This window comes from Oryctolagus cuniculus, chromosome X (genome assembly GCF_964237555.1).
Source record: "Oryctolagus cuniculus chromosome X, mOryCun1.1, whole genome shotgun sequence".
In the NCBI taxonomy this organism is placed as follows: Eukaryota; Metazoa; Chordata; class Mammalia; order Lagomorpha; family Leporidae; genus Oryctolagus; species Oryctolagus cuniculus.
Genome location: NC_091453.1, coordinates 122588024 through 122660112, shown reverse-complemented (window position 1 = coordinate 122660112; position 72089 = coordinate 122588024).

Below are 72089 nucleotides of genomic sequence, written 5' to 3'. Positions count from 1 at the left end.
GAGAACTGACAGGATTAGGATCTATCAAAGGCTTGGCTCACTCCTACAAAATGTACATTGGAGAAACCCTGACAGGGAATGGAAGTAGGAAAAACATATTTGTTCCATAGTTGACCATTTTTATCTCTCATACACACTAAAGGAATTTTGGTTATAATTTCTTTGGTTTTTGGATTAAACTTGACTTGTTGTTTTTTAATTTTTAAAATTATTTTGCCTTTGCTCTTTTTTTTTTACTTTTTTATTTACATAAAGGGAACAAGGTTCATGTGTTTCATATATACAGTTTTAAGAGCATAAGGATGCTTCCCATCCTACCCTCCCTCCTTCCATCACTCCCACACTTGGTCCTTCTTATTTTTCTTTTAATTTTTACGATAGCATAATTTGTTGTTTGCTTTATTGGGTACCATGGGATATATCTAAATATGTATATATTTTGTAATGTCTAATCAAGGAAATATATTTCTTCAAACATTTAATATTTCTTCATAATGGAAGAATATTGAAATATGATATATTCTCTCATGTATTTTGGTAGTTTCAATTGTCACTATTATTCACATCGTGGTGAAAAGTTGTAACCATTTTACTATATTGTATTATAAATAAAACTGTTATACTTTTAAGTGAAATCCAGTTCAACTGAAATACCATTTATATGGGAACTCAATATGCAATAAAGAGGATGTTATGAATCATGAGTAAAGGAGGAGCATTTACTAAATTGTATTAGGAAAATCACCTTATTATATGGAGAAACATAGAGCTGATTTCCTATTTACTACCATAAACAAAGTGAAACTCAACATGAATTAATGTCCTAAATGTGGAAGGTAATACCATACAGTTAACAGAACAATATACATAGGTTATTATTGTCTAAATTTTATATTTTATTTTCAATTTATTTGAAGGACATAAAGACAGAAATAGAGATTAGAGATGAGATATGTAGAGAGAGATAGAGATAGAGATAGAGACAGAGACAGAGAGAGAAAGAGAGAGACAGAGAGAACCTTCCATTTATTGCTTCCCTCCCAAAATGGTCTCAAAATCAGGGCTGGAGCAGACAAAATCCAGGAGCCTGGAACTCAATTTGAGTGCCTCATGGGATTAGCAGGTAGTATTTGACCTGATGCCTCCCAGGATGTACATCAGCATGAACCCAGAATTGGGAGCAAAACCAAGATTTGAATCCAGACACTCCAATATGGGGTAACTGCTATTCCAAATGTTTACCTCAGAAAATTATTTTTATTATCTAGGTTTTGAGTTCTTAAAAAAAAACTCCACAGGCACCAAGAACAGTTTAAAACTTTGATGAATGCAATTATGTGAAAATAGAGAATTTCTTTTATTTTCTGTTCTTTTTTAAAGAAATTTATTTATTTATTGAAAGGCAGACTTACAGACAGGAAGAGGCAGGGAGAGAGAGAGAGAGGTCTTTAATCTGCTGGTTCACTCCCCAAGCGGCAGCAATGATTAGAGTTGGGCTGATCCGAAGCCAGGAGCCAGGAGTCCCCTCTGGTACTCTCATGTGGGTGCAGGGGCCCAACGCCTTGGGCCATCTTCTATTTCTTTCCCAGGCCATAGCAGAGAGCTGGATCAGAAGTAGAGCAGCCAGGTCTTGAACCGGCATCCATATGGTATACTGGCTGCTGGCAGGTGGCAGCTTCACCTCCTTCACTACAGTGCTGGCCCCAGAGATTTTCTTTTTAACAGGACATAACTACAGATAATATAAATAGAAAAGTAACAAAATCAGAGAAGGTACTTGCAATGCCTGAGACAAAGATGAAAACACATATTATTCAAGGAAATTTTCCAAATCAGCAAGAAAAAATCAGTAGCACAAATGAAATTTTGGCAAATGATATTAACTGCCATTTTATGAAAGTGGAAAACCACATGCTTAATAAGAGCGTGAAGAGATATTCTAATCAATAATGATCAGAGGAATAAAAATCTTAAAAAAGCTTATTTTTATTTGTTACACTTAACAAAATAGAGTTTGAGCATGCATAGTGTTTATAGGTACATTTGGAGAAGTGAACATTTATCCTCTGTTGCTGGTTTTCTAGGCTGGTGCAGTCATTCTAGAAAACAACTGATGTCATTTATTCAGAGTGCAATAGACAAATTCTGGGACTCAGCAGGTCAGCTGAATAACCCAAAGATAATTGCATAAAGATTATATATATATCTACACATGAGAGTATACATATATTTATTGCAGTTTCTATTATTTTATTTGGAAGGGAGATGGATGCAATCTTGTTGTCTATTGTTAGAATGGATGCTGAAGTTATACATAATGGAGGAAATCCACATCTAGAAAAAAATGCCAGGTGAAAAAAGTAAGAAATACAATGATATCTATGTCTATAATAATATCTGTAACCTAATAAAAGAGAATTTATAAAAATTGGGCGAAGAATCTGAACTTACATTTTTCCAAAGAAGACTTAAAAATGGAAAGTTGGTACATGAAAAACTATTAAACATCACATCACTGATTGTGGGGAGCAACTCAGACTAGACTGTTACTGGAATTAAGACTTATTCTATGCATCTGCTCTCCCACAATGTGGTGCTGGGAGAGGAGGAAACAGCTTCTACCCAACTGCCTCCAGTTCAACCAATAAACTGTAGGACCTGCTCCTGATTGGAGGAGAGCAGCATACTCGGCGTGTGGGTAGCAGAGTTGGGATTGGTGGAAGAGGACTATAAAGGAGGAGAGAGACAACATGCACCGGGAACATCTATCTGAAGGAACACCTGTGCAGCCCCCGAGAGAGCCGACCGGTGGTGTGCCGCTCCCCCGCAGAAGTGGGGAAAGTGGCAGGGGGAACCGCCCTTCCACGGAGGTGGAAGGGTCGGTAGCCAACCCGGGAAGAACCAGCAGCAAACCCGGGGAGGGCCGAGCAGACGAAAGAACAGCGCAGGGTCCTGTGTCGTTCCTCCACGAAGAGGGGGAGCGACATAATGGTGCCGTGACTCGGATAAGAAACCTAGGAGGGAAGAAACGGGAAGAAGTGGGAAAATACCAGAGAGAGAGACTAGCAAAGAGCCTAGGGAAAAGCCGGATGGAAAAGGTGCAGGAAGAAGCTATTGAAAGCCTAGGCATAGACTCGGATACGGACTGTGGGAAAGAAGTTAGGATTGGACGTTAGGATTGAAAGCGAAAGTGAAAGCTGGGAGAAATCTCTAAGGTTGAAAGCGAAAGTGAAACCTAGAAGAAACTTAGACTCGGACACGGACTGTGGGGAGAAGCCAGGAAAAATGAGAGGGGAATATTGTTGGAAGAAAAGTTAGGAAACATGCCGGGTAGAGAAAAATGTTAGGGAGGATGAAGCGGTGGGGGCAGGCTAAGGCGGAGACGTAAGCTATGTTGGGATTCGTCAAGTCAGCCCAAGGAGCAAAAGGTGAAAAGCTAGACGCGTAAGCTAGGTTGGAATCCATCAGATTAGCCCGGGGAGCAAAAGACGGGAAGCCAAACCGTAAGGCGGAGACGCGTAAGCTAGGTTGAATTCGCCTGGTTAGCCTGGAGAACTTAGACTGAATACCGGTGGCGGAAACGTAAGCTAGGCTGTGTGACTCGTGGAAGCCGCTGCGCGCAGAGAGAGCGCGCGGGGCACGAGCAGGGAGAGCGCACGGGGCACAAATAGATAGGTAACGTGGGGCTAGCGCGAGGCCGTGGTGCGGGCGCGAAGGGGCGCGGAGACCGCGGAGCGTGTGTGAAGCCAGGAAGCCGGCAGATGAGAAGCACGGGCTGAAGCCGCGCAGCACCGGGAAGCAGCCTCGGGGCGAGGCGCCGAGAAGCAGCCTCGGGGTGGGCGCCGGGAAGCCACGGGGATAAGAGAAACAGAAGTTTAGAAGTAAAATGAGAGAAATAGGAATGCTGGCAGATAGAAGTAAAATAGGAGAAATAGGAATGCCCGGAGATAGAGAAATAGAGAAAAATAAGGCCTCCCCACAACACGGCAATGAGAGGGCTTGGTTTCGGTCTGCCTGATTAGTAAGACGATAAGCACCTGCTGGCGGCTAGCAGCTTACCCGCTGCAGGTCACCAAAGATAGGCACAAATCAACATCAATAAGTCTCCCCACAATACGGCAATGAAAAGGCTTGGATTCGGTTTGCCTGATTGGTAGGGCTTGTAAGCACCTGCAAGCAGTTCTAGCAGAGCATGCGCTGCAGGGCACCGAACACAGGCACGCATCAGCGCCTAAAAACCTCCTCACAACATGGCGAAGAGAGGACCCGGATTCGGTTTGCCTGATTGGTAGGGCTTGTAAGCACCTGTGGGCAACTCTAGCAAGCAGAGCAGTGTGTGCCGCGGGGCACCGAAGACAGGCGCGTATCAACGCCAAAAAATAAAAAGAAAGGGGGGTCTGTGGGGAGCAACTCGGACTAGACTGTTACTGGAATTAAGACTTATTCTATGCATCTGCTCTCCCACAATATGGCGCTGGGAGAGGAGGAAACAGCTTCTACCCAACTGCCTCTCACCAACTTGACAAGCTGCAGGAGCTGCTCCTGATTGGAGGAGAGCAGCGTACTTGGCGTGTGGGTAGCAGGGTTGGGATTGGTGGAAGAGGACTATAAAGGAGGAGAGAGACAACATGCACCAGGAACACCTGAGGAACACCTGAGCAGCCCCCGAGAGAGCCTGCTGGCAGTGTGCGGCTCCCCCGCGGAAGTGGGGAAAGTGGCAGGGGGAACCGCCCTTCCACGGAGGTGGAAGGGTCGGTAGCCAACCCGGGAAGAACCAGCAGCAAACCCGGGAAGGGCCGAGCAGACGAAAGAACAGTGCAGGGTCCTGTGTCGTTCCTCCACGAAGAGGGGGAGCGACATAATGGTGCCGTGACTCGGATATGAAGCCTAGGCAGGGTTTAGTGTTGTTCCTCCATGAAGAGGGGGAGCGACATAATGGTGCCGTGACTCGGATAGTGTCGTTCCTCCATGAAGAGGGGGAGCGACACTGATCATCAGGGAAATGCTAATAAAAACCAAAATCAGATATCACCTTATAAACATTTAGGATGGCTTTTATAAAAATGACAAGCAATGACAAGTATTGGCAAGGTTATGCAGAGAAAAGAAATCCCTATACACTGTTGGCAAGAAACAGATTGGTGAAGTTATTATGGAAAAAAAACATGGAGGTTCTCAAAAAATTAAAAATGGAACTGTCATATGACCCAGTAGTCATTCTGCTTGGTATGTACTCACAGGAAATAAAATCACTACAGATATCAACCTTTTGATATACTTTACAGCATTGCTTGCAATATCTAAGCTATATAAACAATTTAAGTTCCCTCTAATAGACTGCTGTATAGAGAAATCATTTCGGGTCTGGCAAGATGGTGGAATAGGAAGGGAGCACAGTCATAGTCCGGGAAGAGACAGTTTAATAAAAGTGGAGATACTGCAGGTTCAAGGAAGAGTTGGGGAAGAAACAGCAGAGGAAACTCTTCTGGAACTAGGGAGTCATGGTGGACCTGCATGGAGGGCACAGGAGCCCACGACTCAGGAACCCAGGCACAGAATCTACACACCAGCACTGGAACGTGAGGTGAGCTGAAACCTCAGTAGGCCGAGACACCGGCATGTAAGCTAAAGGAGGAGCCTAGAGGGAATGAGGCTTGAAGCCCCTTGGGGGAAAGTTCACCAGGCTAACTAGAGGAGAGAGGGGAAAAAAAAGGGACTGGTACGGACATGAGTCTCTCTCTGTCCGCTCACCTCTCAAAGGCAAGCAAGACGAAGAGCAGACACCATTTTGGATATACGTAAAAGCTTTGTGACCTCAGGGCTGTGCCCGCCCTCAGCCAAGCAGAAAAACCTGACACTTGGGGGGTGAAATAACAGGAGGTTAGGACCTAGTGAATGTGTGGAGCTAATGAACTGAGACTGTGAAAAACAGATGCTACAATTTGGTAACCTTGGCAACCCGGTGGGAGACTGCAGGAGAATTTGAGCACAGACTGAGGGCAACACAGATCCTCTGTGTGGTCCTTGGGAAAGAGCAGGCAAATGTTATACCCACAGGAGCCAGAGATCAGAAGCTGAATACCTTCAATTCTGCTCAGCTGTGTGGAATTACTTCCCTTCTGAATTAAAAAGAGAGAGAGAGAGATTTACCATGCCTACGCCTCACCTGGGAGTGTCACTTTTGGCACACCCTTAACCCTGAAGAACCAAACAGAGCTATCTGGCCACACCCATCTCAAGCCTCTAAGGCTCCATCAAAAGCAGACAGTCCACTTAATGCAAACATAGTATAACAAGAAAAAAAAAAGCACCACAGCGAGGTAAGAAGAATACAAAGAATACCTCCACAATGCCAAGCAACAAACACAGAAACCGAGGAAACAAGAACAAGGAAGACATTATGATGCCCCCAAATGAAGAAGACACCCCAAGCCAAATTATGAAGATGATGAAATAGAAGAAATGCAAGATACAGATATTACAAAATCTATGATAAGAACATTTACAAGTTTAAAAAACAAATTCTTGAACTTCAGAAATCCCTGCTGGACAGGATAGAAAATCGCTCTTGTGAAAATGAAATCTTAAGGAGGAATCAAAATGAAACACAGAAACTATTAGAACAGGAAAGTGTGATAGTGAAGAGAAATCAAAATGAAATGAAGAACTCAATAGATCAAATGACAAACACATTAGAGAGCCTTAAAAACAGAGTCAGTGAAACAGAAGAGAGAATATCGGACTTAGAAGACAGAACATGGGAAAGCACACAGTCAAAACAAAGGAAACAAGAGGAAATTAGAAATCTAAAAAATATTGTTGGGAATCTACAGGATACTATTAAAAAACCCAACATTCGGGTTCTAGGAGTTCCTGAACGCATGGAGAGAGAGAAAGGATTAGAAGGCCTTTTTAATGAGATACTAGCAGAGAACTTCCTGGGTTTGGAGAAGGACAGAGACATCCTAGTACAGGAAGCTCATAGAACCCCTAGTAAACATGAACAAAAGAGATCCTCAACACGACACATTGTAATCAAACTCACCACAGTGAAACGTAAAGAAAAGATTCTAAAATGTGCAAGAGAGAAACGTCAGATTACTCTCAGAGGATCTCCAATTAGACTCACAGCAGACTTCTCATCAGAAACCCTACAGGCTAGGAGGGAATGGCGAGACATAGCCCAGGTACTGAGAGAAAAACTGCCAGCCCAGAATATTATATCCTGCAAAGCTATCATTTGTGAATGAAGGTGAAATAAAGGCCTTTCATAGCAAACAGAAATTGAAAAAATTTCTTGTTACTCATCCAGCCCTGCAAGAGATGCTAAAAGATGTGTTACACACAGAAACACGGTCATCAATATAAAAGAAGATAAAGGAAGGAAACCTCCCAGTAAAAGATCACAGGAAGTTCAAAGCATATATTAGAAAATATCTTTGGGAGAATAGCAGGGCAAAGTCACTACTTATCAATAGCCACATTGAACGTTAATGGCCTCAACTCTTCAGTTAAAAGACACAGATTGGCTGAATGGGTTAAGGAACAAAACCCATCTATTTGCTGCTTACAAGAAACACATCTTTCAAACAAAGATGCATGCAGACTGAAAGTGAAAGGCTGGAAAAAGATATACCATGCCAACCAAAATGAAAAAAGAGCGTGTGTAGCCATCTTAAGGTCAGACAAAATAAAATTTATCAAAAAAACTGTGAAGAGAGGCAAGAGGGGCCCTATATAATGATTAAGGGATCAATTCAACAGGAAGATATAACAATTATCAATGTATATGCACCTAATTACAGGGCACCGGTTTATTTAAAAGATTTGTTAAGGGACTTAAAGGGAGACTTAGACTCCAATACAACAGTACTGGGGGACTTTAATACTCCACTTTCAGAAATAGACAGATCAAACCGACAGTAGATCAAGAAGGAGACAGTAGATTTAAATGACACTATAGCCCAAATGGATCTAACAGTTATCTACTGAACTTTTCAGCCTACACTTAAATAATACATATTGTTCTCAGCAGTACATGCAACAACACTTCAGAAAGAACATCCTCCCAGATCAGGTGGGATTTATCTCTGGTATGCAGGGAATGTTCAGTGTTCGCAAATCAATAAATGTGATACACCACATTAACAGACTGCAGAAGAAGAAAAAACATATGATTATCTCAATAGATGCCAAGAAAGCATTTATAAAATACAACAACCTATCATGATGAAATCTCTAAGCAAACTGGGTATAGAAGGAACATTCCTCAATACAATCAAAGCAATTTATGAAAAACCCACTGCCAGCATCCTATTGAATGGAGAAATGTTGGAAGCATTTCCATTGAGATCTGGTACCAGACAGGGATGCCCATTCTCACCACTACTATTCAATATAGTTCTGGAAGTTCTAGCCAGAGCTATTAGGCAAGAAAAAGAAATTAAAGGGATACACACTGGGAAAGAAGAACTCAAACTATCCCTCTTTGCAGATGATATGATTCTTTATTTAGGGGATCCAAAGAACTCTACTAAAAGACTATTGGAACTCATAGAAGAGTTTGGCAAAGTAGCAGGATATAAAATCAATGCACAAAAATCAACAGCCTTTGTATACACAGGCAATGCCACAGCTGAGAAAGAACTTCTAAGATCAATCCCATTCAAAATAGCTACAAAAACAATCAAATACCTTGGAATAAAATTAACCAAGGACGTTAAAGATCTCTATGATGAGAATTACAAAATCTTAAAGAAAGAAATAGAAGAGGATAACAAAAAATGGAGAAAAATCTTCCCTGATCATGGATTGGAAGAATCAATATCATCAAAATGTCCATTCTCCCAAAAGCAATTTATAGATTCAATGTGATACCAATCAAAATACCAAAGACATTCTTCTTAGATCTGGAAAAAACTATGCTGAAATTCATTTGGAGACACAGGAGACATCGAATAGCTAAAGCAATCTTGTACAACAAAAAATAGCCAGAACATCACAATACCAGATTTCAGCACATACTAGAGGGCAGTTGTAATCAAAACAGCATGGTAGTGGTACAGAAACAGATGGATAGACCAATGGAACAGAACAGAAACACCAGAAATCAATCCAAACATCTGCAGCCAACTGATATTCGATCAATGATCCAAAACCAATCCCTGGAGCAAGGACAGTCTATTCAATAAATGGTGCTGGGAAAATGGGATTTCCATGTGTAGAAGCAAGAAGCAAGACCCCTACCTTTCACCTGACACAAAATTCCACTCAACATGGATTAAAGACCTAAATCTACAACCCAACACCATCAAATTATTAGAGAACATTGGAGAAACACTGCAAGATATAGGCACCGGCAAAGACTTCTTGGAAAAGACCCCAGAGGCACAGGCATTCAAAGCCAAAATTAACATTTGGGATTGCATCAAATTGAGAAGTTTCTGTACTTCAAAAGAAACAGTCAGGAAAGTGAAGAGGCAACTGACAGAATGGGAAAAAATATTTTCAAACTACGCAACAGATAAAGGGTTCATAACCAGAATTTACAAAGAGATCAAGAAACTCCTCAACATCAAAACAAACAACCCACTTAAGAGATGGGCCAAGGACCTCAATAGACATTTTTCAAAAGAGGAAATCCACATGGCCAAAAGGCACATGAAAAAATGTTCAGGGAAATGCAAATCAAAACCACAATGAGGTTTCATCTCACCCCGGTTAGAATGGCTTACATAGAGAAATCAACTAAACAATAGATGCTGGCAAGGATATGGGGAAAAAGGGATACTAACCCACTGTTGGTGGGAATGCAAACTGGTAAAGCCACTAAGGAAGGTAGTCTGGAGATAACTCAGAAACCTGAATATAACCCTACTATACAACCCAGACATCCCACTCCTTGGGATTTACCCAAAGGAAATTAGATTGCAACAAACAAGCTGTCTGCACCTTAATGTTTATTGCAGCTCAATTCACAAGAGCTAAGACTTGGAATCAACCCAAATGCCCATCAGCATGAGACTATATAAAGAAATGATGGGGCATGTGCTCTAGAGAATACTATATGGCAGTCAAAAACAATGAAATCCGGCCATTTGCAACAAAATGGAGGAATCTGGAAAACATCATGCTGAGTGAATTAAGCCAGTCCCAGAGGGACAAATGTCATATCTTCTCCCTGATCGGTGACAACAAATAACCAAGCACCAAAAAGGAAACCTGTAAAAGTGAAATGGACAATATGAGAAACAGTGACTTGATCAGCCCTTGTCCTGACTGTTGATGTACAATTTAATACTTTATCCCTTTTAGTATTTTTTTTCTACTTAATACTATTGGATGAACTCTGTAATTAACACACAATTATTCTTAGGTGTTTAAATTTAACTGAAAAGTGATCTCTGTTAAATATAAGAGTGGGAATAAGAGAGGGAGGAGATGTACAATTTGGAACATGCTCAAGCTGACTTGCCCCACATGGTAGAGTTAGAAACGTGCCAGGGGATTCAAATTCAATCCCATCAAGGTGGCATGTACCAATGCCATCTCACTAGTCCAAGTGATCAATTTCAGTTCACAATCAATCATAAAGATAGGACTAAGAGTAAAAGGGATCACATAAACAAGACTAGTGTCTGCTAATACTAACTGAAAGAATTAAAAAGGGAGAAAATGATCCATCTTGGGAAGCGGGATACACAGCAGACTCAGAATGGCAGATGTCCTAAATAGCACTCTTGCCTCAGAATCAGCCCTTAAGGCATGCGGATATGGCTGAAGAGCCCATGAGAGTATTTTAGGCATGGAAAGCCAAGACCCTCTAGGAAAGAAAAAAATAAAAAAAAACTAAATGAAAGATCTCTGTGAGTGAAATCCCCGTAGAAAGAATGGGCCATCAAAGAAGGAGGTACCTTTCTCTGAAGGGAGGAGAAAACTTCCACTTTGACTATGACCTTGTCTAAATAAGATTGAAGTCGGTGAACTCAAAAGGCTTCCATAGCCTTGGCAACTCATGACTAGAGCCTAGGATGATTACTGACGCCATAAACAAGAGTGCCAGTTTGTTATGTCAATAACAGGAGTCACTGTGCACTTACTCCTCATGTAGGATCTCTGTGCTTAATGTGTTGTACAATGCGAATTAATGCTATAACTAGTACTGAAACAGTATTTTACACTTTATGTTCTGTGTGGGTGCAAACTGATGAAATCTTTACTTAATATATACTAAATTGATCTTCTGTATATAAAGATAATTGAAAATGATTCTTGATTTGAATGGAATGGGAGAGGGAGCAGGAGATGGGAAGGTTGCGGGTGGGAGGGAAGTTATGGGGGGAAAGCCATTGTAATCCATGAAATGTACTTTGGAAATTTATATTTACTAAATAAAAGTTAAAATAAGAAATCATTTCACACACACACACACACACACACACACACACAGAGGAATACTATTTAGCCTTAAAGAAAAGGAGAGAGTGCCGGTTTTAACAACTTAGGTGAAGCTGGAAGACATCTTGCTAAATGACATTAGTGAGTTACTGAAAAACAAATATTGCATGATCTCCCTGATATGTGGATTCTAAACAACAACAACAAAATGAATTCTTAGAGTCAGAGAGTAGAATGGGGGTAACAATGGGCAGGGAGGGAAGGAAATAAGTTGTAATTCAAATTTACAAAGTTGGAAGTTTTAGGGAACAAATGAATGCAGGTATTTAAAGTATAATGGGAGGACTATAGTTAATAATATTGAATTAGGAGCTGGCACTGTGGCGCAGTAGGTTAAACCTCTGCCTGTGGTGCCAACATCCCATATGGTCGACAGCTCTAGTCCTCGCTGCTCCTCTTCCGATCCAGCTCTCTGCCATGGCCTGGGAAAGCAGTAGAAGATGGCCCAAGGTCTTGGGCCCCTGCACCCACATGGGAAATCTGGAAGAATCTCCTGGATCCTGGCTTCAGATTGGTGCAGCTCCAGCCATTGTGTCCATTTAGGGAGTGAACCAGCAGATGGAAGACCTTCCTCTCTGTCTCTCCCTCTTGCTATCTGTCTACTTCTCAAATAAATAAATAAAATCTTTTAAAAAAAAGAATCAATCAGTTCTTGAAAATTAAATTTTTAACATAAGGAAACATTTATGAACATAAAAAATACTGCATTAGATGTTGAAAATTCTCTAGGGAGTATATTTTATGTGCCTTAGCACAAATAAATGAGGTAAGTATAAAAGATGATGCATATATTAATTAAGTTAATTATAGTTATCATTTCTTTCTGTATATGTATTTCAAAACATGTTGTTCACCATAAATGTATACAGTAAAATTAATTTTTAAAAAGTATATGTACAAAAATGAGAGAGGCTTTAGAAAAACTAATAATTGGAGTGTGTTATGAATTGAAGAACATGATTAATTCACCCTTTCCATTTGAGATTCTGCTAATGGGAATGAGAGTGGGAGGAAGCTGTGAGGAGTTTTCAGCTTGAATCCTGCCAGTGTGTTCTCTTTTAATTGTGCTGCCTTAGTTGTCTGACTACTATGCCACTGGGTAAGAACTCAAGTCAATTCCTCACTGCAGACTGTTATGAATTGGATCTTTAAAATGAGCATAAACAGCAAGGCATAAATTAATTTAAATTCAAATATATTCCTTATGTAGCCATCAGTTCTTAGAGATTTAACTACTTATGATAGGAAATATGGCAAGATGGGAAGAGAGAGGACTTGAGAACTGGATACAATGAGGTTTGAACACAACTCAATCATTTATACCAGTGTGGATGAGGGAAAGTGCTTAACCTCCATGAATCTCATTGTTTTCATCTATAAAATAAGGCTAATGAAACCTATCTTGCTAAATTGTGAAGATCAGTTATAATTATTTTTTTAAATATTTCATTTATTTATTTGAGAGGCAGAATTACAGACAGTGAGAGGGAGAAACAGCGAAAAAGTGTTTGCCTGGGGCCAGCGTCGTGGCTCACCAGCATCCTATATGGGTGCCGGTTCTAGTCCTGGCTGCTCCTCTTCCAGTCCAGCTCTCTGCTGTGGCCCGGGAAGGCAGTGGAGGATGGCCCAAGTGCTTGGGCCCCTGCACCCATGTGGGAGACTGGGAGGAAGCACCTGGCTCCTGGCTTCGGATCAGTGCAGTTCCAGCAGTAGCAGCCATCTAGGGAGTGAACCAGCAGAAGGCAGACCTTTCTCTGTGTGTCTCTCTTTCTCATTGTCTATAACTCTACTTGTCAAATAAAAAAAAAAGTCCAAAAAAAAGTAAAAAGAAAAAGCGTTTTCCTTCTGCTGGTTTTCCTTCCTAGATGGCTGCAATGGCCAAAGCTGCACTGATCTGAAGCCAAGAGCCAGGTGCCTCTTCTTGGTCTCCCATGTTGGTGCAAGGACCCAAGCACTTGGGCCATCTTCTACTGCTCTCCCAGGCCACAGCAGAGAGCTGGATTGGAAGAGGGGCAGCTGGGACTAGAGCCAGCGCCCATATGGGATGCTGGAGCTGTAGGTGGAGGATTAACCTACGGTGCTACGGAGCCAGCCCCTGACCAGTGATAATTATATATCGGTTCTGGCCATCAGTGAATGGGAGATATTATTGTTATTGCTGCCACTATTGTCAGCATACAGACACAGAATATCCCAGCAGTAGACCTGCTTGCTTTGTTATGATCATTAAGTGTTAACAGAAATGAAAACATCAGCAAAGAAACTCTTTGAATCCAATAATAGGGAAATTCCCTTTAGTTTGACATGACTCACTTTTATGGTTCACCTACTATGGTCTAAGCACAATTCTAGGTACCCAGGGTGAGGACAGGGAGAAGAAGAAGAAAGTAACAGGAAACAGCTAAACTCTTGGTCTGTCTCTATTTCAGCATAGGGTCGCTGACAGGTACACATGGAAGAGAATGTAATTCAAAGTAAGCTCTGATTGTAAGTACACTTGGATCTTCTTTCTTTTGCTGTTTCCATAATATTCTCCAAAGATAATGATGCTGTAGGCAACTAATTGATGTATTCTATAAGTTTCTACATTGCATTAGGCACTGAGTCAGATTTAACAGTAAAAAAGAATACAGATTAGCAGAAACACATATACAGTATGTTGTTTCAAGGTTCCCACTAATGATTTTGGCACCATAATCTGAACTAATTGAAGAAACTTGCAGGTGTTTTGAATATTGAATTTGACTAAATATTTCATTGTGACATCATTGCCTTTGAGGAGGAATCATGTCTAATATTTTGTATGGTAATTCAGAGAGGAAGTGTCTATTTTATGATTATTTATAGCAGCTGCAATCCTGTCTCTTCGGCTTTGAGGATGATTTGGTTGGTCCCCCACATGTCACACCCCCACATAATACACATTTTTTTTATTTTTACATGACTTTTTCCTTCTCAAAGAAACTCATAGTTTTAAAAAATTTCAGGAAGAAGACTATGGCAAATAAAAAGAATATTTACTGCTATAATTTACAAAGAATACACTTGTTCTTTTTTTTATTTGAACCTCAAAATAGTCTTTTAGTTGAATAGCCTAATATACTCATACTCTATTGGGTTAAGACATGTTCAGAATTTTGGATTTTAGACTTTACATCTACTCTTGTGGCTATTTGTACTTTTCCATAATGACTATCAAAACAAGACAAAAAGCTCTGCATATTTTTCTTGATGTATATTAATTGAATTTTTAAAGTAAACAGTGCAGTGTGGTAGACTACTGCAGACCACATAACTATTTTTTAAAGATTGATTTTTATTTGAAAGGCAGGGTACAGAAAGAGGGGGAAATAAATAGAGAAAGATCGTCCATTTACCGGTTCACTCCCCAAATGGCTGCAATGGTTGGTGTTAGGCCAGGCCAAAGCCAGGAGCCAGGAACTTCATCTGGGTCTTCCATGTGGGTGCAGGGGCCCAAGGACTTGAGCCATCCTCCAGTTCTTTCCCAGGTGCATTAGCAGGGAGCTGGATGGGAAGTGTAGCAGCTGGGACTCAAACTGGTGCCCATATGGGATACTGGCACTGCAGGCGGCAGCTTAATCTACTACACCACAGAGCTGGCCCTGACACATAAACTGTTACAGTTAAAATTTCTCTTGGCCCTTTCTTCCATGATACCTTTATTACAAGGATGACTCCACGACAATGGCATTCATTCCATTTCTTCTTGCCTTTCTTTGGGTCTTTGATCCTTAAGTATTTTTTCCCTTTTACTTATTTTTTGAACATTTATTGATTATTTTAATTTATTTGAAAGGGAGAATGACAGGGAGACAATGAGAAAGAGAAATATCTTGTATCTGCTGGTTCACTCCCTAAATGCTTGAAACGACTGGGGCTGGGCCAAGTGGAAGATAAGAGTATGGGACTCCATCTAGGCTTCCCATGTGCATGGCATGGACCCAACTACTTGAACCATCAGGGTACACTTTAGCAGGAAGCTGGATCTAAAGCAGAGGCAGGACAGAACCCCAGACATTCCAATATGGAATATGGTCATCCCAAGCATCACCATCATCCATTGTTCCACAATGCCTGCCCCTCTTTTTGTCTTTTATGCTTCTATTTTTTCCCCACTAGCTGCTGCTTCTGCCTGAACAAACATGGCCAAACATTTGCTAAGCAGGAAAGACGTCTTGCCTTCTGTGCATGCCCATCTGTTTGCTTTCTTCTTCAAATAACCTAATCCTCTTGAAATAAATACTGAAAGCTTCTCAGAATTTCTTGGTCCTGCTTTTTCTGCTTTGGTCCATTTTATCTTTTCAAATATTTACAAAACTTGCCCCCTATGCCCCATCCCAGAGCATTGACAATACTCTGTAAGGTTGGGCTGCTAAGCTGGTTGGTTACCTGCTGTAATCACTGTCTCTCCCACTGGGTGATGTGCTCATTACCATTCTTATATGGCATGTTCATGTAAACGCCACAACAGATATCTTGATGGATTCTAAACCTCACATCATTTTGGGTGCTTCTTTGATTCCTTAATTCAGCAGGTAGTTTCCCAAATGAAATAAGTTCCCTAGAAAGACAGAATCAATAAAATAATGTAAGGGAAAGATTCTTGTTGCCCAAGTTTATCAAACTGTTAAAATGAGGTTGAACAAATACCATTTCTGGCCAGCGCATGGCTCAATAGGCTAATCTTCTGCCTGCGGCACCAGCACACTGGGTTCTAGTCCTGGTCGTGGCACCGGATTCTGTCCCGGTTGCTCCTCTTCTAGTTCAACTCTCTGCTGTGGCCTGGGAGTGCAGTGGAGGATGGCTCAAGTGCTTGGGCCCTGCACCTGCATAGGAGACTAGAAGAAGCACCGGCTCCTGGCTTTGGATCAGTGCGGTGCGATGGCCGTAGCGCGTCGGCCGCAGCAGCCATTGGAGGGTGAACCAACGGTAAAGGAAGACCTTTCTCTCTGTCTCTCATTGTCCACTCTGCCTGTGAAAATAAAATAAAATAATAAAAAACCCATTTCTTCTATGAATATTTGTTTCTTCTATAAAAAATTCTGTTCTATTTCATAAGTTTGTTGTGAGAAGTAAATAATAGGATGTGTGTGAAAACTTCTAAAATATGCTGTACACATTGGTGGGTGGATTCCCAGTCTGTATAAGCTAAAATACTGCCCATAACTGGATTAAATAATCATCTAAACATGCTTGATAAAATGAAGAAACGGCCTGGTAGATTATTTGCCTAGTTAGGTGAGGGGGCTCCTGAGTGAAAACACATGATGATGGAAGAAGGAAACAGAGTAAGATTGATCCAGTGACTTATCCGTAGTTATTAAAGGAGGAGTTTTTAAGGAGTGTTTGGTGGCTGTTATTCAATATTTCCCTGTCCCAATCCCCTTTGGGTTGATGTCTGCATCCTTTATAGAAGGGAGGACTGTAGATAGAAATGGAAAAGATGATTTTAGTAACCAGATTTGTGTCATCTCTAACAGAATATGATGCAAAGGGAAGTTGAACACTTTTTCCCCATTCTTCAGAGACAATTTTGGATATTTAAGCATCGCAAGACATCAGTGGCAGAGGCCAGCAGGCGATGGTGGGAGTGTTTGTGAGAGTCTAGTGTGCTGCATGTGACTGTGAACTCTTGTAGAACACTAGCTTTCCAGCGCACAGAGGGGCACAGTTGGTCAGAAGGAGTAATGATCAGGGAACACAGCAATAGTAAAAGCAAGTGGGAGCAGTGTATGTAGCTGCCTGGACGTGTTTGTGAGAAAATGTGGTTTCTTCTAGAAATTCCCCAAAATGTTTGGAAGTATGGGGAGTTGAACCAGAAGTTGAGTCCTTCTGAAGCCAACTAGTAAGGGTAAGAAAACAAAAAATGGGGATTGGAATTGTTAACATGACTCAGCTGGTCTGAACAATGTGTTGACGCCTGAAGAAAACAGAATTATAGAAGTAAAGCAGTATTTTATTATAAACCAGCCTATTTACATATTGTGGATATATTTCTATTTAATTGAACAAGCACAGGCAACATAATTTATATCATAATCTACGTGAATGACACTTCTTTGAATTATGCAGCCCTGAAGGTAGCCCACTCTCATTAGATAACTGGAATTTTTTTCTACTCCCTTGTTGCCACTTAGACCTTACTTATTTTTTGGATAGGCACTATAATCATGAATATTTTATGTAAAATCCAAGTATCTTCTCCAAAGAGGAATATCTTGGAAGAAATATGTTTACAATTATGTAATCAACATTCGGCCAGACATAGTCACATTTATAGCTTGAATGAAATCCAAAACTCCCAAATTCTATTAGTGTATCAATATGTGACAGTTAGGCCACATGGCCCCTTATTCTTCAGAGCTTTATCACCAGGATAAATAGAGGACTCTGTTTGGGGTAATATTTTAGTCTTTTTTTTTTGTCCTGATCCTCTATCCAAGTAAATCCAGTGAACAATCCCTTTACAAATGTAATGACTTTTTCACATTAAAGTGATTATCAATTATAGTTTGAAAGTAGCATTGGATCTAATTCCAGAAATGTGGTCTTCCTTCTAATTCATACTATAAGTAAATGTTTAGTAAGACAAAACACTGGGGATTTGTTTGGTAAGGAAATTCAAATGAATCAAGGATATATTTCAAGAAGCAAGTCAGTCTTACACAAAGATAAAGTAGCCTACATGTAGTATTACAGAAATTAACCTTATCAATAACTAGTATATGAGTACTGTGAGGTCATAAGACAGGCCACTTTCTGATTAGTGAAGAGAAAAGCAGATTAATAAGAATAGCTGTCTATTTTATAGTGATTCTTACTGAGTTCCTTAGTTTATGAACTGATGAAAACACAACTTGGAAATGAGTTCCAGTTTAAAAGAAATATCTTTTGTTGAGGAAGCCTTTGAGAAAAAATGTATCTGTCTAGACTTGTGCATAGATAAACTTGGCAAAAACAATTGTTGAAAATTAGTTTACATGTAAATTTAGACCTTTAAATAACTATTTCAAAAAGCCTTCTGCACTTATTTGTGAGGGAAAAATTTTAAATGAGGGAATTTGAATTATATGTTATAACAATTCTGAAAAGATATAACCCCTTTCAATAGCTGATTAGCCCAGAATTACTAAAGAAAATGTAAGCACTATCTTTTCATCTATGGTAAATATTCACTTAATATGTGCAGCATTTCTTTGTCAAGGCTTTCTAGAATAATATTCTTAGAAATATAGGAGTGCCATAGTTAGCTAATTTTCATTAATAAAACATGAACAAAGTGGAAATTTTACTACACAAAAGAGAACATTTTTTCTCTTTTGCATATCTTCTTGAAGAATATCATCATTCTTAATTTAATATTTTAAAACCTACTCAGGATATGTGATGGCAATATTAAAACAGGGGATCATTTATTGCTAATTATCTTTACTACTTACTTGGTGACTTTACTGAGTTTGTAAGTACTCAAGTCAGTCACCCTAATTGTCTAATATGGGGCAGTGAAATGAGACTTTAGCATTTGGAGGCTTCTGTGCTCACTATACTTCATATATTCAGTTTATAGTTCTTGTTTTGCCTTGAAGATGCTTAATGACAATAAACAAATACCTGCTCTCTCATTTAGGACTTCCCAGATTTCTCCTTGCCTAGCCAGGAGACAGGTATTTTTTATAATTTACTACCTAAATGACAACTTTTCTGAGGCTTAGTGTTTAATTTTGTAAACTGGGGCTGGTAATAGCTGCCTTAGTTATATTTTAATATTTGTTTAATGTTTTACAATTCATGTAAAATGGAGATTATTTTGCATAACTCTTAAGCATGTTGCAGTATAGCTTTGACTTTACAATATGATTGTTATAATAATAGATTGGCCAAATAGTAGCCAAAAGATATCGGATAACTTTCATATAGCGCATGTGATATTTTTAAGCCTTAGTAAATCCAAGAGAAATCATATTGATCATATAGATCTTCATTTTTACCAGAGCCATTTTAGAGGATTACATGAAAAAATACTGTGTTGTAAAATAGAATACATTATTGGTACTGTCCTGCTCCATAATGTATTTTAGGAAGTGTTTCTTTTCAGCTTTGAAGGAGATACATCACTCCTTTTTTTTTTTTTAACCAAACCAGCACAAAAATCTACTTAAACAAATATCTCAAATTGTCTGTTCCTTCTATATTCTAAAGACCATGACTTTCTAACGCCAACTTGCATGATTCTATTTTCCCTGCCTTCTTCCTAACACAGGTGCCAACTGTAGAGTAACATAGCCCTTTAATGACTAAGCCAATGCTATTGATTAGTCTTGTTCTCATGAAGAAGTAAATATCATAGGTAGGTTATCATTAGGCTCAAGACAAAAACAGGTATGATTCTGCGATTCAAACTTGCAAGTGTAAGACTTGTTGACAAAGAGGAAGAGCAAGAAACTTTCATTGTTTCAACTTCTCTAGAGTTTGTGTACGTAAAAAATACAGTATTTTTTACTTTATATAAGTAGTATTGTACTATAAATGTCATGATTTCAGAAGTATTCATTAAGTGCAATATTTGGGACATGCTCAGGCTGACTTGCCCCAAGTGGTGGAGTTGGAAGCATACCAGGGGATTCCAATTCAATCCCATCGAGGTGGCATGTACCAATGCCATCTCACTGTTCCAGGTGATCAGTTTCAGTTCACAGTTGGTCATGGTGAAGGGACTGGGAGTCAAAGGGAACACATAGACAAGTCTAGTACCTGCTAACGCTAACCGATGGAGTAAATAAAGGGGAGAGTGATCCAACATGGGAAGTGAGATACTCAGCAGACTCATAGAATGGCAGATGTCCTAAATAGCACTCTGGCCTCAGAATCAGCCCTAAAGGCATTCGGAGCTGGCTGAAAAGCTCATGAGAGTATTTCAGGCATGGAAAGCCAAGACACTTTGGCAAAAGATCTCTGCGAGTGAGATCCCAGTGGAAAGAACAGGTCATCAAAGAAGGAGGTACCTTTCTCTGAAGGGAGGAGAGAACCTCCACTTTGACTATGACCTTGTCTAAACAAGATAAGAGTCGGAGAACTCAGAGGGCTTCCATAGCCTTGGAAACTCATGACTGGTGCATAGGGAGATTACTGATGCCATAGACAGGAGTGTCAATTGGTAAAGTCAACAACAGGAGTCACTGTGCACTTACTCCTCGTGTAGGATCTCTATCCTTAATGTGCTGTACATTGAGATTTAATGCTATAACGAGTACTCAAACAATATATTTCACTTTGTGTTTCTATGGGGGTGCAAACTGTTGAAATCCTTACTTAATGCATACTAAACTGATCCTCTGTAAAAAAAAAAAAAGAAAAAAAAAAAAGAAATTATCAATTCCCAACTTGACTCTCACTGGGATTAAACATGACAATAGGTCTGCTCTGATTTCATCATCATTTAAAAAAATCATCTATTATTTTTCACTTTATGTTTCTGTGTGGGAGCAAACTGTTGAAATCCATACTTAATGTATACTAAGCTGATCTTCTGTATATTAAGATAATCGAAAATGAATCATGATGTGAATGGAAGGGGAGAGGGAGTGGGAAAGGGGAGGGTTGTGGGTGGGAGGGACGGTATGGGGGGGAAGCCATTGTAATCCATAAGTCGTACTTTGGAAAATTATATGCATTAAATAAAAGTTTTTAAAAAAAAGTGCAATATTTCAAAGATTAAACTATGTGGCTATAAGAACATCTAGTTAATTGCATCTACTATTGCAGAATATCCTGTAGTACCAACATTTTATTTATCCAGCCTCTTTGTGACAAACACTATTGTTGCTTCAACTTCCAGTACCATAAATGATTCTGATAAACTTAACCTGTGATAAATTACACATATCTTCTTATGGTTTGGCATGTGAATTTCTTTAGAATAAATTCCAGGAGTAGAAATTCCTACATTGTAATATATGTGTATACTTAATTTACTTCACTACTGCCCAAATGCTCTCCAAAATGGCTTTATTTCCACGTACATGAGGGTATATCAGCATTAGGTGTTATTGGATGTTTAAATTTTGACAGTTGTATGAAGTCAACTGTTGGTTCTTTTTCATTAGCATTTTTGATTACTCATATATTGCATTTTCCATTTATGTGAATTCACTATTTGCATTTTGTCCCACCTTTTTTTATTTCTTTTTTTTAACTTTTATTTATTGAATATAAATTTCCAAAGTACAGAATATGGATTACAATGGCTTCCCCCCCATAACGTCCCTCCAACTCGCAACCCTCCCCTTTCCCACTCCCTCTCCCCTTCCATTCACATCAAGATTCATTTTCGATTCTCTTTATATACAGAAGATCAGTTGAGCATACATTAAGTAAAGATTTCAACAGTTTGCTCCCACACAGAAACATAAAGTGAAAAATACTGTTTAAGTACTAGTTATAGCATTAAATCTCAATGTACAGCACACTAAGGACAAAGATCCTACGTGAGGAGTAAGTGCAGAGTGACTCCTGTTGTTGACTTAACAAATTGACACTCTTGTTTATGGCATAGTAATCACCCTAGGCTCTTGTCATGAGCTGCCAAGGCTATGGAAGCCTTTTGAGTTCACTGACTCTGATCATATTTAGACAAGGCCATGGTCAAAGTGGAAGTTCTCTCCTCCCTTCAGAGAAAGGTACCTCCTTCTTTGATGACCCATTCTTTCCACTGGGATCTCACTCGTGGAGATCTTTCACTTAGGTTTTTTTTTTTTTCCCAGATTGTCTTGGCTTTCCATGCCTGAAATACTCTCATGGGCATTTCAGCCAGATCCGCATGCCTTAAGGACTGATTGTGAGGCCAGAGTGCTGTTAGGACATTTGCCATTCTATGGGTCTGCTGTGTATCTCACTTCCCATGTTGGATCATTCTCTCCCTTTTTGATTCTATCAGCTAGTATTTGCAGACACTAGTCTTGTTTATGCGATCCCTTTTGTTCTTAGTCCTATCATTACGATCAATTGTGAACAGAAATTGATCACTGGGACTAGTGAGATGGCATTGGTACATGCCACCTCGATGGGATTGAATTCAAATCCCCTGGTATGTTTCTAACTCTACCGTTTAAGGTAAGTCAGCTTGAGCATGTCCCGAATTGCACATCTCTTCCCTCTCTTATTCCCACTCTTACATTTAACAGTGATCACTTTTCAGTTAAGTTTCAGCACTTAAGAAGAATTGTGTATTGATTACAGTATTCAACCAAAAGTATTAAGTAGAACAAACAAACAAAATACTAAGAGGGATAACATAGTAAGCTGCTCATCAACAGTCAGGGTGAGGGCTGATCAAGTCACCGTTTCTCATAGTGTTCATTTCACTTTAACAGGTTTCCTTTTTGGTGCTCAGTTAGTTGTCACCTATCAAGGAGAACAAGTGGTATTTGTCCCTTTGGGATTGGATTATTTCACTCAACATAATGTTTTCCAAATTGCTAACAGGGATCACTTTTCAGTTAAAATATAAACACCTAAGAATAATTGTGTGTTAATTACAGAGTTCAACAAATGCTATTGGAACCAAAAAAAATACTAAAATGGATAAAGTATTACATTGTACATCAACCATCAGGACAAGAGCTGATCAAGTCACTGTTTCTCATAGTGTCCATTTCACTTCAACAAGTTTCCCCTCTGGTGCTCAGTTAGTTGTCGCCAATCAGGGAGAACATATGATATTTGTCCCTTTGGGACTGGCTTAATTCACTCAGCTCGATGTTTTCCAAATTCCTCCATTTTGTTGCAAATGACCAGGTTTCGTTGTTTTTGACTGCTGTATAGTATTCTATAGAGTACATGTCCCATAATTTCTTTATCCAGTCTACTGTTGATGGGCATTTGGGTTGGTTCCAGGTCTTAGCTCTTATGAATTGAGCTGCAATAAACATTAATGTGCAGACTGCTTTTGTGTTTGCCAATTTAATTTCCTTTGGGTAAATTCCAAGGAGTGGGATGGCTGGGTTGAATGGTAGGGTTATATTCAGGTTTCTGAGGAATCTCCAGACTGACTTCCATAGTGGATTAACCTTTCTTTTCTATATCTTTTCTATAAGTATCTCATTTTGGTTTTGCTGTTAATTTGAGGACTCTCTTTTGTAGTTTAGATGGTAGTCCCTTATCAGTTTTTCACATTAAAATATTGTCCCCCTTTGCCTATTTGATAACATGGTCTTTTATTCAACAGAAATTTCTATTTTTAAGCCTTTTAGTCAAATGTATCATTACAAAATATTCAAAATGTACAAAAATTATTATTAAACATGATAAAATTAACACCCGTGAATCCACACCCAATTTAAGAACCAGAAATTACAACTAGTGTTTAATGCATGTCCTTTGCTTCAATTCTATCCCAAAGTAACTCTCTACAGACATAACTACTATGCCAAACTTTTTTTGTATTCTGTTGCACTTTTCATATACACCCATAATCAATATAATGGTTGTTTTTCTGTTTTAAAACTTAATAAAGCAGTGTCAATCTGTGTGTGAGTTCTTCTGACTTTTTTCTTCATTCTAAATTATTCTTCTGAGATTCATTCATGTCAATGAGTGAACCCAACTTATTCCCTTTCACTGTTATATAATATTCCATTCTGAAAATTTATCATGGTTTATTTATGCATTATATAAGAGGCTATTTGGTTATCTTTTAGTTTTTTAATTGTTGTTGTGGATATAAAGGATAAGATATAAGATAAAATGCTCCTGTGAACATCTCTCTTATTTCATAGGTTCAAATCCAGATTGCTGAGTATGAGCCCTATATAATTTTTAAAAAGTCATGTAGCTTTTAATGTAGTCATATCAATTTCTTATTGCAAGAGCAGTGTGTAAGAGTTGATTCATGAAGCTCACCAGAACTCTTAACTGTCAGAGCTCTTAATTGTCAGACTTCCTAACTTCTGTCAATTTAGGAAGTGTAAAGTTGTAGCTTTTTGTAGGTTTAGATTTACATGTCTATAATTCTCAGTTTCATAAATCATGAGTGTCTTCATGTTTTTGCTCATTTTTACCTGTTTTCTTCTTAATAATTTTCAAGAGTGTTTTTATATATTCTGGTCCCTCTGAGCTAGTTATGTGCATTGCTAATGTATTTTTCCAATCTGTGCATTTTTCAGCTGTTATATTGTGTTACTTGATAAACATAAATTCATAATTTACATATTTTAATTTAGGAAACTTTTTTATGAATTTTTTTAGGGAAGAAGTCTGCCTTTGGAACAATTTTTCTACCTAAGTTATAAATAGAACTCTGTATTGAGAGACGTTTAAAGATTTGGATACCATATTTATTTATTTATTTCATATTTCCTAAGTGGGTTTTTATCTGTGGGTTTAGGTAGAGATCCATTTGCATTTCTTATAAATGCATAAGAAATTATTGCAGAAAATAATTATGTTTACTTTTATTCTTTCCCAATTAATCTGCAATGTTACCTTTGTCATTTATCAAAGTTCTATATATTTTTGGGGTCTGTGTCTGGACTTTGTCTTTTGTGTTCCATCTAGGTGTTTATTCACACCAATATTGTTCAGTCAGTATTGAATATCCACTAGGTACCAGGTACTTTTCTAGATAATTATGCTCCATCAATGAAAAAAAAAACTGACAGGATTACATGCCTTTATGATGTTTATATTCTAGAGAGATAAAGCACCAATAAAGTTATAATTTAAATGTTTCACATCAAATGCTGATAAGTGCTATGAAACAAATGAATCAGAGAAGGATATGGTGTATCAGGTGAATTGAGGGTTGTTACTTAAATAGAGAAGTAAAAACTCCCTGAAGTTAGCAGAATACAAAAAAAATTGGCATAGTAGTTATGTCTGTAGAGAGTTACTTTGGGATAGATTTGAAGCAAAGGACATGCATTAAACACTAGTTGTAATTTCTGGTTCTTAAATTGGGTGTGGATTCACGGGTGTTAACTTTATCATCATGTTACATAACATTTTTTGTACATTTTGAATGTACATTTTGAATTTTTGTACATTTTGTACATTTTGAATGTAATGATACATTTGATTGAAAGTCTTAAAATAGAAATTTCTGTTGGATAAAAGGCAAAGTTATCAAATAGAACAAAGGGGGACAATATTTTAATGTCAAAATCTGATAAGGGACTACCATCTAAACTACAAAAGAGAGTCCTCAAATTAATAGCAAAAACAAAATGAGATACTTATAGAAAAGATGGGACAAAATGCAAATAGTGAATTCACATAAATGGAAAATGCAATATATGAATAATAAAAAATGCTAATGGAATAAAGAACTAACAGTAGACATTGCAGGGAAATCTGAGCTTACACTGAGGACTATACAGATCCTTTGTGTGGTCCTTCGGACAGAGCAGACGAATATTATACCCACTGGGTCTAGCGCTCAATCACTGATTGCCATGGAGGAGAAGAGCTCAGCTGTGCAGAATTACTTCCCTTCTAAATAAGAAAAAGAGAGAGGTAAGATTTACCATGCCAAACCTGGGTGACACACCCTTAACCCTAAAGAACTTAACAGAGCTCTCTGGCCACACCCACCACAGGCCTCTAGAGAGTCACCAAAAGCAGATAGTCCACTTAATCTAGAGTCATAGTATAACGAGAAAAGCCACCACAGCGAAAAAAAAATAAAAAGAGGAAACCAAAGAATATCTCCACAATGCCAAACAATAAACGCATATATACTGTTGTTATAACAACCTCTATACAAGGCCAGTGGGTCACTTCCCTTAACCTCTTATCTCTCACTGTTGGCACTTTCTTTCTACAACAAGATAAGCCATGGAAATCAACCAGTTCTACTGACTTTTGTCCCTTCTGGTCTTACTACACAGTTCATGAGCATTCCAATTTCTTTATTTCTTTACAGATTTATTTAATTATTTGAAAGAGTTACACAGAGAGAAGGAGAGGCAGAGAGAGAGAGAGAGAGAGAGAGAGAGAGAGAGACAGAGGTCTTCCATCCACTGGTTCACCCCCCAATTGGCAGCAATGGCTGGAACTGCACCCATCCAAAGAAAGCCAGGAGCCAGGAGCTTCTTTCAGGTCTCCCACATGCGTGCAGGAGCCCAAGGATTTGGGCCATCTTCTACTGCTTTCCCACTTTCCCAGGCCTTAGCAGAGAGCTGGATTGGAAGTGAAGCAGCCAGGACATGAACTGGCTCCCATATGGGATGCTGGCACTGCAGGCAGTGGCTTTACCAGCTATGCCACTGCTCCAGCCCCAAGCATTCCCAATTCTTTCTTTCTTTCTTTCTCTTTTTTTCTTTCTTTCTTTCTTTCTTTCTTTCTTTCTTTCTTTCTTTCTTTCTTTCTTTCTTTCTTTTTTGACAGGCAGAGTGGACAGTGAGAGAGAGACAGAGAAAAAGGTCTTCCTTTTCCGTTGGTTCACCCCCCAATGGCCGCTCCCCAATGGCCACTGTGGCCAGCGCACTGCAGCCAGCGCACCATGCTGATCTGAAGCCAGGAGCCAGGTGCTTCTCCTGGTCTCCCGTGCCAGTGCAGGGCCCAAAGAGTTGGGCCATCCTCCACTGCCTTCCTGGGCCACAACAGAGAGCTGGACTGGAAGAGGAGCAACCAGTACAGAATCTGGCGCCCCGACCCAGACTAGAACCTGGTGTGCCGGATCCGCAGGTGGAGGATTAGCCTATTGAGCTGAGGCGCTGGCTTACATTCCCAATTCTTTAAAATGGCTCCATAGACTCTTGTCAGCTGATTCAAAAGTCAACCCTCTGATGAAGAGCTTCCATGTCAGGCTCTTTAGGATATTAGAGCAGGGGCAAAATATTTTTCATGAATTTGTAATATGAAATAGTTTGTATTTTGGAAAACAAAACGAGATACACCCATAGGTAGCACTTGCTAGTTCAGGTCACAGTATGTCATGTGCTTCTCCCTTTCAGGTTCAAAAAGCCTGAATTATTTCTCTGGAGTCATTTATAAACTAGGACTTAAATCTGAACCTTCTGACCCTGAAAAGCATTTACGTTCCTACTCACTGATGTTAGCTTTTTCATTCTTCTTTACAAAATACAAGGTGTTCTATATGTATATGCATATCTATATACCTAAATTCATGCTTTTCTGTTATCTAGATGGTTAAGTCATTTTAAAATATTAATTTTTTTCTTTATAAAAATAGTCCCTTTATTAATTACAACAGTGTATATATATGAATGAATATATATGCATATGTACTTGTGTATATTTGTTTGCCAAAAGTTCTTAAAGCAAAGAGAAATTGTGTAGTGTATGTTTTAACTTTCTGAGGTTATAGTGGTGATGGTAGGAACGGGGTATTGGAGTGACAGTATAATGTGACATCCATTTTGCCATTTTGAAACACATCTCTTTACTTTTTAAATGTAGTAATGAAAATCAAAGTTTGAAGCCCATAATATATGGTGCACATTAGGCATAATACATGTTTGACTGTAAAAATGGTACATTTTATTTTCCCATTGTGCTTTCAATAGTATTATTTGTTGTCTGTAGTTAGAAAAATGTTATTATCTTATCTCTAGGCAGTTGTTCTTTGCTTTAAGGAGAAGATGAGATTGCTTGTTGCCATACTCATACATCTTCAGGATAGCTGTTTTATATGCTATTCAATCTTGACATCTAGATCACAGTATGTATAATGCAGTGTAATATCATTAGAAATTCTAGGAATAAATGGTTGCTAAGAATATGAAAATATAAAGCAAATAAGAGATAAGCCAGCAAAAGACTATACATACTTGTGGCAGAATTCAATGATGTTATTACTTTCATCATACCTTTTCTCATATTTCATGTTACAAAAAGATGCACTGTAATTTCTGAATTCTTTTTTTTCAGTGCAAATAGACATAGCAAACAATATGTTGAATCATAGTTAATGTCTCATTTTAGATTAGATTATTTTCCATCTAATACATCATCTTATCTTGCTCATTACTTTATGTTCACTTCAAGCTGTGTATGTGGAAGTGAAAATTCTGCAGCATTCCCTTATAAATATTATTATGAAAACAAATTCTCAGCAGATACACTTCAGGTTATGCTGTGTAGTAGTCAATATGTAAAGCTATCTTGTTAAAATGATAGCTTACAAACTATCTTTGAGTATGTTATATTAGTTCTAATTATGGGAGGATTTCCAAAAGTTCATGGAAATTGAATTAAAGGTAAGTTTTTCTATACTTACCTTATTTTGCAATAGAACATCACACCTTCTTACTCCTATATCGCTGAAACTTAGTACTCATTAATCAACCTTTCCTACTCATGCCTTCCTTTCTACTGTCCCCAGCCACCAGCAACCCCTATTATACTCTTCTTTTCCATAGAACAACTTTGTAGATTCCACATAAGAGTGAGATCATGCAGTACTTGTCTTTCTTTGCTTGGCTTATTTCATTAACATAGTGACCTTCATGTCTGTATATGCTGTTGTAAATGACAAGATACAACCCTTTTTATGACTGAGGAGTATTCCATTGGGTGTGTGTGTGTCTTAGACTCTTTATCCATTCATAAGTTGATAGAAATTTCCGATGTTTCCAATCTTGAGTATTGTGAATATTGCCACAATAAACTTGGGTGTACAAATGTGTCTCAACAAACTAATGCCGTTTCCCTTGCTCATGTGCCTATTAGTGGGTTGCTGGAATGATAATGTACTGTTTATTTTTCTTTAAAAATGGGGCAAATGTTTTGCCTTTTGGTTTAGGTGCTGATTATGATGTACATTGGTGTACCTAGGCTCGAATACTAGCTGTGTCTCCTGTATCCAGCTTCCTGCTGCTGTGGACCCTGGAAGGAAGTAGGTGATAGCTCAAGTAGTTGAGTTTCTGCTACCTCCATCCACATGAGAAACCCAGACAGCTATCCTGGCTTCCGGTTTCAGCTCTGACCCAGCCCCCGTTGTTGAAGGCATTTGGAAAATGAATCCACAGATGAGACCACACACACACCCACCTATAAAATTTGGGAAAAAAATCTAGAACTAATGATTTAGAGATATTTTTCACCCTAAAGAAATTTTAAATTTTCAGGGAATTAGACATGTTTACTCTGATTTGAAACTATGCAGTCTATACATGTATAGAAATACCACATAGTACCCCTAACTTTAGTATAATTTTTATGTGTTAGGGGCTGGCACAATGGCATAGCAAGTTAAAGCCACAGCCTGCAGTGCCAGAATCTCATATAGGCACCAGTTCAAGTTCCGACTCCTCCAGTTCCTGTCCAGCTCCCTGTTAATGCACCTGTGAAAGTAGCAGAAGATGACCCAAGTACTTGGGCTGCTACACCCACATGGGAGACCCAGAAGAAGCATCTGGCTACTGGCTTTGGCATGGCCCAGTACTGGCTGTTGGGACCATTTGGGGAGTGAAACAGCATATGGAAGATCTCTCCCTCTGTCTCTCCTTCTCTTTCTCTCTCTAACTCGGTCTTTCAAATAAATAAATTAATTCTTAAATTTTTTATGTTAATTAAAAAGAAAAGTGATAATAGGAAGTTCAATTTGGTGCAGAGAATTAAAATGCATGCAGAGTTTTTTCAATATACAGATGTTACATTAAATTTTTGAAGACCCTTTGTATGCAAAAATTTCAAAATGTTTTTGCTCTAATGTAAACTTATCTTTTAATTCCATTTTCCATGAACTTTTGAAGTCCCCTTGTATAATCAAAACCAATTCTAACCTCAACATTATTGAAGTTTTCCTGCTATCTCCCAAAATGTATGACCATTTTCTCTAATGTAATTTCTCATAAAAAAGCACCATCTTTTTTTTTTTCTTTTGGTGGGTAGAATGATTACTTCCAAAGTAGGAAGACAGATTTTGCATTTTCAGAAATAATTGAAATTAAGTGTATAAACAAAGTTAAGTTAAATATATTATAGAGCCATGCCCAAATACTAACTTTAGTATAAGAAAATTCATTATCAATGACCAGGATAATTTTTCTGAGATATAATCATATGTGTGTCCTGGTTCTGCTACTAGTTAGTTTTGTGGCTTGGGAGAATTCATTTTGCTGTTCTAGACCTCCATTTGTCATCTCCTTTATAAGGATTTTCACTTTCCAGATCCCTAAAACTGTTTCTTTATGTGATTTTTTTTTTGGTCACTTATTCTCAATTTGCATAAGACACCATTTAGCACATAGAAATGGTCCCAATAATATTTGTTAAATGAAATAGAAAAAATGTTGAAAATGGAGCATTCAATCCAAGTTCTCTGCTCAGAACAGATTTATCATTAAGAGACTTTCAGGTAGAGCAAGCGCTCGCAATTATCCACCACTTACCTTTTGACTTGAGTTAACCTAACATTTAGTCAGGCCTCAGACATGACTACAGTCTCTTGAACTTTGACTTACCATGTGTTAAGTGAGCTCCAAGATGTAGAACATCCCTCATTAATGACACATTCTTTGAGAACTGATGAGTTCGATGACCGAGGAATAGTTTCTCTTAAAGCACCCTGATTTTGTCCAACTGCTCATCCCCAGCATACTAACACCACTACTACCAAAATACCTACTAGCCATGCTTGACCCTTCCTACGGAAGAAACACTTTTCTCCGGTTTTGAAACACTTATTAGGTCAGAATGTTCTTTCTATTGCAAGAGTCTTTTGGAATATAGTTTCTCCTTACTTAGATTCAGATTTGTTGTGTGTTAATAATTGCAAGGTGAGCTCACGTTCACAACTTCACCTTTGCCTGATCCATTACAATTAGGCATACAGATGAGGCCTTGTGGAGTCAATTGGTCTATTTGGATTTCAGCACTGTGCCTTGCCACCCTGAATTCACTGAAAGTTGCTTTGAATATTTTGTCTTCATCATTGCCAGATATAAAAATTGAGTCTACAGCATATGGTCCTTTCAGTATCTCTAAAATTTGGGCACATCTGAAGTATTCTTCTCATATGATCCTCCATCATTTGTTTCAGAAACTGCTTATCCTTTTCTCATCTAGTTCTTCTAATTTGCATACATATATCTGGGACTTTGTCTTAAAAATTTCTTTTTTTTAACCATTCCATTTGCTTCTCCAGTTACTCCCATGACTTAAAGATGTTTGTGAATATATAGTTCCCACCCCATAGAAACATGTTTATTTCTATTTTCCCATCTGTCTGGACATATAGAGAAAAGATTGGATGTTTTTTGTGGCCTACTAGTCTGAAGAATAGTGACAAATTTTAGGGTGTACAGTGAGTGAACACTGTACATAAAACGGAATTGATTTGGAGTTACCAGGTAAAATCCTTCTCCCCTTGATGTTTCCAGAAATTTCTGTAACTGAATGGTGTGACTGTTGGCAGCCAATTAGAAGCTTTTACTAGCACACGTTTCATTATAAACAGCATTATTATCTTCGTTTCATATGGGCTTGCACAAGCTTGGTTTCTTCATTACCATTGTTGCCTATTAACAAAATAGTTCGGACACGGAAATGATGTGGGCACTAAGGTAATTATTCACATTATTCAACTCTGTTAGACCAAATATTTATTTTTAAAAATCAAAAGAGAGAAATCTTTCAGAGAAAGTGTGGAAAAATGTGATGGAAAATAAATATAATATCAAATAATATTGGAGAAAATTTGAGTAAAATACAGAATGAGTATGAGTACAAATAGGGTGAGAATAAGGAATATAATGCAAAGAAGAAAGAAGTAAAAGTATAAAATATAATCTGTAATGTCAGAGTAAGAATGAGTAAAAACAATGAGATTGTGGGACAATAAAAACTTATAAACTCTGAAAAAGAGCATAGAATATGTTAAAATGAAAGAATATGAAAGAAAATTTGATGTAGAAGGGATGAGACATTAAAATGTAATTTGAAAATGAAAAAAAATAAATGTACAGATATGCTGAAATGTGAGATTAAACATGAAGATAATGTAAAATAAAGTAGAAATTTATGGGGGAAAATGAGAGGAAGGGAGTTGAGCGTAAAATAAACTAAATGGCTTTGGTAAGGAGAAAATAAGAGTCTGGGATAATACAGAAATGAGAGCAAGAATAAAAAACGAGAACCAGCAAGAAATGGAACAAAAATATAAGAATGAGACACGTGAGGCAACGTGAATGATAGAAGAGAATGAGAAGTAGACAAATGAGAACAGTGTCTGCAGTGCACTGATATAGGAGTGGAGGCACCACAGAAAATGGGTGAGGCGGTTTTGGTGGCAGCTTAGTGCTATTGCTCTTCTCCTGGCATCTGTAGTACTAGCACCTCCCAAGAGAGGGCAGTGCAAGAAAGGTGAGGAGTAGGCAGCGTCAATGATGGGCTACTGCTCAGCCAGTCTCCATGCCACATGGGACCAGAGAGGAAAACTGGCAGGTTTGGACAGGGTGGCAGAGGATCCAGAACGCCCAGAATGCAGTAAGGGTGGAGTCTACGGCAATCATGGCCACCACGGTCCTCACAGTTGAGCTGAGATTTTAGCTTCGCTGGACAAACTGTTTGCAGAATCAATTCTTTTCTTTTTGTGAAGTATAAATTTGCTGTAATTTTGCCATTTGAGCTCTTTAGACCCAGTATGATCTCTTTATCTTTTACCCTGATGTCGGAATTTATTTGCTGTGCCTTAGCTACTGTATCTAAAAAGAGGCCCTCTACTTTGTGAATGTCCATCTGGCTTCATCTCTTGCTGTACTGAAGTGCGAAGCACTGTGGTGTGAGAGTCAGGGTTGCTTTGGACACCCTGGGTCTCCCTTCCCTAGGAGAAGAACCTTCCCCTCAGTGCAAAGGGACTCCAGAAACCCAGAATCCATTCTCTATGGGCTTGTGTTTTGCACTGTTTTACTGTTTGGCCAAGTCTTTATTTGCCATTACTTAAAAAAAAAATGAATATTTTATTTGTTTTATATTTCAGTAGACTTATTGTACTTGGAAAGTACATTAAGTTTGAAATCACCTTAAACCCAAAACTTCAAAAGAATTCTTCAATGGTCATTAATTGCCATTCTAATGTTGGGCAATACTGCACTTTAGGGAGAGGGAATATTTCTACACTAAATGAAATGGTGATTTCAGATCTGGAGTTAAGTATAAGCCTCTTTTAGGAAATGTCAGAAATCTTGTGATTTTTTTGAAATGTGAAACAACTTATTAAAATTTCATATAAGCTCCAGTCAAAAATATTTCATATCCTGGTTTGTAAAAATTTTATATGATGATGAATGAAAGTGACACAATAGGTTTTAAGAATTATTTGTGCACATGAACAAGTGAACAAAAGAGAGTTTTTAACACAAATATGTATTCCTTGTAGCCTCTAAACTAGAAGTTTGCAAATAAAAAAAAAATGCCTCAAAATGACTCAGTAAATACTTTTAACATGTAGATTTTTCTCCATGGAAATTTCTCAGTTTCTTTAAAGGAGTAAAAATTATCTTGATGGTCAATATATACTTTTTTTCCTTGCAAAGACTAGAAAATTCATTGTGTGGTAATGAGATCTACTACAGACTACTATTTCTGGTTGGTGGGCTGGTATTTAGAGACTTGCATCTGAAAATTGGTTTAGCTAATTAAATTCAATGCTTTCATTAGAGTCACATATTTTTCCTTCTCTATACATTTTTAAAAGTCCATTTTCAGAATATATGATATATATAATTGATATATAAATATCTCTCTCTCTAAACACACACACACACATATATATATATGTAATTTATTTGAGAGGCAAAGAAACAGAGAATAGACACTCCCATCTGCTGGTTCACTCTTTAAGCTAAGACAGCTGCTGAGGCTGGGACAGACCAAAGACTAGAGCTGGGGACTCAATCCATGTCTTGCACATGGGTAGCAGGAACTCAGTTACTTGGGCCATCACTACTGCCCCACAGGGTCTGCATTAGCAATAAGGTGGCATTAGGAACCTTAATAATAGCTAAGCTAAATGCACACTTCTATATTATATGTTTTAAAAGTGAGTCTTTTGCCCTACCCCTTATCTTAATTTCTAAGGCCTACTCTTGGAAATGTTCTTTTAAAGGATTTAAATGCTTCAAATGGAAATCTTTAAAAATACTTGACTACTAAGTGCCAGTGTTGTGACACAGTGTGTTAAGCCACACCTACAGTGCTTGCTTCCCACCTGAGCACCTAGTTTGCCTCCCTGATGCTCCACTTCCCATTCAGCTCCCTGCTAATGTACCTGGAAAGATAGCAGAAGATAGCACAAGTAATTGGGTCCCTGACAGCCATGTGGGAGACTTGAATGAAGCTCTTGGTTCCTGGCTTTGGCTTGGCCCAGCCCAGGTATTATGGTCATTTGGGGAGTGATCCAAGAGATATAAGATCTCTCCCTGTGTCTGTCCTCTCTCTCTGTAACTCTGACTTGCAGATAAATAAGTAAATTTTTTAAATAAATCTTTGTCTACTATATTTATATATGCATGGATATATATAAGCAAATGTGTATTTCAAATATAAATGCAATATTGCATGAAATTGGAAACCTCCTGAGGAAGAATTGTTTTGATGTAAATATTCCCAAATATGTTTCTAAATGGTTATACTTAATAAGCTATTTTAATTATTGTGTTTTACATCATTGTAAACTTGTAGGTCTATAGTTGTTTGCTATTTTTTGTTTCATTTTTAAACTTCAAACTCTTGGCTTATTGGAGCACATGTTTGAATCAATATTTCTGTAAATTAGTAGTCAGGGTTTACAAACTACACAATGCAAAGAGAGAAAATTATCCTTCAAATTGGATAATCCAAGAATTATTTAAAAGACATTTTTCTTGTAAATATGATGAAATAATATGGCAATTAGAGTTGAATCATATAAATGTATACTACAATTGTAAACCTTAGAAAGGTGACAGTGTAATGAGATTTGACAGCATGTAGAAAGGTGAAAGATCATTAACAAGCCAGGTTCTAGATTTTTTAAAAAAATTGATTAGCATTTTTATTATGTAAGAAGATTGGTTAGTATTTTAGGAGGAGAGCACCAGTTGTGTGGCATTCAAATCTAGTCTGAATTAAAAATGATCAGTTTAAAAAATTATAGAAAATTCTTATGCAAATGAAATGTAATCAAGCCATGCTTCAGACTCATTATGCATGATTGATATGCACTGTAACTTGCTTACTAATTCAAGGAGCAGAGGAATTCCAATTATCATATTGTTTATGCAGTGCTGTGCTACACTGCTGGAAGTGGTATTAAATTGATTACTATAAATGGAGTAAACCAACAAGATGAATCCTTACCCAACTTAAAATTCATTTTATATGAAATGATGAGGATTTCTCACTATCCAAAAACTCACATCTTTTATACAAATGTTGAAATCGTCCTGAGATTCCCGGCTAACACAATCAAGATGAGAGAGAAAGTAGACCACCTCTTGCTAATTCCTTTAGAAGATATTTGCTGATTAACCTAAAAGTTTGTTTATTTGTGATCTGTAATTAAATATTTCTCTAATGTATTTCTTTAGTGAGTTCACATCTAGTTGTGAGACTCCTTGTTAATGAAATTGTAAATTGGGCTAAAATAGGAAAATTATAAAGGCAGCAAAAATTTATCACAGCTTTAAGGGTTTTCACAATTCTTAACAATATTATAACCTACAAAATCTATACTGGGAAATTTCTGTGATTCTTAGTCTAACATTAGGATTTTACCAAAACTAATTGCTACAGAATAAAAGTTTTTAAAAAGTACTATTTTTTAAGCGTTAAGAAGAAAGATTTTAAGAAGCTTGTTAAATGTTACTAGAAAATTGAGATAACCTGAAAATCTATGAGGTCAACATGCTGAATTTTTTTACAACTTTCAGAGTTTAAGAATCAAAATTTTAGGTTTATTTGTGTGGATGAAAGTATGAATTCATTTGCAACACATAGAACAAGGAGCCAGGCTGCTAATGCACAATTTCCAGACTCCCCAAGGTATTAAAGGCAGATAATCTTAGTGTTGAAAGTTGGGAATTAGCTATGGGTGGTCAGCATCTGTATGGGCCTCTGGCTGGTCCACAGCTCATGTGGCCTTCATTTGATTAGTCAATGATGGTAGCCAATGTGCTTCTTTTTTTTTTAACTTTTATTTAATGAATATAAATTTCAAAAGTACAGAATATGGAATACAATGGCTTCCCCCCCATAACGTCCCTCCAACCCGCAACCCTCCCCTTTCCCACTCCCTCTCCCCTTCCATTCACATCAAGATTCATTTTCGATTCTCTTTATATACAGAAGATCAGTTTAGCATACATTAAGTAAAGATTTCAACAGTTTGCTCCCACGCAAAAACATAAAGTGGAAAATACTGTTTGAGTACTAGTTATAACATTAAATCTCAATGTACAGCACACTAAGGACAAAGATCCTACATGAGGAGTAAGTGCACAGTGACTCCTGTTGTTGACTTAACAAATTGACACTCTTGTTTATGGCCTCAGTAATCACCCTAGGCTCTTGTCATGAGCTGCCAATGCTATGGAAGCCCCCTGAGTTCACCGACTCTGATCATATTTAGACAAGGCCATGGTCAAAGTGGAAGTTCTCTCCTCCCTTCAGAGAAAGGTACCTCCTTCTTTGATGACCCATTCTTTCCACTGGGATCTCACTCATGGAGATCTTTCATTTAGGTTTTTTTTTTTTTTTTTTTTTTTTTCCCCAGAGTGTCTTGGCTTTCCATGCCTGAAATACTCTCACTCCCAAAATGGCCACAACAGCTGGAGCTGAACCAATCGAAAGCCAGGAGCCAGGAGCTTCTTCTGGGTTTCCCATGTGGGTACAGGGGCCCAAGGACTTGGGCCTTCTTCTACTGCTTTCCAAGGCCATAGCAGAGAGCTGGATCAGAAGTGGAGCAGCCAGGACCCAAACCTGGAGCCATATGGGATGCTGAGCTGCAGGCCAGGGCTTTAACCCACTATGCCGCAGCACTGGCCCTATGGGTTAATACTCTTAATGATTTTTAGTTACAAAAATCCACAGGTTTTGCCGGCGCTGCGGCTCAATAGGCTAATCCTCCGCCTGTGTCGCCGGCACACAGGGTTCTAGTCCCGGTCGGAGCGCCGGATTCTGTCCTGGTTGCCCCTCTTCCAGGCCAGCTCTCTGCTGTGGCCCGGGAGTGCAGAGGAGGATGGCCCAAGTAATTGGGCCCTGCACCCCATGGGAGACCAGGAGAAGTACCTGGCTCCTGCCATCGGATCAGCGCAGTGCGCCGGCCACAGCGCACCGGCTGAGGCGGCCATTGGAGGGTGAACCAACGGCAAAAGGAAGACCTTTCTCTCTGTCTCTCTCTCTCACTGTCCACTCTGCCTGTCAAAAAATAAAATAAAAATAAAAAAAAATCCACAGGTTTTTCTGAATAAAAGCCAGAATTGTCAGTTCAAAAGTGTTTTTATCAGGATCCATCACACTATATTTCAGTGAAGTGTATGTGTGTGTTTTCATTTGAATATATGTGTATTTTGTTATGTAGGTAAATGCAATTACATGATTTTATTTTCTTCTCTTTCATGAAAACTCAAGTTGAGAGTAGTGCATTCTTTACCTTTAATATTATACTATCTAATACTTAAGAAATATCCAATTGGAGAAAGGACTGTTCTAGTAATTGCCTATGGAGATGTCACCTAGCTGAAGAAATAAATGTTGCTACATTTTGTCTTCTTTTGGGAAATATCTACTTAGTTGTTTGGACCATTTTTTTAAATGACAGGTAGAGTTATAGACAGTAAGAGAGAGAGTGACAGAGAGAAAGGTCTTCCTTCTGTTGCTTCACTCCCCAAATGCCCGCTACCGACCCGAAGCCAGGAGCCAGGTGCTTCCTCCTGGTCTCCCATGTGGGTGCAGGGTCCAAGCACCTGGGCCATCCTCCACTGCACTCCAGGACCACAGAAGAGAGCTGGACTGGAAGAGGAGCAACTGGGACTAGAACCTGGTGCTCATATGGGGTGCAGGTGCCGCAGGCGGAAGATTAACCAAGTGAGCCATGACGCCAGCCCCTGTTTGGCCCATTTTTAAAAGTTTTTTTTTTTCTTCCTATAAAGTTGAGTTCTTTTTGAATTTTATATGAGTTTGTATATTAATGACTTTTAGATGGGCATTTTCTCTCTGTTTACTTCTAGTATTTTTTTTTTTTATTTGATAGGTAGAGTTAGACAGCGAGAAAGAGAGAGACAGAGAGAAAGGTCTTCCTTCCGTTGGCTCACCCCCCAAAATGGCTGCTATGGCTGGAGCTACGCCGATCTGAAGCCAGGAGCCAGGTGCTTCCTTCTGGTCTCCCAAGTTGGTGCAGGGCCCAAGCGCTTGGGCCATTCCTCCACTGCACTCCAAGGCCACAGCAGAGAGCTGGACTGGAAGAGGAGCAACCAGGAGTAGAACTGGTGCCCATATGGGATGCTGGGGCCACAGGCAGAGGATTAACCAAGTGAGCCATGGCACCGGCCCCTACTTCTGGTATTTTCATAATTTCAGGTTTTACATTTAAGTGTTGGATCTGTTTTGAGTTGAGTTTGTGTGTGTGTGTGTCTGTGTGTGTGTGAGATGAGGGATGCCATTCTTTTGCATGTCACTAGTTTTTCATCATTTATAGAAAGAGATTGTCATTTTCTCTTTGTATGTTCTTGGCATTTTTGTCAGAAATAATTTTGTTGTAATGAATGCATTTATTTCAAAGCTTTTTTCATATTTTTTCAAATATTTATTCATTTGAAATGCAGAGCAGCAAGATAGAGAGGGAAAGATAGAGAGAGAGTGAGATCTTCCATTTGCCAGTTCAGTCCCCAAATTGTTGCAACAGGCAGATCTGGGCCAGGCTGAAGCCAGGAGCCATCCTGCTCTCCTACACGGATGGCTTGGGTAAAAGTACTTAGGACATTTTCTGCTGCCTCCCCAGATGCATAATTTGGAAGCTGGATTAGAAACAGAGTAGCTATGATTTGAAGGAGCTTTCAGTATGGGTTGCCAACCTTACAACTGGCAGCTTAATCTGCTGTGCCACAATGTTGGCCCCAAACTCTCTATTCTGTTCACTGGTTTAGGTGTCTGTACCATGGATTTTTGATTACTATAAATTTCTAGGGTATTTGAAGTCACATAGTAGGATAGCTCCTCCTTTTTTGCTTTTACTCAAGATTGCTTTCACTACTTAGGGTATTTGGGAGTACACAGATTTTTGAGTGCATTCTTTTAAAATATTAACAGTTTGTTTTGTATCTAATGATAATTTTATATATTGGTGCATATGTGTGTAAGTGCATGCATGTATATATAGGTGTATGAATGTATCCTTATTTGATTTTTTGAAATCCATTTACTGTGCTAAATCTAAATCATAATAATATATTGTATTTCTATTGCAATTTACACTTACAAAGTACTTTTAAATATTTTACTGCTTTTCACTGTCAGTAACTGACACTTACACCGTAGTCCTCTGGACCCATAAATTCTTTGAAAGTGCATTAGATATGCACGTGTGAGCCTAGTTATTGTGATTTAGCTGCTTTAGAGATTCCCATATCCTAAGCATTATACATCTGCTAGCAAATAATGCTTCAGCATTCTTATTTCTGAATAGACATTAACTTGAATCAATAAGAAGACATTCAGTTTTTGAATTGTAATCATATGCGTCATCTATATGCCTAAATATATTTTAATTTGGGACATGATATCGAATATTAAAAAGGTGACATATATTTGACTAAAAGGAACACCTGAATGTTTCTGAAAACTTCTTTACATTATTTATTGACAGTTATTAGCAATCAGCTTTTCTCCTACACTTCCTTTCCTATTTCTAAATTGATAGAGCTGGATAAATTATCCCTCTCTCATTTATTCCTGAACTTTTCCAGAGCTGCATTTTTCTCTGGAAAGGAGAAAGAAAAATCAACTAATTTTCTTCTTGGGACTTAGAATAGATGCAATAATTTTCTATATTGAATTTCAGGGCATTATTCTTATCATCAGACGATTTATCATCTTCAACTGGATTTCTTCCCTAAAGCTAAATCATCATTTTTATCCTAGGGAAAGCACAATTGTTGTAAGAATGCAGAAAAGACTGAGGAATAGGTTAATTGGAACATCAGTAAAGTTGAACACTGATCAGCTGGTATACAGTATATAATGTAAGGAAATGAATAAAATAGAATTGAAGTCCTAAACTAGTATAAGGATGGAGCTAATGCAATTGCATGGTTTATTAGCATAATGCTGTGGATCTCAATAAAGAATTCACCCTTTACATACAGCAGTAAAAAATAATGGAATCCGGTCATTTGCAACAAAATGGAGAAATTTGGAAAACATCATGCTGAGTGAATTAAGCCAGTCCCAAAGGGACAAATATCATATGTTCTCCCTGATCAGTGACAACTAACCAAGCACGAAAAAGGAAACCTGTTGAAGTGAAATGGACACCATGAGAAACAATGACTTGAACAGCCCTTGTTTGATTGTTGATGAACAACTTAATGCTTTATCATTTTAGTATTTTTTTTGTTCTACTTAATAGTATTGGTTGAACTCTGTAATTAACACACAATTATTCTTAGGTGTTTAAATTTAACTGAAAAGTGATCTCTGTTAAATATAAGAGTGGGAATAAGAGAGGGAAGAGATGTACATTTTGGGACATGCTCAAGCTGACTTGCCCCACATGGTAGAGTTAGAAATGTGCCAGGGGATTCCAATTCAATCCCATCAAGGTGGCATGTACCAATGCCATCTCACTAGTCCCAGTGATCAATTTCAGTTCACAATCGATCATAAAGATAGGACTAAGAGTAAAAGGGATCACATAAACAAGACTAGTGTCTGCTAATACTAACTGAAAGAATTAAAAAGGGAGAGAATGATCCATCTTGGGAAGCAGGATACACAGCAGACTCAGAGAATGGCAGATGTCTTAAACAGCACTCTGGCCTCAGAATCAGCCCTTAATTAGGCATTCAGATCTGGCTGAGGAGCCCATGAGAGTATTTCAGGCATGGAAAGCCAAGACTCTCTGGAAAAAAAAAAAAAAAACCACCTAAATGAAAGATCTTTGTGAGTCAGATCCCAGTGGAAAGAAAGGGCCATCAAAGAAGGAGGTACCTTTCTCTAAAGGGAGGAGAGAACTTCCACTTTCACTATGATGTTGTATAAAGAAGATCAGAGTCGGTGAACTCAAAAGGCTTCCATAGCCTTGGCAACTTATGACAAGACCCTAGGATGATTACTGATGCCATAAACAAGAGTATCAATTTGTTAAGTCAACAACAGTAGTTAGTGTGCACTTACTCCTCATGTAGGATCTCTGTTCTTAATGTGTTGTACAATGTGAATTAATGCTATAACTAATACTCAAACAGTACTTTACACTTTGTGTTTCTGTGTGTGTGCAAACTGATGAAATCTTTACTTAATATATGCTAAATTGATCTTCTGTATATAAAGATAATTGAAAATGAATCTTGATGTGAATGGAATGGGAGAGGGAATGGGAGATGGGAGGGTTGCGGTTGGGAGGGAAGTTATGGGGGGGGGAAACACCACTGTAATCCATAAGCTGTACTTTGGAAATTTATATTTATTAAATGAAAGTTAAAAAATAAAAAAAAAGAATTCACCCTTTGAGAATCTGGGAAGTAATGATAAGTCCTAGATGAAAGCAAGCAGATATTATGTTTTTGATGTCTGATTTTATTAGATAATTGAGTGCAATGCTTATTGTAATTATTTTTAAAAGAAATGATTATGTCCATAATCATCAAAGTATTGAATTTATTACTTAAGAAATGCCAAGCTGATGGAAGAAATAATTCAGTCATGAACTATGTACACATCATGTGACAGAAGAAATAAAGCATTTCTGTACAGTTAGAGCTTTTTAACTAACCATTTCTGTCCTTTGGAAATCTGAAGCATCTCTGAGGCAGTTGGGGTTATAAAAGAGATGACTGTACCACAGCTTTCATGCTGTGTGTAAAGATGGTGTTTAATGTTCTGAGGGTTACTGAAGTTCCAAAGTAACTAGATTCACTAAGAGAAGGAGTGAGGAACAGTATTTCAAACCCAGGACTCTGTGGATTAGATACTTTCATACATTTACTCTATGAACTTCTATCGGAAATTGCTTGTCAAGCTTCAAGTTGAACTTTCCCCTTCACATTAAATATTGGGCTTAAAACCAGTTGAAATATTAACGTAGATGAATATCTCATTAATAGCTAATAAGAGTAAAGAGTAAGCTTGCACACAATACTGGAAAGCATATTAAGCAAAAACTATAAATTAAACTAAATGTTAATTCCTGTTTTTCTTTATGTTATAGAGACAACTAACATGGAATTGTTTTGGCTTCATAACACAGCAATGCACTTGACCACTGTAGTTGTGCAATGTTTCTGTTTGAAACTGGGCTTGGTTGCACCTAGATTGACAACACAATGACTGGTATGAATTGTAGTTCAGCAGACAACTCAGCATTGAAACCAAAAATAAACAAACAAAGGCTGGTTTATGAAATAAACATTTTTTGCTTTAGAAAAAAATGCTTCATAAAATTCAAGTGGGTTTTGTTTTTAAAATATTACTTACTAATTGCACTTAAGCCTAAAAATAAGTCTTCAGGTTTTTGCGCACTCTGCTCCATACTGTTGCATATACAATATTTAATTAGGTGATTCATTAAATTTATGAAAGTTTTCAACAAGTGTTGAATATAACTTATTAAATTTTAATTTTAAATGACAGTGTAATAACCTCTTTTGGAGTCACCCTGCTTATGCTGGCTGTGACTGCAGACATTTATATATTTTGCCTAAGCAACCAGAGGTGCACTCACACATGGCTTAGCTGAACAGATTTTGTTACCTCTATTCTCTATCCACCTTAAACTTGGATATAATTTATTAACTTTTATTTTCACTGGCACTGTGCCTAGTGATCTTCACACAGGAGATAATCAACAAATTCTAAGTGATCAAAATATTCCTGTCTGAGCAGTCAGTGAAATCCAATGCAATAATCATAAGATTTTTTTTTCTTAAGTCAGGTGCCCCAATTTTGTGTATAAGGATGTCAGCAATCTTGGGCCATCTAGTGACCTCTCCGGGCTTTAGTTTTTTGGCTTTAATCTGAATGGCTTGGAATCTATGATTACTGAAGGGCAGCCCAGAATTCATTTTTTATAATTCAATGATTCCCCTTGCAGTCTGTATATTATCTTCAGTTCCATCTTAATCTTCACTGGAGAGGCTGCTATGTAAGTTTCATCGATGTCATGCAGCAGTTTTCTATGTTTTGAATGTTTCAGATAGATCAATAACTTCTACACAGAAAGATAGACAAACAGTACTTCCCGAGAAACCAAAATACCGTACATTTGAAACCTGGATCAGCAACCTAAGCATTCTTCTGATGGAGAATGGCCCTTGCCTTCCCACCGCCAAATTGCCCACATAAGCATTTCCTGGCTGCTTACATTAAATGATTTGATGGGGAGTCAGGAGGAATTAGATGTTACATTTTCATATACTATCAAATCCCTGTGTCACTTGTTGTCCATATGGAACCTCACTTTCTCCAATTGTCAAACTAGGGAACTTTCTCTGAAGATATAGAAAATGCGAAAATACATTATATTCTGAATCTGTATGAGTCTATGTTTGGGGCTGCCAATTACTTAAAGACTAAGAAAGGCAAAGGTACCTTTAGTAAGAACCTAAATGTGTGGACACAGTAGTTATACTTTTTTATTTATTTTTTATACAGTAGTTATACTTTAAGAGCAAGGGAACTGAGAACCAGAGAGGTTAAAAAAATGTTTGATCATTCACAAATGAACATATAGCTACAAATGACAGAATCAGAATTTGAATCTGTCTGATATAATAAGCCATACTTACAAAGTTAAGTTACATTTGCTATATTTTATTTATTTTATTTGGTAGGTGGTGGGGAATAAGTTCATGAATTAGGATGTAGGGCGTAAAAGACAGATAATGCACCTTGAGGATAGCAGCCATGTTTAATTCATTCTTTTACCTTCAACATCTAGCAAAAGTGTGTATTGAATGAATAAATTATGTTGAAGAACAAGAGAGAAGAAAGCTAGTGACAATGCTGCTATAATAATCTGTATATGAAGTAATAAGACTTTGACTTAGGGTAGTGGCAGTCCGAAAGGACACAGCCAAAAGATATTAAAGATGAGATGTGGATTGGACCTGAAAATAAACTAGACATGGGCAAGAGAGAAGGGAAAGATGACCTCAAGATTTTTGAAGCCTATATGCTTGCTATGGTGTTTCATTGCTGAATGACCGGAGTAACTATGTTTCGAAGAAGTGCCTCCATTCTAAGGGGCAGGCCCGACTTCCCGTAAAAGCAGCCTCACTCTGGGGAGACCTAAAGTTACAAGGGAACAGCTTGCTAGCGTTCACCATATAAGGAAATCCCCTGTGTCTGACCCAATCAGGAACAACCGCATTCGGTCAGGAAGTACCAGAGGTGACCCCAGCCAATCCACTGTTACCCCGCACCCTTCGATGACGTAACCTGGCTTTAAAAGAGGCTCCCAAGCATGGCTCCGGGCCTTCCTCTACCCTTCACTGCGCAGTTGAGTAGACGGGGTCCCTGCTGCAGCTTGTACTTCCGAAACAAATCTTGCTCTTGCATTTCGGTGTGTTCAAGTCTCTGGTGGTGTTTGGGGATCCGACGATCTGGGCACAACAGTTGCTATCGCAGAAATGTGGTGGTCCCCTGTAGTCATGCATCTATTACACAGTGCACTGGAAGTCTCTAAACAATAAAAAATAAATGAAACATATTGCCACCTGAATGATTTGTCAGTTTATATTTATATTTGAGTGTGACTCAAGTAAGAAATATAGTGAAAAGGAGGTGATGGAGGAAACTGGATATGGGTAGAATGTTGAGGTTAATTGTGAGAGCTAATTATTTACAGTGTCTTTATGTTTTCTGCCTTTATTCTACTTTTATTTCTTTCAGTTCAAATGTCTGCTGAATGACATTGATGTGAATATCACTTAGTCATGTGAACAATTATTTCAACATGGAAAAGTAGAGGTTACAAAGGCAACTGTATCCATTTGAAGTTATTTTAATTTCTCATATGTGAGTTTACCAAAGGCCAAGAGGTGGTAAACCCCACCAACATGATCTTTGATGCCAAGAGTCTGATTCATTGCAAGTTTGATGATGCCATAACTCAGTCAAGTACGAAGCACCACCTTCCAAGTGATTTGTGAAGAGCAAAAATACAAAGTAAGAGTAGAATGCAAAAGAAGTAATATGACTTTTTCCCCTAGAAATCTTTTCCATGATTCTAAGCAAGATGAAAGACTTTGCAGAAATCCATTTAGGAGACAAGAGTGAAAAAAATGCAACCGCTATTAATCTAGCCTACTTAAATGACACATAGCATGAGAGTCTCAAGGATTCAGGGGTCATCATTGGTCTTAATATTCTGAGAATCATTAGTTGGCATATTGCAGCAGCCAGAGTTGATAGACTGGACTGAACAAGAAGCTCTGAAAAAGAGAGAGACATGCTGATCATTGATTTAGTTGCTGGCACCATTGACACTCACTTGGACTGGATATTTTGACCATCATATGATGAGTCATGTGATTGTAGAGTTCAAATACAAGCACAAGAAGGCTAGAGCAAAAAATCAGGCAGTATGTTTGCCTGTGAAAAGGCAAAAAGTATCTTTAATTTTTCTACACATTCCAACACTGAAATTGATTCATTCTTTAGGAGTGTGAATTTCTACAATTCCATTTCCCAAGCCAGACTTGAGCAGCTCAGTGCTTATATCTTCCCTCATACCCTGAAGCTAGCTGAGAAACTTCTGAAAACTGCCAAACCTGACAAAATCCAGATTCATGAATTGTTCTGGTGGGTGGTTCTACTCATATCACACCGATCAAGAAAATGCTGAAAGATTTCTTCATGGAAATCAGCTCAATAAGAATGGCAACCTTGATGAGACCGAAGCATATTGCATAGATATGCAAGCAGTGATTCTCATGGGTGATGAATCAGAGTGTGCAAGGTCTTCTACTTTCTCTCTCTCTCTCTCTCCCTCCCTCCCTCCCTCCCTCCCTCTCTCTCTCTGTCCATTGAAACAGCAGAGAAATTTTTGACACCCCTTATCAGGAAAAATACCACCAGGGTTCTATGGCACAGCAGTTAAGCCACCACTTTCAATGCTGGCATCTCTTATCTGAGTGCCCGTTCAAGTCTTGGCTGCTCCATTTCTGATGCCAGCACCTGGGAAAGCAGAAGATGGCATATGTGCCTGGGACCCTGCCGCCCATGTGGGAGACCAATGCGGCCACTGGTTGCTGTGAAGATCTCTCTCTTTCTGTCTCTTTGTCAATCTGCTTTTCAAATTAATTAATTAAAAAAGTAAAAATACCACCATTCACACAAAGCAACCCCACAGTGTCCATAACTTTCTTGGACAACTGTCCCACAGTGTTATGGAAAGTGTGAGTGACAAAAGACTTTATCTAGTAGTAATAAACTGCACCAAGTTAAGTTTCCGGGGTCCTATCTTAGTGTGGCATTCCTAACATTCACATCACTTTTGACATAACACTAATAGCATTTTTAGTATAATCGCTGCAGAAAAAAAAATACTGACAAGAAGAACAAACTCACCATTGCTAATGACAAAGACTATCTCAGTAAAGGAAATATTGACCAGATGGCAGAGGAAGCAGAAAAAAAAAATTAAGAAGATAAAGTCATTTGGGATAAGATAGCAACCATAAATACTACAGAATCCCACACATTTGATGTCCTGTAAACAGTGAAAAATAATGCTCTGTGACTCAAATTTACTAGGGAAGGTAAAAGTTTTTGAAAAGTGCCAAGAAGTGTTATCCTGGCTCAAAATAAATGATCATTTTCCCATTCAATTATTGTTTATAGCAATTGTCTATACCCCCCTAAACTAGCATTTTTTTTTTGCTTTTTATTTGTTAAAAGTTTTATTTTTCAAAGAATTTGGTCTTTTTAATGTCATGTTAATTTAAGACATGTTATCTTAACAACTAAAAAAAGAAAGGGAGAAAGAAGAAGGGAGAGGGAGGGAGAGACGGGAGAATAAGGGAGAGAGAGCGGGAGAAAAGGAGGAAGAGAGTACCATTATGTTCTTGGATTTGTATCTACAAAGCACACTGAATCTGTTGAAAACTAAGTAAAAATTAAAATAAAAAAATTAAAAGTAACAAATTTTCTGAAAGATTCAAATGCAAAATGAGTTTGAGAAAGATATCAATTTCAGTGTAGTAAGTCTTTCCTACGAATTAACATCTAGCCTCTGTGGCTCACATCTCCAAAGAGCCTAGGCTGATAAAGTGAAGTAAAGAACGACTCCGGAAAAACCTTTCCAGTTCTTCGTGCAATTTATGCAGCTTATATTTCCATGTTTCACTGTTAGGTTTCATCTGTAGCATGCACGAGTAAAGAAGAATTCAAAACCAGTGTTAGGGGTGGGAAATTAGCATAGAGATAAAGACACCTGCATCCCATACAAGAATACCTGGGTTCAATTCTCAGTTCAGGCTCCTGATTTCAGCTTCCTGGTAAGGCACATGCTGTGAGGCAGTAGTGATTGTTCAAGTAGTTGCATTCCTGCTATTCATGTGAGAGTTTGGGTTGAGTTCCCAGTTCCCATCTTCTGCCCTGTCCAGCCCCAGCTGTTGCAGACATTTATGGAGTTAACAAACGGATAGAAGCTCTCTCTTTGTGTCCCTAAAATAAATAAATACTTATTTTAATAAGAATTTGTGATTTTATTCAACATTTTAACATTAATGTTTCTGTTAATACATCTTACAAGTTTATGAACTGTGACATATTTTTAACACTTGAATCTTGTGTATGGAGATTTGTTTGGGAATTAATACTAATAAAGCATTAAAACATCTAACTCTAATAACAAGCAAGAGGTTATGTTACCATTCCAAAGCCTCACCACCTTAATAACAATTACTATTTGCAAGCAAGTGCTGTGGTTCCAACTAGGATACATGTATTGTTCAATTCACCTACAAACTACCTAAGAATTGAACATTTTAAGTCATATTTCTGTATATTTCACAGGAAGTCTTCACAGCCTATGGATCTTGGTCTATAAATTTAAAGAAAAATCGCAAGTCCTCTTGGGTCAAACATACCATTTGAACTGCTAAGCTTTTCATTGTATATTGCATATTATTTTTTAGTTCTCCATTTCAAATTTTTAAATTTTGTTTAAGGAATACAACTTCAATACATTTAATATGTACAAATTTGGGAACATATTGTTTCTTCCCCCACTGCCTCTGTCTCACCTATACTCCCAATTTTCAGTTAATTTTATAATCATAAGATTAACCCTATAGTAAGTAGAGAGTTCACCAAAGAGTATGAATAAAAAAGAAAAAAAAGAACCAAAAAAAAAAAAACACACAAGAAAAATATTGTTCATTGACATCAAGGCAAGGGCTGTTTAAAATTATTGCATCTCAAAGTGTCATTTTTGCTCCTATAGATAACATTTTAAGTACTCTATTAGTTATGACAGATCAAAGAGACAATATAATATTGTTCTTTTTGGGACTGGCTTATTTCACTAAGTGTAACGGTTTGCAGTTGCACTCATTTTGTTGCAAAATATAGGATTTCATTTTTTACTGCTGTGTAATATTCCATAGTGTATATATACGATAATTTCTTCATCCAGTCTTCATTTGTCTTTATTTGATGAATATCTGGGTTGCTTCCATATCTTAGCTATTGTAAATTGAGCAGAAATGGACATGGGGGTACATATCACACTTTCATATGCTGATTTCATTTCTTTGGATAAATTCTCAGGAGTGGGACGGCTGGGTCATATGGTAGGTCTATGTTAAGCTTTGTTAGGTATCTCCATACTGTCTTCCACAGTACCAGTTTACATTCCCACTGACAGTGGATTAGGGTACCCTTCTCCCCACATCCTCACCAGCATCTGTTGCTTGTTGATTTCTGTATGAGAGCTATTCTAACAGGGGTGAGGTGAAACCTCATTGTTGTTCTTATTTGAATTTCCCTGATGGTTGGTGATACTGAGCATTTTTTCATGTGTCTGTTGGCCGTTTGAATTTCTTCTCTTGAAAAATGCCTGTTCATATCCTTTGCCCATTTTTGACTAGGTTGTTTGGTTTGTAATTGTTGAATTTCTTGATCTCTTTATATATTCTTGTTATTAATTCTTTACCAATTGAATATTTTGCAAATATTTTCTCCGATTCTGTCAGTTGTCTCTTCACTTTGCTGCCTGTTTATTTTGCAGTGCATAAGCTTTTCAGTTTGATATAATCCATTTGTTAATTTTGGAATTGATTGTCTGTGCTCTGTTTTTTTTTTCTTTTTTCTGAGAAGTCTTTGAGTATGCTAATATCTTACAGGGTTTCCCCAATGTACTCTGATATTAGATCATATCACATCATAGATTTAGGGCTTTGATCCATTTTGAGTGAATGTTTGTGTAAGGTGTAAGGTACTTGTTTCATACTTTTGCTTGTGGAGATTCAGTTTTTTTAGCATAATTTCTTGAAGAGACTGTCTTGCCTCCAGGGTTTGACTTTTACTCTTTGGTCAAAATAGGTTGTTTGTAGATGCATGGATTCATGCCTGGAGTTTCTGTTATGCTCCATTGATCTTAAAGTCTGTTTTTCTGCCAGTACCAGGCCAAGCTATTTTGATTATAGCTGCCCTATAGTTTTCTTTAAGGTCTGGTATTGTAATGCCTCCACCTTTGTTTTTACTGTTTAAAAATTGCTTTATCTATTCGGAGTCTCTTGTGTTTCCATATGGATTTTAGCATCACTTTTTTCTATATTTGAAAAGGATGTCGTTGGTAATTTGATTGGGATCACATAGTATCTATAAATTGCTTTTTGTAGTATGGACATTTTTGATGATGTTGATTCTTCCAATCCATAAAAATGGAAGATATTTCCACTTTTTAATGTTTTCTATTTCTTTCTTTAATGTTTTATAATTTTCATTCTAGAGTTCTTTGACATTCTTGGTTACTTTTATTCCAAAGTATTTAATTTTTTTGTAACTATCATAAAAGGGATTGATCTTAGAAGTTCTTTCTCAGCTATGGCATTGTCTCTGCATATACAGGCTATTGATTTTGTGTTAACATTTTATATCCTTGCTGGCGCCGCAGCTCAATAGGCTAATCCTCCACCTGCGGTGCCGGCACACCAGATTCTAGTCCCGGTTGGGGTGCGGGATTCTGTCCCGGTTGCCCCTCTTCCAGTCCAGCTCTCTGCTGTGGCCCGGGAGTGCAGTGGAGGATGGCCCAAGTGCTTGGGCCCTGTACCCCATGGGAGACCAGGATAAGCCCCTGGCTCCTGGCTTTGGATCAGTGCGGTGTGCCGGCTGGAGCTGTCATTGGAGGGTGAGCCAGCGGCAAAGGAGGACCTTTCTCTCTGTCTCTCTCACTGTCCAATCTGCCTGTCAAAAAAAAAAAAAAAGATTTTATATCCCACTACTTTATCAAACTCTGTTATGAGTTCCAACATTCTCTTTATGGAGCTTTTGGATTCCTATATTCAGAATCATGTCATAAAAATATGAATAATTTGACTTGTCTCTTCCCAAATAGTACCCCTTAGATTTCTTTTTATTTCCTGATGGCTCTGGCTAAAACTTCCAGGACTATATTATTGATTTTCAGATGCTGAACCATCCCTGTATAACAAGGATAAATCCCACTTGGTCCTGATGAATGATCTTTCTGATGTGTTGTTGGGTTCAATTGGCAACACTTTCACTGAGGATTTTTGCATTTATGTTCATCAGGGATGTTAGTCTATAGTTCTCTTTCTCTGTGATATGTTTTTCTGGGTTAGGAAGTAAGTGATGCAGGATTCATAGAAGGAGTTTGGGAGGATTCCCTCTCTTTAATTTTTTGGAATGGCTTGAGAAGACTTGGAATTAGTTCTTTAAATGTCTGGTAGAATTCAGCAGTGAAACCCTCGGGACTTGGGCTTTTCTTTATTGGAAGGGTCTTCATTACTGATTCAATCTCCATTTAGGTCTATTTAGTGGTTCTATGTCTTCAAGACAGGTAGGTTGTATGCATCCAGGAATCTATCCATTTCTTCTAGGTTTCTCGATTTGTTGCCGTACAGCTATTCGTAGTAATTCCTGATGATTCTTTTTATTTCTGTGCTATCTGTTGTTACATTTTTTATCATTTCTGATTTTATTGATTTGTTCTTCTCCCTCTGTTTTTGTTTTGTTTATTGGGCCAATGGTGTGTTCAATTTTGTTCATTGTTTCAAAAAACAGCTCTTCATTTCATTGATTTTTCATTTTTTTTTTTTTTTTGGTTTCAGCTTAGTTTATATCTTACTTAGTTTTAATTATTTCTTTCCACCTACTAATTTGGAGTTTGGTTTGTTGTTTTTTTTTTTTTCCTTAAGTCCTCAAGATGCACTGACAGCTCATTTATTTGGTGTCTTTCCAGTTTCTTGATGTAGGCACTAACTGCTTCCCTCTTAAAACTCTTAACGTTGCTTTTGCTGTATTCCATCAGTTTTGATATGGCATATTGTCATTTCTATTCTTTCCAAGAATTTTTTTTGATTTCTCTTTTGATTTCTCCTATGATCCACTGTTTGTTTAGAAGCATATTGTTCAGTATCGATGTGTGCATATGTTCTTGATATTCGTGAGTTTTTGGTTTTGAGCTTCAATCTGTTGTAGTCAGAGAAGGTGCATGGTATCCTTTTTGATTTTTTAAATTCATTGAGACTTACTTTATGTCCTAATATATGGTCTATCCTTGTTCTGTGCACTACTGAGAAGAATGTATATCTGCAACTGTGGGGTGAAATTTTCTGTAGATATTAGCTAGTTCCATTTGGTCCATGGTGTCAATTAGGTTTGTTGTTTGCTGATTTTCTGTATGATTCACACTGATGAAAGTGTGGTGTTGAAGTCCCCCATTACTATTGCATTCGAGTCTATGTCTCCCTTTATATTTGTTAACAGTTCTTTTAACTATCCAGGCACCCTGTTATTGGGTGCATACACTTTTATTATACTTACATCTTCCTGTTGTATTGATCTCTTAGTCATTATATAATGTCCTTTTCTGTCTCTTGGAAGTTTCTGTGTTGATATCTAATTTGTTTAATATTAAGGTGGCTACATTTAGTCTTTTTTCTTTCAGTTACCATCAATATATTTTTCCATCCTGTCACTTTCAGTTTGCATGTATCTTTGTTGGTGAGGTGTGTTTCTTATAGGCAGCAAACAGATGGGTTTTGTTTTTTGATCCTTTCAGCCAGTCTGCATCTTTTAACTGAAGAGTTAAGGTCATTTACATTCAAGGTAACTATTGATAAGTAACTCTTGGCACTTCCATTTTTTCTGTGAATATTCCTGTTGTTTACTTTGGATTTCTTTTGTACTTTTACTGGGGGATTTTCTGTCTTCATATTCTTTCTTGATGATGGTTTTCTTTCTGTGTTTCTGTGTGTAGCACATCCTTTAGCAACTTTTGTAGGCTGGGGCAGTGGTGACAAATTGTTTCAATTTCTGTTTGTTTTAGAAGGTCTTTATTTCAGCTTCATTCAAAAATGAGAGCTTTGCAGGCCACAGCATTCTGGGTTGACCATTTTTTCTCTTAAGATTTGGACTATATCTTGCCATCGTCTTTTAGCTTATACAGTTTCTGATGAAAAGTCAGCTTTGAGTCTAATTGGCAATCCTCTGAAAGTAATCTGGCATTACTCTCATGTGCATTTTAGAATCTTTTATTTATGCTTTCCTGTGGAAAGTTTAATTACAATGTGTCATGGTGAAGATCTTTTCTGGTCATATCTGTTAGGAGTTTTATGTGCTTCCTGTACTTGGAAATTCCTTTCTTTCTTCAAATTAGGAAAGTTTTCTCTAATTATTTCACTAAATATGCCTTCTAGTCCCTTCTATTTTTCAATGCCTTCAGGCACTCCTAAGACCAATATGTTGGATCACTTCATAGTATTCTATAGATCCCCAACATTGTTTTTAAGTTTTCTAATTTCTTCTTCTTTTAGGGGGGTCTTTCCGTAAAATTTCCAGTTATTTGTCTTCTAGCTTGGATATTATTTATTCTGCCTAATCAATTCTGTTGTTAAGGCTTTCTACTGCATTTTTATTTTATTTATTTAATTCTTTATTTCTAATATTTCATTTTGATTTCTCTTTAAAGTTTAATTTTATGGGAAACATTTTCATTAATTTCATGTATGATTTTCTTTAGTTCATGGATTTGCTTCTGGTTGCTTTTGAGCAATCCTATGATTAATTTTTAGTTCTGTTTCCAGCATTTCCTCAATCTCTTAATCTTCATATTCTAATATTGAAATGTTTTGTTCATTTCAGAGATCATAGTGTCTTTCTTATTCTTATTTTTTGAATTTATGCATTCATTTTAAGCATTTGTAAATTTTTTCCTCTGATGGCTTTTATCTTTGAGTTATGCCCCTGTGGCTTAGTGGAATGTCTACACTGTCAGTGAATAGGAAGAGGTATGTGGTGGGTGTGGCCAAGGAGCTCTGGTCAGTGCTACAGAATGGGGTGCATATCCAGTTTAACATCCAAATTGGGCATAGTAACTCTCCTCTGGTTTACTGGATTGAGAGGAATGGTCACCTTTGTTGATGAAACCATTCCTTCTCTTCCAAGCTGAAAAATGCCTAGGTATTAGCCACAGTGTGTTCAATACTCATCTGCACCACCATATGAACTGCACATATGATCTGTGCAGTCCTTCCTGTGAGCATGGTTCCCTCTACTATGAACTGCTCTACACAACCAAGGAGATCTGAGAGTGTGCAGCAGCACCCAGTGATTGCCCAGAACCCAGGTACACCTGCCTCCTCTCACACAGTCACAGTGTTTTCTCGGCACCCAGGGCTGTCAGGGTCAAGGAGTGCCAGTGGGGTCACTCCACCCCACAAGCTCATCCTGTCCACAGGGAGACTGAAGTGTTTCCAAAGCAACTGTCCATGTGTGTTCCAGCTGACTGGATCGAGTCCAGTCTTCCAGACCAGATTCTAAGTATGGGGAACATGGGTTTTTCTCTCTGGTAAAATCTCTCTCTCTTTTTTTATAGATTTATTTTTATTTGTTTGAAAGACAGAGTTACAGAGAGAGGTAGAGACAGAGAGATAGGTCTTCCATCCACTGGCTCACTCCCCAAATGGCTGCAGTGGCCAGAGCTGAGCCAATCCAAAGTCAGGATCCAGGAGCCTCTTCTGGGTCTCCCATGTGGGTGCAGGAGCTCAAGGATTTGACCATCTTCCACTGCTTTCCCAGGCTATTGCCAAAAGCTGGATATGAAGAAGAGCAGCCAGGACTAGAACCAGTGCCCATAAGGGATGCCTGCACTTCAGACAGGGTCTTTAACCTGCCAGCCCCGGTAAGATCTTGTGATCACAGGCACACACAATAGCAGCCAGTTGTAAACCCACTTGCTTCACAATTGTGCTAGATGTGTAACAGAGTTCCACAGGGGGCACTTCCCTTCAGTAGGGATGCCCCCCCTCCCCACCCTTTGCTGGGTCGGTACAGTTGCAGTGATGGAGCCCATACCCATCAATTGCTCTTGAAATGTTGTGGTTGCCCTTGTTGACTGGGTGGAGGGTGACCCTGATAGTTGCTGGGTGCCTGCACAAAAGCTGGAGCAGCTGCTACCTGCTTATGTCCAAAAATGGCACTAGCCCTCCCACCACCAGCTGCAGGTCACCATGTAGAGGGGAGAAAGAGAGAGAAAGAGAGAGAGAGAGAGAGAGAGAGAGAGAGAGATGCACCACTTCCCTTCCCCCACCACCCAGGGTGAGCAGTTGCACAGTTGCCCTGAGGGATCTGGGCCAGACTCAAAAATGGTGCAGTTCACTAAGCTCTCCCTCCAGCTGTATCAATGATTGCCCATAAACTGATTTCACGGCTAAATATGAAATATATAAAAAGCAGAAAAATCTCTTTCTTCATCTTCTTAAAATGAAAAGAATTTCCATGAAACTGATTGCAATAACAATTTATGAATTAGTGCTATGCATTTGTGAATTGTACAAAACATATTTTTCTGTGCATTACAAATATGGTATCCTTTTTGATTGTCATTCTTATGGGTAAGAGTATATTTAATTTATTTAAGATAGAGAAATATGTTAAAGGGAGAATACTGACACTAGAAAAATTTATAACAGAATTTCAAAGAAACAACAAAAGAAAGTGACAATTTTGTTTAAGTAAGATATCTAATTTTCTGAAATAACTTAGAGAAATACTGTGGAACAGACATCATAAAGTACAGTACAAATGGCATTCATCATGTAAAGTTTGATTAATAATGTGGGAGAGAGGATGGTTGTTTGTTGGAGGAAAGTGTCCTGGGTCTAGCCAACCTCTGTCATGCATTTTGTCTTAGCCTGTGCTTGTTCAGAAATTTGAGGAAATTATATATAACAACAAAACCATATATAGCATTACAACACAAGCACTTTTACAAATATATATGTGTATGTTTTATAAGGATATTTCACAAAGATCAAGAAAATGGGATTAAAGGAAATATTATTTTGGTGCAAAATTTTGAAATCCATGCATAGTTTTTTTATTTAATAAATGTGAATTTGCAAAGTGGAACTTTTGTATTATTGTGGCTTCCCCCGCCCAACCTCCCTCCCTCCTGTGGCTCTCCCCTCTCCCACTCCCTCTCCCATCCCGCCCTTCATCGAGTTTCATTTTCAATTATCTTTATATACAGAAGATCAACTTAGTATATACTAAGCAAAGATATCAACAGACTGCACTCACACAACCACACAAGGTATAGGGCATTGTTCGACTAGTAGTGTTATCTTTAACTCTCATAGCAAAACACATTAAAGACAGAGATCCTACGTGGGGAGCATGTGCCCAGTGACTCCCGTTGTTGATTTAACAATTGGCACTCTTATTTATGACGTCAGTAATCAGCCGAGGCTCTTGTCATGAGCTGTTGAGGCTATGGAAGCCCCTTGAGTTCACCAACTCTGAACTTGCTTAGTCAAGGCCATATCACAGTGGAGCTTCCTTCCTCCCTTCAGAGAAAAGCTCCTCTCTCCTTGATGGCCCATTCCTTCTGCTGGGGTCTTGTTCACTAGGATCTTTCATTTAGGATGGTTTTGCCACCGTGTCTTGGCTTTCCATGCCTGTGAGACTCTCATGGGCTTTTAGCCAGATCTGAATGCCCCAAGGGTTGATTCTGAGGCTGGAGTGCTGTTTGGGGTGTTTGCCATTCTATGAGTCTGCTGTGTGTCTTGCTTTCCCCGCAGGATCATTCTCTCCCTTTTAATTGTATCTTTCATTATTTGGCTACACTGGTCTTATTTGTGAAGTCTCTTCGACACTTACCCTATCTTTTTGATTAGTTATGTACTTATACTTATCACTTTACCAAGTGAGCTGGCATTGGTACATGCCTCCTTGGTAAGATTGTGTTGAAATCCCCTGGCGCATTTCTAGCTCTACCACTGGAGGAAGTCCGAGTGAGCATGGGCCGACCTATATATCTCCTCCCTCTCTTATTCCCATTCCTATATTTAACAGAGATCACTTTTCTGTTAATTTTAAATGCCTAAGGATAATTGTGTATTGATTACAGAGTTCATCCAGTAGTATTAAATAGAACAAACAGAGCAACAACAACAACAAAATACTAAAAGGAATAAAATAGTAAGTTGTTCCTCAACAGTCTAGACAAGGGCTGATCATGTCATTGTCTCTCATAGTGTCCATTTCACTTCAATGGGTTTCCTTCTAGGTGCTCATTTAGTTGTCATCGATCAGGGTGAACATATGATATTTGTCCCTTTGGGACTGGCTTATTTCACTCAGCATGATATTTTCCAGATTCCTCCATTTTGTTGCAAATGACCGGATTTCATTGTTTTTTAATGCTGTATAGTGTTCCATAGAGAACATATCCCATAGTTTCTTTATCCAGTCATCCATGGATGGACATTTAGGTTGATTCCATGTCTTAGCTATTGTGAATTGAGCTGCAACAAATATTGAGGCGCAAATGTCTCTCTTTTTTCCCCCCTTTAATTCCATTTGGGTAAATTCCAAGGAGTGGGATAGCTGGGTCCTGTGGTAGGGCTATATTCAGGTTTATGAGGACTCTCGAAACTGTCTTCCATAGTGGCTTTACCAGTTTGCATTCCCACCAACAGTGGATTAGTGTCCCTTTTTCCCCACATCCTTGCCAGCATCTGTTGTTGGTTGATTTCTGTGTGTAAGCCATTCTAACTGGAGTGAGGTGAAACCTCATTGTGGTTTTGATCTGCATTTTCCTGATGTCTAGGGATCCTGAGCATTTTTTCATGTGTCTGTTGGCCATTTGGATTTCCTCTTTTGAAAAATGTCTGTTAACGTCCTTGGCCCATCTTTTTATTGGGTTGTTTGTTTTGTTTCTGTGGCATTTCTTGACTATTTTATAGATTCTAGTTGTTAATCCTTTATCTGTTGTGTAGTTTGCAAATAATGTCTCCCATTCTGCTGGTTGCCTCTTCACTTTCCTGACTGTTTCTTTTGCTGTAAAGAAACTTTTCAATTTGAGATAATCCTATTTGTTTATTTTATCTTTGATTACCCATGCCTCTGGGGTCTTCTCCAGGAATTCTTCGCCTGTTCCAATGTCTTGAAGGGTTTCCCCTATGCTCTCAATTAGTTTCATGGTGTCATGGCATATCTCTAGTTCTTTGATCCATGTTGAGGGGATTTTTGTATAAAGTGTAAGGTAGGAGTCTTGCTTCATACTTCAACATGTGGACATCCAGTTTTCCCAGCACCATTTGTTGAAGAGGCTGTCCTTGTTCCAGGGGTTGGTTTTAGGTCCTTTGTCGAATATGAGTTGGTTATAGATGTTTGGATTGATCTCCGGTGTTTCTATTCTGTTCCGTTGGTCTATCCATCTGTTTTTGTCCCAGTACCAGGCTGTTTTGATTATAACTGCCCTGTGGTATGTCTTGAAGTCTGGAATTGTGATGCCTCCAGCTTTGTTTTTATTGTAAAGGATTGCTTTAGCTATTCTAGGTCTCCTGTTTCACTATATGAATTTCAGCATCATTTTTTCTAGGTCTTTGAAGAATGACTTTGGTATTTTGATTGGCATTGCATTGAACTTGCAAATTGCTTTTGGGAGAATGGACATTTTGATGATATTGATTCTTCCAATCCATGAGCATGGCAGGTTTTTCCATTTTTTTGTGTCATCTTCTATTTCTTTCTTTAGTGTTTTGTAATTTTCGTCATAGAGTTATTTGACATCCTTGGTTAAATTTATTCCAAGGTACATTATTGTTTTTGTGGCTATTGTGAATGGGATTGATCTTAGAAGTTCTTCCTCGGCCACAGCATTGTCTGTGTATAAAAAGGCTGTTGATTTCTGAGCATTGATTTTATATCCTGCTACTTTGCCAAACTCTTCTATGAGTTCCAATAGTCTCTTATAGGAATGTGTTGGGTTCCCTATATATAGGACCATGTCATCTGCAAATAGGGATAGTTTAACTTCCTCCTTTCCCATTTGTATCCCTTTGATTTCTTTTTCTTGCCTGATGGCCCTGGCTAATACTTCTAGGACTATATTGAATAGCAATGGTGAGAGTGGGCATCCCTGTCTGGTGCCAGTTTTCAATGGAAATGCCTCCAAGTTTTCCCCATTGAATATGATGCTATCCATTGGTTTATCATAAATTGCCTTAATTGCATTGAGGAATGTTCCTTCCAACCCCAATTTGCTTAGGGTTTCCATCATGAAACGGTGTTGTATTTTGTCAAATGCTTTCTCTGCATCTGTTGAGATAATCATATGATTTTTGTTTCTCAATTTGTTAATGTGATGTATTACATTGATTGACTTTTGAATATTGAACCATCCCTGCATACCAGGGATAAATTCCACTTGGTCCGCATGAATGATCTTTCTGATGTGCAGTTGGATTTGGTTTGCCAGAATTTCGTTGAGTATTTTTGCATCTATGTTCATCAGGGAGATAGGTCTGTAGTTTTCTTTCTCTGTTGTGTCTTTTCCAGGCTTAGGAATTAAGGTGATATTGGCTTCATAGAAGGAATTTGGGAGGATTCCCTCCCTTTCAATTGTTCTGAATAATTTGAGGAGAACTGGGGTTAGTTGTTCTTTAAATGTCTGGTAGAATTCAGTGGTGAAGCCATCTGGTCCTGGGCTATTCTTTTTTGGTAGTGCGTTTATTACTGATTCAATTTCTTCCATGGTTATGGGTCTGTTTAGATTTTCTATATCTTCACAGCTCAGTTTACGAAGGTTGTATGTGTCCAGGAATCTATCCTTTTCTTCCAGGTTCCCCAATTTGTTAGCATACATCTCTTTGTAGTGGTTTCTGATGGCTCTTTTTATTTCTGTTGTATCTTTTGTTACATTTCCATTACTATCTTTGATTTTACAGATTTGGGTCTTCTCTCTCCTTTTTTTTTTTGGTTAGTTGGGATAATGGTGTGTCAATTTTGTTTATTTTTTCAAAGAACCTGTTCCTGGTTTTGTTGATCTTTTGTATTTTTTTGTTTCAATTCTGTTTATTTCCTCTCTAATCTTTAGTATTTCTTTCCTTCTGCTGAATTTGGGCTTGATTTGCTGCTGTTTTTCTAAATCCTTGAGGTGCATGGAGAGTTCATATGTTTGATTCCTTTCTAGATTCTTGATGTAGGCACCAATTGCTATAAATTTTCCTCGTAGCACTGTTTTTGCCGTCCCACAGGTTTTGATAGGTTGTGTTATCATTTTCATTTGTTTCTATAAATCTTTTGATTTCTCTTTTGATTTCTTCAATGACCCACTGTTCATTCAGGATCATATTGTCCATTCTCCATGTTTGCATATGGTGTAGAGATTCTTGGGTTGTTGATTTTGAGTTTCACTGTACTATGGTCTGAGAAGATGCATGGTATAGTTTCAATTTTTTTGAATTTGTTGAGGCTCCCTTTATGGCCTAGCATATGGTCAATCCTAGAGAATGTTCCATGTACTGGGGAGAAATACGTGAACTCTGTGGCTGTGGGGTGGAAGGTTCTGAAGATATCTACTAGGTCTATTTGGTCTATAGCATCAATTAGCTCTGTTGTTTCCTTGTTGAATTTCTGTCTGGTTGATCTGTCCATTGTTGAGAGTGGGGTGTTGAAGTCCCCTGTTACTATTGTATTTGAATCTACGTCTCCCTTTAAGTCCTTTAGTAATTCTTTCAGGTAGCCAGGTGCCCTGTAATTAGGTGTGTATACATTTATAATAGTAATGTCTTCATGTTGGATGGATCCTTTAATCATTATATAGTGCCCTTCTCTGTCTCTTTTAATAGTTTTTATGTTAAAGTCTATTTTGTCTGATATTAGGATGGCCACACCAGCTCTTTTTTGATTTCTGATAGCTTGGAGTATCTTTTTCCATCCTTTCACATTCAGTCTGCCTGCATCTTTGCTGATAAGGTGTGTCTCCTGAAGGCAGCATATAGATGGATTCTCTTTCTTGATCCAATCAGCTAGTCTGTGTCTCTTGGTAATATAATTAAGACCATTCACATTCAGTGTGACTACTGTTAAGTACTGTCTTTTCCCAGTCGTGCTTCCTGAAATGAGCTGTTTATGTATTTTGAAATTTCTTTGTAGCTTACTCTACATTCGCTTTTTTTGTAGTGAAGTTCTTCTTTTTGTATTTCTGTGTGCAGCACGTCTGCGCAAGTGTTGTAGGGTTGGACGCGTGGATACAAATTCTTTCAGATTCTGTTTTTTATCTTGGAAGATCTTTATTTCCCCTTCATTCATAAATGATAGCTTTGCAGGGTATAGTATTCTAGGTTGGCATTGTTTGTCTTTTAAACTTGAAGTATATCATGCCATTGTCTCCTTGCCTGTAGTATTTGCGATGAGAAGTCTGGGATGGGTCTGATTAACTTACCCTGAAAGTGATTTGTCATTTCTCTTGGGACATTTTAGGATTTGTTCTTTGTGTGTCACTGAGCTGAGTGTTGCCACAATGTGTCCTGGTGAATTTCTCTTCTGGTCTAATCTGTTGGGACTTATCCATTTGCCTTTGTTGGAAGTTTTCTGATATTATTTCATTGAAAACACTTTGCAATCTATTCTCTTTCCACTCCCTCAGGGACTCCTATTATCCAAACATTACACTGCTTGATTGAATATTGTAGGTTTCCAACAGTATTTTCTAATTTTCTAATTTCTTTTTCCTGCGTTTGAACTGACTGTATTATTTCTGGAAGTTTGTCTTCGAATTCTGATATTTGCTCTTCTATTTCATCTGTTCGATTTCCGAGGGATTTGACGGTGTTTCTTATATGGTCAATTGAGATTTTCATTTCCAGTATTTCATTCTGGCTTCTCTTTGGGATCTCTAATCCTTGGGCTTGCTTTTTGTTCAACTCTCGAAACTGTTTCTCATTATTTCTAAGTAATCTGATTATTAATTTTCTGAATTCTTTTTCTGGCATGATTTCAAAGTCTTCTTCTTCAGCCTCTGTTACGGTTGGTTTAGCCTGCTCCATTGGCGAGTTTATAGATTCTTCTATATTCTTATTCTGGATTTTTCCTTTGTTTTTCAGCATTCCGTTTGGCTTGATTTTCAGGCTGATTTCCCTCTGCTATGGGCTGCTGTGGATCTGTACCAATATCCAGTGTAAGCAGGCAGCTCTACCTTTTAGAGTTTGTTTGTTTATTTATTTATTTATTTTTGTAACTTGAGTGTGCTGGTGTCAGGGATTTGAGGTGCCAATCTCCACCCTTTGGGGGCCAGTTTCCCTGTTCCTTTGTTCGCCCTAACGTGTCTGTGCCTGGGGTTTGTTGGTCAGCCACTCTCCCTCACTGCGCCTCATGCACAAGGAGTGCTGAGTAGCTCCAGGCCACCTTTGGACTCTGCCCCCCCGAAGTTTCCTCTTTTGGAGCAGAGGCAGGTCTCCTTTACATGCGAATGTAAACAAACAGGATGGCTGCTCTCTGCCTGCTACAGCTCTGATTGTGGGGAGGGCAGAGACACCGAAGTATCCTGGCATTTTTAATCCCTCAGTTCTTCCCCCTGGACTGTGCCCTCTTCCCGTGGGTGCTATTCAATTTTTTTTTCTGGTAACTTGAGTAGACTGGTGTCAGGGCTTTGAGGTGCCAAGCTCTGCCCCTCGAAGCCAGTTTCCCTGTTCCTTTGTTTTCCCTGAGTCCTTTGGTCAGCTGTCCTCCCTCGCTGCGCTCCCTGCGTGAGGAGTGATGAGTTACTCCACTCCACCTTTGGACTCTGCCCTTGAAGTTTCCTCCTTCTTCATAGTGCAAAGATAGAAACAGTTCTCCTTTAAGTCCAAATGTAAGCAAACAAGATGGCAGCTTTCCCCCACTGCAGCTCTGATTGGGGGGAAGGTGGAAACACCAAGGGATCCTGGCATGTTCAGTCCCTCAATTTGTCCCCCTTTCCGCAGGAGCTGTTCACTTTGTTTTGTTTTCGATTTCCTCCCCCACTCATTCCTGCATGTCTCACCTATCCTGTCCATCCCAGGGTGGGTTGGGGGAGGGGCGGAGGCAGCTGCTGCAGCGGTGCTGGGTGCCCTGTCTCACCTTGGCTTCCAGTGCTGGTGCGTAGATTCCTCTGCTGGTGTCTTGCTCTTTAAGCGTCCACATCCTCCTCGCAGGTCCACCTTGTCTCCCTAGTTTCAGAAGAGTTTCCTCTGCAGTATATTATCTCTAACTTTTCCCCGAAACTACAGAATCTCAACCCTATTTGAACTTTCTTTTCCTGGACCCTCGGTGTGCTCCCTCCCAATTATTCTTGTCCCCTCTCCTACAGTTATTTTTAATAGTACACATTTTCAATGAACTTTTTCAAGATTCTACAAATATATTATAATATTTATATATTATCTGCTAGCAAATTTGATACTTACTGTATCTCTCTGTGATACTTTCCCCTCTCCATTTTACAGATGTGGAAACTGAGGCAGAGAAAGCTTATGTAACTTGCTTGAAGTTACACAATTCATGAGGCTTGGAGCAAGGGTTTCAATCTAGGTAGTCTGGCTCCAGTACTCAGTATTTCCATATCAGGATGTCATTTTTCACTGATATTTGCCATTGTTGACCTTTTCCAGCAATGGATATCTGATTAATTCCTGTCTCCTAAGAAATATCTTATGATTCAATTCTTGTACTACCCCATTACACACTTAAAAACATGCTCGTAAGGCTGAGACTCTGTGTCTGAATTACAATTTTATTCCTGACCTTCACGATCAGTTCCTACAACTAGATGACTCTCCGTGCTCTCCGTTAGTGCATGTACTTCTAATCTGATTTTTTCAATGATTTATTTCTTTATTTCAAAGGCAGAGTTAAAGAGAGAGAGGGAGGGAGAGAGAGAGAGTCAGTCTTCCACCTATTGTTTCACTCCCCAAATGGCCATAATGGCCTGAGCTATGCCTATCTGAAGCCAGGAACCAGGAGCTTCTGTGGGTCTCCCACGCAGGTGCCAGGGCCCATGACACTTGGGCCATCTTCTGTTTTTCCCAGGCACATTAGCAGGGAGCTGGATCAGAAGTGCATCAGCTGGGACACAAACCAGCACCCATATGTGATGTCAATGTTGTAGGTGGCAGCTTTATCTACTACACCACAATGCCAACCCCTCTAACTTGATTCTTGGTTTTATTCTTCAAAATGTGCTCCACATATCTCCTGGAGAATCCTGCCTACCTCTTTCTGGACTTCTCTGTAACCACATTCTTGATGCCAACTGTCCTTCCCTCACTGAGTGAGTGGCATTCTGTCCCCACCATTAGTAATGCCTTTTATAGCCTCCAAAAATCCAGCTTCTTTCTCAGTCTGTTCACTTGGATCCATACCAAAGCAATTATATTTATTGTTCTTAGACTTAAATGACATCAATGGTATCTGCTGCCGTGTTTGCAAGAGGTAATGTGCCAGGTGGCTGGATGATGAACAGCATCTACAAATACCACAGAAAGAAGGGCTGGGTAATATGTAAGCAACTCACTTGAATATTATTCACTTATCGAAAGCTGACATTTCTCATTATTTAGATACTACTTCATTTCTATCCACTGAGCTTAAATAAATGAACACAATAAAATGTTTCATTTGTATTATCCTTAGCAGTGGTTTTTATATCTGATGGTTAATTTTATATTCCAATTGTATCTTGTAAATTCTAGAAATGTAGCCTATTATATTTTATGTTACATTGATTAAATGCTACCTTATCTATGGAAATTGGTTATAAAAATGACCATACTTAAATATGTAGTCACTTCAAGTTCCTGCAGCCTTTGTATACATTTCAGTGAGTTTGATATTTCTCAATGATCTACAGCAAATCAGTACAATAGTATGACATGGTATTATGAAAAAGTAGGAAGAACACTATATAATTTCTTCTGCTAGTTAATGGAAAGCAGTGGTTCTTATGAGGGAGTATGCTACAGTGGAAAATACTGCTCAAAAACTTACTTGAGTCTAGTTCTTTACCCTCTCAGCATATGCAACAGCCCAAGTTTTGAAATAATTCTCTGATGTCTACTCTTGCTTAATTTAACATTTTCAACCTAATAGCTGATGTCAGCAAATCTGTGAAAGAACAGGTACATATTATTGATGGTATTAAAACTGGCCCAATTATATCAATTTTACAGAGTACACATATAAAGGAATTTCAAAAATCTGTGGAAGTAGAGTTAAAGGGTAAATTTATTGGGTGCAAAAAAATGTTTGAAACCCATACATACAATGGTCTTCATAAAGCCTATGTGAGGCCAGCACCGTGGGTCACTAGGCTAATCCTCCACCTGCAGCGCAAGTTCCCCTGGTTCTAGTCCCAGTTGGGGCACCAGTTCTGTCCTGGTTGCTCTTCTTTAAGTCCAGCTCTCTGCTGTGGCCCGGGAAGGCAGTGGAGGATGGCCCAAGTGCTTGGGCCCTGCACCCACATGGGAGGCCAGGAGGAAGCACCTGGCTCCTGGCTTCGGATCGGTGCAGCGCACCGGCAATAGCGGCCAATTGGGGGGTGAACCAACAGAAAAGGAAGACCTTTCTCTCTGTCTCTCTCTTTCACTGTCTAACCCTGCCTGTCCAAAAAAAGCCTATGTGAAATCTATGTTATAAAAAACTTGTGCATGGATTTAAAATTTTTTAAATAAATTTTTCTTTTAATTCCATTTTCCATGAACTTTTTGAAATATCCACATATATGTACCTTTTGTTCTAGTCATTTGATCCTCAAATTTACAAGAATTTTATTTTTATGAAACAAAAATAATCCAAAATGAGAAAACAATCATCTATCAGTCACTGCAGCTTTATTTCTAATAGCACATTATTCATCGTAACAACCATCCATAGAAAGGGACAAGAATAAATAGGAATAGAATAATATTCAAAGGAAAGAGCTTTGGTACAATGGTGAAGGCACCACATGGGGCCCTTGCTTGCATATCGGAGTAGCCCAGTGTGAACCTCATCTGTGTTTCTCCTTCAAGATTCTTGCTAACATACTTTTGAGATGCAGCAGATGATAGTTCAAGTACTTGGGTCCTGGCAATAACATGGGAGACATATCTTGGTTTCCTGGCTCCTGACTTCAGCCTGGCCCAGAACTGACTGCTGTGGGCATTGGAGAGTATACTAGTGAATAGAAAATTTTTGTTGGACTGGCTGTCTATGTACAGCTATTTCTCTTTCTGTTTCTCTACTTTTCAAATAAAATGAAAATAAATTAATTAAAATAATAATTCTCAAATTGGTGTCTCAAATAGATAATTATACAACTACTAAAAATGGCGAATATTGGAATCATGTTACTACAGGAGTCAGCAAATTATGGCTAAATATCATCAAACTTATTCCATTACCCATTTTTATATTTAAAATTTTATAGGAACACAGAAATCATTACTTTGTGTATCTTCTATCTTGTTGCTTTTGTGTAGGAATAGAGGTGAGTAGCTGTGACAGAAACTGAATGGTCACAAAACCTAAAGTATCTACTCTATGGCTCTTTTTAGAATGAGTTTATAAACCCTTGACTTTAAAGATATTTAATGAAAATAAAACTTCAAACTGCTTATATGGTGATTAAAACTATTTTTTCTGTGCAGAGTCTGAACATATATGAAGGGGCTTCAAATATATTGTGAAAAAATATGGAGAAGACCTTTGGCCTAGTGGTTATTATACTCACATTCCATGTTGGAGTGAGTGGGTTCAATACCCTGGCTCTAACTCCTGACTCTTTCCTGCTGATGCACATGCTAAGAAGCACTGTGATGGCTCAAGAAACTGGGTTCCTGACACCCATGTGGGGTACCTGGATTTGAGTTCACAGCTCTTGGTTTAGGTTGAGTGCAACCCTGTATTGTTTGGAGAATTGATCAGTGGATGGAAGCTTTCTCTCTCTTTCTGTCAAATTAATAAATACTTTTGAAGATTTGGAAAGATGGAAAGAAACGATACGTTTATTTTGGCCCAAAATGTCTTGAAATCCATGCATAATTTTTATATAATATGCATTTCCATGAACTTTTTGAAAACCACTTGGGTGTACAGACATGTGAATAAACAGAAATGACATTGTGGTAGCCAGATTATAGGGGTTATATTAGGTGCTTTCTGTCTCCTAATACTCTTGATATTCCTGTTTTAATAATCTACTATTATACAATTTGGATGTGTCCTAGATGCAGATGCTTGTGGCAAATGCATGTACTGTGATCTGTGATAAGTACTGGGAAAGACCATTGCTATATGGCATTGGCATCCTAGCACTTTTTGTCAATGCCAACGATGCTTAAATTACATGTCATTCTGTAGGGTGCCCTCACATCACAACATTGCTTATCTGCTTTCCATAGACAGTTCTTCCCCTGCTGCACCCCTGGAGTCTAGCAATTCAGGGATGGAATAGAGCACATATGATAAGAAAAGCATGCTGTTTTCTGACAGCTCAGCAGTGTTAAAAGTAGCAAGGTAATTTATTTGACACGACACTCTATAGGTACTTTTAAAAATTCTGGAAATTCTCATGGCTTTAACTCGTGGAACTCCTCATTTGCCTGGACTAGTCTGTAAGTTGGAGGAACTGAGCTCATTGGAGTCTATTAAACTTTAAAGGGTTGGGTTAAAAAAGTAAGCCCACATAGTAGCTGCCCCCCAATGATGTGGGCATGTCTCCACACTTTCTGTTCAGAATAATGTCGTGGTCTCTATTGCCAGGAGGATGCTAGAGATATAAGATTCAAAGAGGGGAGCAAATGTCACTAAACCAATCACTACTTAGGTCTAAATTTCCCCATATAAAAAAATGTAACTGCATCAGATGAATGCTTCCCAACCTTGACTGCACATTAGAATTACCTGGGAATCTGAATGGCAGGTAGGAGGAGCAGAGAGAATAGAAGTAAGAATTGGAGCAGCTTGTAATCATATACTATACTTTCAAATCCATCTGGATGACTTGAACTGCAGCTGGGTTTGAGAACCAGTGTTTTTTTTGTTTGATTGTTTGTTTGTTTTTATAATTCACAAGCTTTTATTGGGATTCTGCTCCCAGGCGAGGTTCCCTGGTCCCAACAGAGCGTGGGCTGGGGAAGTCACCCGTCAGAGGTTGGGAGGGCTCCTTTTATAGATACAGGGTATGGGGGTTAAAGGTGAAGGCAGGTCTGATCCTCATTAGTTGACCTTTAGGCACCCGCGGGCGGGGAGACCTTGACAAGGACTTTTCTTCCCCAGAAGTGCGAGTAGGGACTCTCCATTCCTGGAAGTATAGGCCTTCTCTCCTTGCAGATCCCAAAGCTACCATCCCGACCTTTTGATGATAGGAAAGGGGGCAACAATGAGTCTCTCTGGCTACTTCCTGCTGACTGGGGACATCGTCTACAGGGGCTCTCTGGGGGTATCTTGGGGCTCTGCAGGGACAGGCATGTATGGATGGAGAAGCATCTGTGTGACAGCCTGGTTGCCTAAGGCCTTGGTTCATTCCAATATCACCTGCTGTAAACACTTAAACCGACACTATAGTATACAAGTAAGGGTGAGAATAGCAACCGATGATCCTAAGAGTGGCATTAACCAGGTAATGAAGGGATTTCATAGAGGAGAGGAAATGAGGGGTGTCTCTGGACCCTTGTGAGGATTGTTTGATGGACGTGATTTAAATCTGATCCCAGCCAAGACCGGGAGAAAGGCCACTCGACTTTTGCAGGTAGAAGGGTTTGTCTGTAGAGAAATTCTGAATAATTATACAACATTAAGTGGAGGAGAGGACCATCAATACACACAGGTTGGGAGCAGAGCCACTGATGTTAGAGTAGAGGTTATTATTACAAAGGAATGAGATCCAAGTGGGCTAGACAGGGTCTAGAACAAAGGACAGAGTCATTATTAGAGGACCCAAGAAAGGTGCTGTCTAAGCCACAACTAAGTTTTCTGATTGAGAGGCAAATAGAACCTGACAGAAGGGGCTTGATAATAATTTGGTGGGCTTTAGGCCTTATAGTTAAGAGGCCCAAACCTATCTATCTCTTCACATAGGGTACATCCTAAGGGAGGTGTGAACCTCCTTGGGGAAGGCACCCTGTTGACTTCCATTATCTAGCTGGCCTGGGAGGGGAGCTGGCCAGGTAAAGGCAGGTGGCATCTCTAACAGAAAATTTACAGTTCTGCCTACAATGTTGCAGACCCTACTTGGCCATTTCCTCAGCTGTGGTGGTCACTTTGGAAGCTGGGCCGAGTGAAGGGCTTTTCAGCTTACAGTCAGCAAGATCTGGCTCTGACCTGGACATCCTTCGACTCCAGGGCAGGTCCATTTCCAGTGATCCAACTCTTGGCAGAGATGCCAGGGCTCTTCACAATCTGACTTCTGCTGAAGCCCAGGCTTATCTCATTGAAAGCCACTGCTGTGAACTGGCCTGTTGGGTCTCTCTGATGGCAGATCACTGTACAGAGAAGCCTTTAATAGGCCTGCCACCTAGCTTTACATTTCTGATGCCTAGCTTTCTTTTCCTCCTGATTTTTGTTAAAGCAGACCAAAGGATGCAAGTCAAGGGGTTGCTTAAGTCCCATCTCTAATTTTTGTGGCCTAAACTAGAAGTCTGTAGTCACAGGCATGTTCTGGTAGTAGTTTTTCTGAGGTAGATTATGCCCTCGCTTTAAAACTTTCTTACCCTTTGGTCTGAAAGGGAAGTCTTGCCTGTTTACTGTGCCCATGGAAAAGTAAATCTAACTGTAAAATTATAATATAAGCTTTCATTTTGGCTATACTATTACAGAAAATGTTAGCCATTCCTTTTATAAGATATCAAGATCAAATTTTACATCTTGGAGAGTCCTTCAGAATAAAATTACTTTCCTACCTTGAAGAGAATAGAGAAATGAGAGAACAAGTTGGACTTAGAATAGAGAAATGGGGGTGCCAGTCCCAGATCACTTACTGACAATAGCAATACCAAATGAAAACTTAGAAAGCAGTTTCAATCATTAGATAACAACTTAGGAAAACATTTACCAGAAGGTCTAATGCCTTCTATAATTTTTTTTTAAACTTTTATTTAATGCATATAAATTTCCAAAGTACGACTTATGGATTACAATGGCTTCCCCCCCATACCGTCCCTCCCACCCACAACCCTCCCCTTTCCCACTCCCTCTCCCCTTCCATTCACATCAAGATTCATTTTTGATTATCTTAATATACAGAAGATCAGCTTAGTATACATCAAGTATGGATTTCAACAGTTTGCTCCCACACAGAAACATAAAGTGAAAAATAATAGATGGTTTTTTTTAATGATGATGAAATCAGAGCAGACCTATTGTCATGTTTAATCCCAGTGAGAGTCAAGTTGGGAATTGATAATTTTTTTTTTTTTACAGAGGATCAGTTTAGTATGCATTAAGTAAGGATTTCAACAGTTTGCACCCCCATAGAAACACAAAGTGAGATATACTGTTTGAGTACTCGTTATAGCATTAAATCTCAATGTACAGCACATTAAGGATAGAGATCCTACATGAGGAGTAAGTGCACAGTGACTCCCGTTGTTGACTTTACCAATTGACACTCCTGTCTATGGCATCAGTAATCTCCCTATGCTCCAGTCATGAGTTTCCAAGGCTATGGAAGCCCTCTGAGTTCTCCGACTCTTATCTTGTTTAGACAAGGTCATAGTCAAAGTGGAGGTTCTCTCCTCCCTTCAGAGAAAGGTACCTCCTTCTTTGATGACCTGTTCTTTCCACTGGGATCTCACTCGCAGAGATCTTTTGCCAGAGTGTCTTGGCTTTCCATGCCTGAAATACTCTCATGAGCTTTTCAGCCAGCTCCGAATGCCTTTAGGGCTGATTCTGAGGCCAGAGTGCTATTTAGGACATCTGCCATTCTATGAGTCTGCTGAGTATCTCACTTCCCATGTTGGATCACTCTCCCCTTTATTTACTCCATCGGTTAGCGTTAGCAGGTACTAGACTTGTCTATGTGCTCCCTTTGACTCCCAGTCCCTCCACCATGACCAACTGTGAACTGAAACTGATCACCTGGAACAGTGAGATGGCATTGGTACATGCCACCTTGATGGGATTGAATTGGAATCCCCTGGTATGCTTCCAACTCCACCACTTGGGGCAAGTCAGCCTGAGCATGTCCCAAATTATACATCTCTTCCCTCTCCCATTCCCACCACCATGTTCAACAGGGATCACATTTCAGTTAATTTTCGACACTTAAGAATAACTGTGCATCAATTACAGATCTAAACCAGTCATATTAAGTAGAACAGATAAAAAAAACTACTAAGAGGGATAATGTATTAAGTTGTTCATTAACAGTCAGGGCTATGCTGATCAAGCCACCGTTTCCCATAGTGTCCACCTCACTCCAACAGGTTTCCCTCTTGGTGTTCAGTCAGTCGTCACCGATCAGGGAGAACATATGGTATTTGTCCCTTTGGGACTGGCTTATTTCACTCAGCATGATGTGTTCCAGATTCCTCCATTTTGTTGCAAATGACTGGATTTCGTTGTTTCTTACTGCGGTATAGTATTCTAAAGAGTACATATCCCATAATTTCTTTATCCAGTCTACCGTTGATGGGCATTTAGGTTGGCATTTAGGTTGCCTTCTATAAATTTTTATGAATACATAACCAGCAAATTCAAGCACAAGCATATAAAATGTTTTTAGTTTCTTTCTACCAACAAATTTAAAACATCTGGTACAGATATTCAGGCCACATGAATCAAATATAACTTTGATTAATTTTAGCTGTTTAAATTTATGGACAATCTTATCTTTAAGCCAATTAAAATGAAAGTCTTAAAATTTTCCCATGTAGACATACAGTATGTATATACATATAACATAACATAATAGAACAATATAACAGTTTCAATACTGGCTTTTTAAACTCTTTAATTGTTTTTTTTTTAATTTACCA